The sequence below is a fragment of the Haliotis rufescens genome, unplaced genomic scaffold, assembly GCF_023055435.1.
Source record: "Haliotis rufescens isolate VD_foot unplaced genomic scaffold, xgHalRufe1.0.p SCAF_13, whole genome shotgun sequence".
Classification (NCBI taxonomy): domain Eukaryota; kingdom Metazoa; phylum Mollusca; class Gastropoda; order Lepetellida; family Haliotidae; genus Haliotis; species Haliotis rufescens.
Genome location: NW_025963813.1, coordinates 840567 through 912655, shown reverse-complemented (window position 1 = coordinate 912655; position 72089 = coordinate 840567). Strand labels below are relative to the sequence as shown.

At 40.7% G+C, this 72089-nt stretch overlaps 2 protein-coding genes and 1 long non-coding RNA gene across 10 annotated transcripts in view; 2 read left to right on the top strand and 1 right to left on the bottom strand.

Moving 5' to 3' along the window:
- Positions 1 to 9033, bottom strand: part of LOC124148648 (echinoderm microtubule-associated protein-like 2) — a 101577-nt gene extending 92544 nt beyond the window's left edge. For 2 of the 6 annotated variants that reach the window (XM_046519869.2, XM_048394053.1), the window contains exon 1: positions 8776 to 9033. In XM_046519869.2, the coding sequence (XP_046375825.2) occupies positions 8776 to 8799 (24 nt within the window). In that variant the 5' untranslated portion in view covers positions 8800 to 9033. The remainder of the gene's footprint in view (positions 1 to 8775) is intronic. The other 4 variants (XM_046519870.2, XM_048394054.1, XM_046519872.2 and 1 more) reach the window with 2 other exon arrangements.
- Positions 9034 to 13955: 4922 nt separating this feature from the next.
- On the top strand, positions 13956 to 57517 carry LOC124148650. 3 transcript variants are annotated; one of them, XM_048394057.1, is made up of 18 exons: positions 13966 to 14075; positions 15580 to 15706; positions 16915 to 16993; positions 18282 to 18335; positions 18911 to 19006; positions 19737 to 19816; positions 21226 to 21296; positions 21512 to 21646; positions 22575 to 23717; positions 25142 to 25302; positions 28961 to 29032; positions 36306 to 36408; positions 37277 to 37399; positions 38686 to 38798; positions 39425 to 39556; positions 41650 to 41820; positions 49718 to 49755; positions 56700 to 57517. In XM_048394057.1, the coding sequence occupies exons 1-18, from the start codon at positions 14042 to 14044 to the stop codon at positions 56737 to 56739; spliced, it is 2772 nt and encodes a 923-aa protein (XP_048250014.1). In that variant the 5' UTR covers positions 13966 to 14041; the 3' UTR covers positions 56740 to 57517. The 3 variants fall into 3 exon arrangements, with proteins under 3 accessions (XP_046375830.2, XP_048250014.1, XP_046375831.2); XM_046519874.2 differs by lacking the exon at positions 49718 to 49755 and having other exon boundaries at positions 13956 to 14075; XM_046519875.2 differs by lacking the exons at positions 28961 to 29032; positions 49718 to 49755.
- A 4719-nt stretch (positions 57518 to 62236) lies between these two features.
- LOC124148612 lies at positions 62237 to 63054 on the top strand. The gene is made up of 2 exons (XR_006862986.2): positions 62237 to 62311; positions 62801 to 63054. It is a non-coding gene; the product is annotated as an uncharacterized LOC124148612 (long non-coding RNA).
- The last annotated feature ends 9035 nt before the right edge of the window (positions 63055 to 72089 follow it).

Sequence of the window (72089 nt, the reverse complement as noted above, 5' to 3'; positions counted from 1 at the left end):
TTGGATGATATAATTCCCGTTTCAGTTGTTTCTTTTTAAACTAAACAATATTTAGAACAACCATTATCACAGATGTTTCTCTTAAATGGCCGTATTATAAACCGCCATTGTCATTGATATTTCAGGACGGTACGAAATTATGTGCTTTTTTAATTCAAAATGACATGACACGTTTTGTAATCAGTAACGTCAAGAGTGAGTAAGTATGGTTTAACGCCGCTTTCAGCAATATTCACCAGAAATGGGCTTCACACATTGTACCCATGTGGGGAATCAGTCTGGGTCTTCGGCGTGACGAGCGTACGCTTTAAACACAAGACTACCCCACCGCCCTAGGTAACGGCAAGGATTTAATAATCAACGTAAATATTATTTGATACAATCAGAACCATTTTAGAACATTATGTCGGTCACTGAATGTTGTAACCCTTCAAAATACTTATCCTTCACGATCAATACACAGCTTTGTTGACATGTCAGTATCGATATTGTCGGAACATTCAATGTTTATTACGGTACAAGTGGTATTTTATTTCTCTGAATTGTTAAATAAATAAATCCGCACGAATCACTTACACAAACGCCATGGTCAGGTGAAGGGGCGTAGTGTCTCGGGGATGTGAAGCATCAGCCTGTATTGTGACCATGAATACAAGTCCCGGTTATAAACATGTGTACATATGTGTGGTTAGAAAGTGCGCTATAACGCTAGACGCGTACGGTATAAACAATGCCTCTCCATTGTCTCCACGCAGTTCTTTATGTGGCGTACAGATGTATTTGAGAAAAGATGACTGTTTATGTGGTTGTGAATGTTTGTACATGAAACTATGAAAATATTAAGCTTCCTTGGATTTTTTTTCATCCTGTATTGACCTACAGACGGTTGTTAAGGTCGTACCGCCCTTGACCTTCATAAAGATACATGCGCATTGGCGACAACGTTAACTGTCACATGACCATTCCTTTAGCAACAGCGTGAGGACGTATATGAAATTCATGTTGCAACGTTGCCAGTAAATTGATACCACTCTGTGCTGACATCCTATCGACAACCCATCGACAACACTGATAGCTTTGAACGAATGAACACCACTATCTTAACAATACTACATTTCCCTACTTGTTTTGATAAACAAATAGTTCTGAAATTCAGAGTTGTATGTGCGTTTAGACCAGATGGTCTAAAATACACAATACAGAGATTTATTAGATGTCATCCAACGCGTAGGCATTTGCAATGATTGTTTTTTTAAATTACACTTCCACTTAACTTCAGGTGTAAGTAAGGATAAGACATATGGATGAACAACTTATTTATTACAATTAGGAGCGACATTTCGGTGTAGGTTCTAACACCGTTATATTGCTTGATAAAGGTGTCAGAACCTTCACCGAAACGTAGCTCCTAATTGTTAAGAAGTTGTTCATCCATATATCCTGTCCTTACTCAGTACTCCAACTTCTAAACGTCTCTCAACGACGTTAACTGCAGGTGACATCTGATTTGCATATGTCCCTATGCCACTCCAACGCTGCCACAACAGTAATGTATACATGTGTTTCTGTGTCATCCTTTGTGCGTTATTCCCTGCTGAGGTCATGTCTTTGATGCCTGCATTCGATCAGCGTGAGATACGCATTTCACCTGAGAATTGTGTTATAGAGTCAATGAAACTGAACATGAATCTGACTAATATGCTGCAAGCTGACGGGTTGCTTACGCCATCAAAGTAGGAAGGTGTTTGTGTGAGATGACCAATGGGGCATCACCAGATCCGTTTGTTGGAATCTCATATATCCTTAAGCCGAATTTAAAAAAAATATATTCCTACATAGCAAAAGGCTCTAGTTCATGGCTTGACGAATATCTGTGAAGTCATCTTCCTGAGGGAAGATCGCGCAAAATGAAACAAAAAATATTGAATGGTCTTTGATTTATGCTCCTGCACTCTAAAACAAACCTAAGCGTCCAATAATTGTGACGCGTTAAATATGTTTAGGATCTTCACATGTTTAGGATTGTGTTTCACAGCTAAACGTGTTTGGGTCTAAACCCGTTTCCTCGATAATACACAATGTTTATAAATGTAAACATATTTAAATTCTTAACATGTTTAGATGATGTGGATGTTGTGTTTAGCTGGTGTTTAGGCTGTGAACTATGTGCTTAGACCAAAAACGTGTTTAGATGAACCACCAAATGTGCATTCCGATTAGCATTTAAAAACATTCCTAAACATGTTCAGATCTTGTGTAGGCTTTCCTCTAGTATGTTATCATATGACATAGGAACATACCAGGGTTTCTATTTCTGCGACAGAATATGTCATGTATGTACCACAGGGAGAGAGAATAAATTTCATTTCCTTCTTAAATGTCCACGGTATGATATCCTAAAGAAACTGTATTTAAAACCATACTAAGGAAAATACTCGTACCCTCAACGTTTTACAGTAATTCAATTTTATCAATGTATAGCAGATGCTTTGCATTGGCAAATGTCTTTATAGAGCATGTCAATGAGTGAGTGAGTGAGTGAGTTGGGTTTGACGCCGCTTGAAATGTTATTCCAGTTATATCACGGCGTGTCAGCTTAATGTGGGAGGAAAACCCGAAGTGATGCAGGTCTTATACGTTTACCACTTCGGTGAAACCAACGAGCACGGGTATGGTGCTGACAAACCTAGAAACATAATCGGGGCGAACCGGGATTCGAACCCACAATCATAGGCGAATCGCGTCGCCTTAGACGACTGGGCCAACCGTGCCCCCGCATTTCAATAAAGAAATAATGAATTAATTAAAGTCTTGTGTGTTCTCCATATGTGAATTTTCAAATAAATATATCATAAAAACACCCTCCTATATGAGAAGGGTAGCTTGGGACAGATTACTATTCACGTGGTGAACAAGATATCGCTTCGCGGAAACTTGGGGGAATGTGACGTCAGCGATCGAGCGTGCATTCCGCCTTTAACTAATTACAGTCGTGAACGTGAAACGTAGGCTGAGACATTTCTTACCAGAATATGATATATCTGGGCCAATGAAAAACGCCTCATAAAATGCAATATTGAGACTTACATCATTCCTGTTTCCTTTAGCTGGAAACATGATGATAAGCATCATCATCATTATTCGTGAAATTGACTATTGACATATGTGAAATGGTGAGTCACATATTCGTCCAAAGTTCACAAAGTCATTTTGTCAAATAACTCGCTATAATCAATAACATATCTGTCCACCACGAAAATGCAATTACACAACCAGACATGCACATCGATTCAATATAACACTCCTGACTGCGTTGATATTTGCTCTATAATAGTAGGCCCCTGCTTTATAGTAACATATACATGTACTTTTGTAGATGGATTTTATTCTCCAGAAGAAGGCATAATTCATATTCATATCAATGAGTCTTTACAACAAGAATTTACACTTTCACAAAACAGATTTCGCCTGAGGATTGGTATTGGTATTTTACATTGTGGTAAAAAATTCACTGTTTTTTGTGAATAAATGTGCACGTGCTTATGTTAATAATGCCATTCTGGTGAATAAAGATCTGAACACAGACAATCAATACAGGGATAAAAACAATGTGAATATTGCACTCTAGGTTACCTTAATTCCAGATGTAAAATACATTAAACGTGTTCTATAGCAAAGATATTGTCCAAACATCTATGGCAAAACGCCAATTGTTGAAATGCTCCGTTAATTGCTCTGGTTGCGAAATGAGTCTACGGTCCTAACTCTTAAACCATTTTACTTGTTCAGCTGTATCACGGCGACAATAGACAACTCCTCGAAGTCAATTATATCCTTCTCCCTTACAAATATCGGAATAAATATTTGACTTCTAACTATTGATCATGATTGTATTATTCACGAAGAAAGTATCTTCCTTCATTCGAGTTTCCATTCTTTACAGTTAATCGATTTGTCCCGTACATAACACGAAGTCTGTGTTGTTTATTGGCCTTCCATCGACCCTGACACTCCTGTGGCACAGCAAGGTTCTAAGTAAACTACAAACACCAAAAAGAAAGCAAAATAGGCCATAAGTGATGAATTGCTATCAGTTCAGATTTGGCACTGGCAGTATATAATTTAAACATTTCATTTCAAAGATCTACATTCGTGTTTTGGTAACTAACAAGACATGTATACATGTCATGAACATTCGGTTCTAACTACAGTTTTTGGCTGTGTAATATACAGTAAACTACGGTTATAACGAACTCAAAGGGACCACTAATTTTAGTTCGTTATAACCGTAGTTCGTTAAAAGCATATATACAGCATAACTACAGCAAACAGTCGGGACAAAAAAGTAAGTTCGTTATATCCGTCAGTTGGTTATAAGCGTGTTCGATATAAACGTAGTTTACTGTGATGTTAAACAGTGTTGGTATTGTACTTGTGTTTCTGTTGAGATTCAGTTGAAGCTCGTAGCATTATTTTAACTATAATTAGTTGTCAGGAATGTAGTACTATCTATTGTAAGCAGTGGTGTGGAAGTTGCTGTATTTATCTGGAATGTATCCAGAACAGCTAGACTAATCTAGCAGTGTATAAAACCTTCTGGAAGATATTTAGACTATATAATAGGGCAAGAGCATGTCTCTATAATCTCACATTATATCTCACATTACATCAAGAGCAGAGGTTGTGTGAAGATCACCTTTCACCCTGGATATCCAGCCTAGGCCTAATTTGGAAGCTTGACCAACGTTGCTGCTAGTTGAATATTATTATCACTGACTGTATTGCCATCACCACTGCCAATGTAACTGTAATTGCTGCGCAGTAATTTGTATTGATTTGTAAACCTAGTTCAATGTATAATAGAATTGTTTGTTGAATACCATTTCTTTGTTGTTAGTTGGTTTCACGTTGAATTCTTTTACGCATAGATTTCTTGGTTAACTTATTGTTTCAATTTGGAAGTCGACACGTAAATCTACCAAGGTTCACATCACGTGCTTATTGAATGTGTTTAAGAGGACAAACCTCGGCTTCGATCTTCCGAAGTGGCGAACACCTGTTATCATCAGTGATTTTCAGTGATCCATTCCTGTAATTTTCACCGCTATTTTGCCTCTTATGCCCAATGGAATCTGTTTCGTCGGATGATGGAGTCTGGTTAATCTCTGGCGGTACGTTTTATAGCCAGTGTTCTATTCAGCAATGTCGGTTAATACTGAACAATTTGCCATACTGTCATGTTGGACTGATAGACATAAACATTTAAACTTTAAAATATAACACCATATTTATCCCTCGAATGAAATCACCTGTTGTATCACATGTGGACCTTAATCACATAGGGATCTGTCATCTGACACATTACATCTATAAAATGTTGTTCGAGCGCGTATTTGCGTGTCTATTGCAAGTTTGCTTTGATTGTGGTCGTTAAATAATTTCCGTTCCATATTAACGACCCTTTCATTGGGTTTTGACAGATCGTTTGTTTGCTTTAATGCATGTTTGGTCAATTGCCAAGATCAACACATTTGTTAACATCCTGGTAGCGCACATTGACAGTTTGACAAATGAGTAAGTCGGATTGCATTGGTAAAATATTGATGCCCCATAGAAACGATATATTTCGTCCAATGATAAAAGAATGATGAGGTTATTGTCGTACTCTCGGACAGCAAAATAGATACAATGAGGTAAACATCTGAAAAGAATTATTAAGACACCAAAAGTGTCCATAGCATTGGTAGCTATTCAGTGAGTAAATGATGTGGGTTGTGAACAGTATTCCAGTTATATATTACGCCATGTCAGCTTAATGTTAGGGGAGGGGCGGTCGGGTAGCCTAGTGGTTAAAGCGTTCGCTCGTCACGCCGAAGACCCGGGTTTGATTCCCGGCATGGGTACAATGTGTGAAGCCCATTTCTGGTGTCCCCCGCCGTGATATTGCTGGAATATTGCTAAAAGCGGCGTAAAACCATACTCACTCACTCACTAATGTTGTGGGAGAGTGATGAAGGTCTCAGACGTTTGCTACTTCAGTGAAACCCACGAACACTGGTATAATGTAACTTGCACTTTCTTCCTTTAAAATCCAAAGAAAAGCTACCATTGGTCAAATAGCTTCAGAAGATTTCAAGGATCGTTTAATGAGTGTGAGAGGATCGTTTTCATAAATTTAAGTCTGAAAACAACTATAATTTTCTTAGGTGTAAGTAAAGACTTTTAAAGATAAGGTCGAAAACGTATCATGTTCATGGTTTTGCACATGGGTAGACTTTATCCAGATGTTCAGAAATCCCAAATGTCAGTCATATTGTGTCACAAACGTTCAGAAACGAAGACATCCAACTTACCAGCTAGTGCTTAAACAGAGAAAGGGCACGTCACTGCACGGTGTCAGAGCTCTACAAGCTCTCTAGTGAGTATGAGCTAATCAATTAATGTCTTTGTGTAAAAACTGCGAAGTACATTTGAATTAACATTTAAACATAATTATATGAGTAAGATATGAAGCCTTGAAGCGATGTTTTCTTGAGACGATGAAGCATAGCGCTATGTTACTTAAACAGAGATGAGAGGTGAGTTTCAAGTTGGTGCCGTCATGCGAGGGAGGGTGGATGGAGACACAAGAAGGGCGAGGTCGAGATGGTGGGTGTATGTGAAGTGGAAGTTCTGGGTGATTGGAGGGGGAAATGATGATGCGGTAAAGGTCGAAATTTGGTGGATAAGTTCGAGATGGTGATGATGGCGGTAAAGGTCGTGGTGTTGATGAGGATGGATAAGGTCGAGATGTTGATGAGGATGGATAAGGTCGAGATTATGATGAGCATGGATAAGGTAGAGATGTTGATGAGGATGGATAAGTTCGAGGTGTTGATGAGGATGGATAAGTTCGAGGTGTTGATGAGGATGGATAAGTTCGAGGTGTTGATAGGGTGGATCAGTTCGAGGTGTTGATGAGGATGGATAAGTTCGAGGTGTTGATAGGGATGGATAAGTTCAAGGTGTTGATGAGGATGGATTAGTTCGAGGTGTTGATAGGGTGGATAAGGTCGAGGTGTTGATGAGGATGGATAAGGTCGAGGTGTTGATGAGGATGGATAAGGTCGAGGTGTTTGATGAGGGTGGATAAGGTCGAGGTGTTGATGAGGATGGATAAGGTCGAGGTGTTTGATGAGGGTGGATAAGGTCGTGGTGTTGATGAGGATGGATAAGGTCGAGCTGTTGATGGTGGCGGTAAAGGTTGAGATGTTGATGATTAATGGGAGATGTCGAGATGTTGATGATTAATGGGAGATGTCGAGATGTTGATGATTAATGGGAGATGTCGAGATGTTGATGATTAATGGGAGATGTCGAGATGTTGATGAGGGTGGATAAGGTCGAGATGTTGATGGTCACGGTAAAGGTCGAGATGTTGATGAGGATGGATAAGGTGGAGATGTTGATGAGGATACATAAGGTCGAGATGTTGATGAGGGTGGATAAGGTCGAGATGTTGATGAGGATGGATAAGGTCGAGATGTTGATGAGGATGGATAAGGTAGAGATTTTGATGAGGGTGGATAAGTTAGAGATTTTGATGAGGATGGATAAGGTCGAGATGTTGATGAGGGTGGATAAGGTCGAGATGTTGATGAGGATGGATAAGGTCGAGATGCTGATGAGGATGGATAAGGTCGAGATGTTGATGAGGGTGGATAAGGTCGAGATGTTGATGAGGGTGGATAAGGTCGAGATGTTGATGAGGATGGATAACGTTGAGACATTAATGATTGATGGGAGATGTCGAGATGTAGATTGGGATGCTTAAGGTAGAGATACTGACGAGGATGGGAGATGTCGAGATGTAGATTAGGATGGATAAGGTCGAGATATTGAAGATTGATGGGAGGGGTCGAGACTTTGATGAAGGTGGATAAAGTTCTGATGTTGATAAGTATTCAAAGGAATCGACATGAGAGTAAGGCAAGTAAGGTGAGAGCAGGACAGTAGGGATGGTGGGTGATGTCTAGTTGCGAGAGTGGAACATCAAACAAAGAAAATAGTTTTGTCAGTGACGTTTGTAAACATAGTTTACCCCTGTACTTATTGCAGTTACTGCCACACACATCAAATAACGACAGACATTCACATGCCTCTACACGAATCTTGCGAACACAACGCTTCAGATTGAACGTGAAGAACACATGCCGTCTCAGTGTACAAGCTGACTGGAGTGGCCGTAAGTATGACATCGTGTTTACTAGAACGCACATGGGGGTCACACTGAAAACGGGGTGAATATGATTACTTTGGTGAAGTGGGGACTGTTTATGAAAACAATGACAGCCGCAATGAAGATGAAATATTGCAATAAGACAAGTATCAAAGAATTTATGTGAACAGTCGACTCATTTATGTGGGTTATCCTTTAAAGTGTGAAAGTATCAAAATAAACCTACCAGCGTATATTTAAAATGTTCTCGATCAAATTAACGCAGAAAAGGCTTGCCGGACACACCTTCGCACCTTGTTCATAATATAACAAAATAGCACACAGCATAAAGACTTACCTTCTGGCGTAACCATAACTCATTACTCCTCACTTTCAACTGGAATATTCTTAGTGGTTAAAACGTCTATAAAGGTATCTGGTTGATAAAAACAAACACCACAAAACAGAGAAAAAACATCCTTCTCAACATAGGTTAATCGTCCTATTCAGGAATAAAGCGTGTATCACTTGACGTTTTGTTTGTCCAGGGGCTGGAGTATTGACATAGGTATACTTACGTTTGTGGATCTTGCCGCGGGCATTTTGTCGTTGTGATGAGTCACGCATTGAATATATATCCCCACTGTCGACACAGCCACACGTATAAGGGATAATCCAACATCAACACAGATAATCCAAAATCAACACGGATTAACGAACAAAAAATTCACACAAAAAATGAAACATCGAATCCGCGGTATACTCCATTTGCGTCTCATGGTTGGGGGTGAATTTCTCGCTGTTAGTCGCTGAAGTAAATGCCTGCCCTCATACCAAAGGTTTAAAACGTACGCCTTTGGCAACCATTGTCAGGTCCTGTGTCGAAACGACTTACTCGGCCAACAAGGAATCTCGCCCATAGCCTTTCGCTGGGACTCTCGACAATAGGGGACAGTGTAAGTTTGGCTTCATTCTGTTCAGCATATCGGCTTGTGTAAAAGCTAGGACGGTCGGTTTTCAATATCTCCAGCCAAACAAACTGAATTCATTCACAGGACGCACAACGAGGGACAATGCCTCTGAAGTTTTCTTTCTTGGTTCGCGCTTGGAAAATTACAGACAATTTGCTACTCGTCACGGATCAAAGTGAAGAAACCAGATCATTTATCCTTAGTTATTTCATGTTTGTTTTATGTATTTATATGCAAATAACCTGCTTTGGATAAAGAACATACACGTATATAGCAGCTCTATATAAACCTTTGTGAGAGCGGTTATCACGAAAACTTATTTGAAAATACAATGAATATGAACATGTACACGTATTTGTGTAGTTAAGATACATAAAATTACTTCGATTAAATTAATAACCGATTAAAATAGTTCGATTTCATATCTTTAATCAGCATATAGTTATTTGGTGTTATTGGAATCTTAAAATACTTACATATAATATTTCAGTATCCATGCAGATTTTCCAATGTGTATACACGAATGTGTTTTCATATTATGAACTTCAACTTGAACATCTACACATACGTATGTATACTCTTATATGCATTACCATGCATGTAAAGGTATACAAATATTGATTTTGTTAAAATTAGCAATATGTACCGAAACATTCTCGTAAGTCAATCAATCAATCAATCAATGAACAAATACAACTTTGGTACAGATACGCCGAGGCAGACTTGTTTATAGTCTACTATACAAATTGTTTGTATTGTTCTATCATCGATTACTTTGCCTGCGGATTGGGTGGTCACACAGGAGCCCTAAGTCGGGAGTTACTAACGGAACTAATTACCAATATATATTTTTATTGATTTCACAATTTTCTTGTTTGGTGTTAATGAAGTCTTATGATTTGAACGTCCCTGTTTCAATATTCCATTGAACTCATGCAATATTGTCAACAGAGAGTCGGGTAGGAATTTGCCGAATCAGATAAATAAATATTTTATGTGTATGATAACGTCAAAGCAACCAAAAAAAACCCACAAAACACCCACGGAAATGTACATTTAAGGATTTTCTATTCCAAGAAAATTCGTATGTATTGATTTCGCTGTGATAGTAAAGTAGTGAGTGAGTTGGGTGTAACACCACTTTTCACAGTGTTCCAGTTATATCACGGTGTGTCAGCTAACTGTGGGAGGAAAGCCCGAAGTGATGCAGGTCTCAGACGTTTAGCACTTCGGTGAAACCCACGAGCTCGGATATGGTGCTGACAAACCTAGAAACATATTCGGGGCGAACCGGGATTCGAACCAACAACCATAGGTTTCTGGCATGCCCAAGGGACGCAACTCTGACTCTGAACAGCGAATCTCGGCGCCTTACCCGTGCCGCCCCCATCAATGTCCTTTCTTTTACATCAATGACGTGAGGTGGAATATGCGGCCGTCGGCAATATTCCAGCTATATCACGGCAGCCTGCAAATTATCGAGTCTGGACCCGACAAACCGATGGTTGAAAGTATGAGCATCGATCCTCGCAAAGTAGGATGCGATGACAGCAGCCAGGTGAGGTACTGTAAGCATCCGACCATTGATGTAGTTGGGCGGTGGGGTAGCCAGTCAGTCTGTAGTAATGTACATGTAATCGAGTTTACATGCAGTCATTTCACGACACTGTACAGTACACCTAAATTTTACACAATAAAGAACGCGTTAATCCGTCTGGGTGTGATATTAACTTCACCAATATCGTTCCAGAATCAAACATTATTCTATCCCTCGTTTGTTAAATATAGGTATGGAACACATTCGTGTATAATAATCTCTATATATGTACAAGAATATTGCGGATTGTATCCAATCTCACGTTCGACTATTTCCGTCAAGCCTGGCAGCGCCCTCTGTTGGCAGATTGGAATTTTCCGACAAATTCAGAATGTCATTACCATGTCTCTCCTGCTACGAAGTGCACCGTCATCGATCGGAACACAAAAATCAGTAAAAATAATTATATCATCGGACTAATAATTACCTATGAAACGACAGGCCAGGTAATTACTGTGAACTGTAAATTGAATTTCTAATGACATAAGTCCTCCTTATACGAATTATTTCTATAATTGCTTTGCAAATAAGCATCTGGATATTCTTAAGATCGAGATACGCTTAGAGGCTTGACAGCCTTAATTGATGTGTTGAGAGCTAACGGTTAAATGGACTGAACAATGGTAGGTGTTACCCAGATACTTCGTATAACATATCCTAAATTGGATAAAATCTTTCACGATATTTACATTCTTATTTCTTCATAACATGCATCAATCTGTTTTAATTATATAATAATGAGTTCACGTTCTGAAAAACCCTAGCATTACAGACTGTGTCTGTTTGTTGGTTAACGCCGTCTCAATCAGGGTGGTCTGAACATAATCCAGTCTGGACCAGACGATCCAGTGATTGATGTTGTGAGTCGTCGGGGTACGATGACCTTTTATCAACTGAGTCATCGCGTCTGACCACCGATCCATTGAGTCGCCACTTACGAACAGCATATGTATGGGGACTTGAACTAACCGGGATTTTTGTTCATACACAGCTTGGAGTAGACAACGCCATCGTCAATCTGGACAGTCCAGTGTCTATTAAAGTCGATAGTGTCACAATGTCAGTATTTATAGATTTACGTCACGTACTGTATTGTCTGTGTGGATCATTTACCCCAAGGTCCACTTGCACAAAGCGATGTTATCGCTAAGACTACCATAAGCCAATGCTAAAGTATGCGAGTTACGATCATCGTTGCACTTAGATTACTTTGTGAAAGATCCGGGTTAGAAGAAGTTTTCAGCAACCAATGCTTGTGCTAAGAGGCGATCGGATAGTCAGGCTCGCTGACTTGGTTAATGAATGTCATCGTATCCCAATTGCGAGAAATGATGCTCATGATATCAATCACTGGATTGTCTGGTCCAGGCGCGATTATTTACAGACTTACCTCATATAGAATTAATATTGTTGAGTGCGACGTTAAACCTGCATCTGCACAAACAAACAAACAAAACTTCGCTTCGGATGCATGTTCTGAAGACTCAGCACCACTGGCTGGGGCTAACGCTGGCTGGGACTAACGCTGGCTGGGACTAACACTGGCTGGGGCTAACACTGGCTGGGACTAACGCTGGCTGGGGCTAACGCTGGCTGGGACTAACGCTGGCTGGGGCTAACGCTGGCTGGGGCTAACACTGGCTGGGGCTAACACTGGCTGGGGCTAACGCTGGCTGGGGCTAACACTGGCTGGGGCTAACGCTGGCTGGGGCTAACACTGGCTGGGGCTAACACTGGCTGGGGCTAACACTGGCTGGGGCTAACGCCGGCCCCTGTGGGATAGAACCTAACGGGGTTCGCGATGTGGGTTAACTTTATTGAGTACTCAACAAACTGTTAATGATAACCAGGATTCCAGATGTGCAAAACTATTTTCCTCCTACATTAATCTGACACGCCGTTATATGACTGGAATATTGTTCAAAGCAGAGTTAGACCCAACTCACTCACTTTTAGTAGTGTGAGGTCATCAATTATTGAACAGTTAACCCTCCGTTACAATAATAGACTGTTCCAGGCCCGTGTTTCTTTGTTATGAGGGCGTTCACGTCTTTGATTGTGTTACCACATACCAACAGGATACCAAGAAGGGTCGTTTGAATAAAACAAAAGTATGTATTTGTGAAAACCTTACGCTTGGCGCCCTCGTATATATCATTCTTAAATATACCACTGTTCGTTCAGTCATAACAAGTCGCTGAATGACTGAAATAATGCTGATGCGACGTTCAATTTTAACTCACTCGCTGTCAAAACCCGCAAGTGCAGGAAATGGTTTATATTTTATGAACGCTTCAGTCATTATGTTCGTCTCCGTATGTGTAGATAATCGCTTTAAGTGGTACGCAACCTTCATTTTGGTTTTTACTTCAAGTTTGCTGCGTGTACACATATCGCTTTTCGGGGTCCCATAGAGAAAACATCCGGTTTCATTAACCTCGACCAGAATCCGGCATTCTCGTGTAAGGTAAGATACCAGGAATTGTACCCCACCCCTTCCGCCAATCATAGCGTAGATGTAGATAAAACACGTGGTGAAAAATCAAAGTTTGGACACGAATATTCAAATAGTTAGATTTCATTTTATATTTCTTTTCTTTTTTTTCGTGTTGTATTGCTGGAATATTGCTGAAGGCGGCGTAATGAGGTAAAATGGGGTTTAACGTCGCGTCGAAGATTATAATATTGCACTTATGTAGCGACGTTCATGCACGTGTGTGTGTGGCTTCAAGAAGAAAAAAAAAATGTTTTAATTAATAAAACACCACACAGCTATTTCAAGTATTATTGAAATTGGATGGTTCATGATCAGTTCTTTCATAAAAAGTGTAGTTCAAGCCCAACAAAGAAAACATTACTTCCTTGTCTTATATAATTACTAGCAGCATTTGTTGCCAAATGTCCTTTTGTAAGCATTGATGAAATAACCAAATTACTTACATAATATATATTGAGTGACACATAAAACTCGCGTAAGTAAGACACACGTTTTTAGTGATATATTGCATTAAATAAGTCCCCATATATGGCATGAAGTTATTTTTGACCAACACGTAAGATTGCAACTATTTGCTACATTTCTTGTCCCGTTATTGGAAATGTGTTTTTCAAGTCTACAAATATAGATCTAGAAATATTTGCACTAGCAGAAGAAAATGCGAAACTAAGGCTATCCCAACCGGAAGAATGACACAGCTCAGCATTACAACGCCATCTATACTGTTTACAAACACATGATGGAAATAACATAACACCCACTGGATAAGGGGCAGTCTCATGTTATCCCAAATGAATATGTTCAAGAAGAAAGGTACGACTAATTACGGCAATATTTAAACGTTTCCTCCAGTCAACTCAAGCGATTATACGAGTCTCGTTGTTTTAACACAGTCTGAACAGTGAACGGGAAGTTGAAACATTTTCAGATTCAGAAGCATGATCGATCAGCTGACTGACTGAATCTAAGAATGACGCACGAAGTAGACCAGAGGTCAGATGGAGTTACTTGTCATTGTTCTCGATGGTTTAAGTTTTGTTTGTATATTTTTTAGGAGTTATTAATGAGCAATCTGAGCAGCTTGATAATTTAACTTCAAACGTTTAGCCTAGTTCAGTTGACCATATTTACGTTTCAGTTGTGGAAACTATAGATTAAACAGATGCATCATAAAGTTATTTGTCTACATCATCTGCACATGCCACCTGCTCACTTCTTTGTGTATGGGGAGAAGCGATAATCATGATAATACAAGGATTTACAAAAGTCAACGACTGTCACATCGTATCAATGCCATTTGTAACGTGTGTATGCAGTCCTGCGTATTCCACTTTCCAGTCACTAACCTCAACCACAGGCTCTAGTATCACTGCTCAGATAGGAATTACCACACCTGCTTATGTCTTTATGTATGGATAGTCGAAGCATATATACATGATATCTGGCCAGATATAGTCTACATAATGTCATTATCATCATTATCAAGAAGCAGTGATACAAGGATTGTGCCTGCAGTGTGATTGTCAGAGCTTGGGTTTTAGATTGTTTTTTTGCATGATTGATGAGGGTGCATGTGGTCAGCTGCCCAGTGAGACAAGTTTTTAAAAAAAACCATGGAAATGAGTCACATGACAAATCAGGTTATAGCTAAAACAGCACCTCAGCAAAATGGCACCGATTGGCGAAAACGTTACCTCGCCTCATGCGAAAACGGCACCCTATTATTTTTTACCTTTGTAAAATAAATGAAATTAAACTCACATCGTCTCTTACAAACACCAATAATAGTGAAATGTTAAAACATGTTTACATTAGAAATTAGCCCCCTGAGTCAGCTACTATCACAATGCTCGGTGGGCCGATATTGTAAACTGTGATGAACACATGATGAAGATGAAAACTGTGAACATGGTGAAGAAGTGTATATGTGTGAATGTATGTAGTTATCTGTGAACAACTGGAAAATAGGAAATAACATGTAAATACATCAAATAATATGCAACAAATAACATAAATCAGATCATGCAGATATACTACTACATAAATCGTTCTTATCGTTATTAAATATAGAGGTGCCGTTTTCGCCGGTCACATAGTTGCCGTTTTCGCCAAATGTGGTGACGTTTTCGCCAAATGCGGTGACGTTTTCGCCAGAGAAATCGGTGACGTTTTGCAGTGGTGCCGCTTTTGCCTGCACACGACAAATCCCAATATTGTGCTGAATGCTGATGCACTGTTTCAAATCAGTCTTTGTTCCACAAAAAAACCGTGTTACATGGATAGACAATATACGTGTGCCATCTTACACGGTCTTCAGGGCCCTCTCAGCAGGAAGTCATCCATGAGACCAAACTCAAACGCAACATCACCAAGGAGTTCTCTAAAGTTCTCAAAGTCCTCCAGCACAGACATACCAATGATGAAAATGAAGTTCCCATCTACAGGTTTGTTTCTTTACTATTTCAGTAAATCCATATTTGTAAACATGGATAACAAAGCCAAAGTTTATATATTTCATGTTTGTCATTGTTTGGTAAACCATTTTAACCAATTCGTATTTGAACATTGTGAAAATAAATATATATTTGTGTCAGCTAATAACATGAATAAGGCTGTGTTGACTAAATACTTTTATCAGCATAGTTATACTATAGACTTTAAAAGATTTTTCTCCAAATTTGACAAATGCTGGAAATTCCTGCAAAGAAACTAATTACAGAGGGGTATTTCTGAGAATGAATATTAAATTTCAGTTTTGTGTTGGAATGTATATTGCAATATTGCCACATTTATTGTTGTGATACAGACCTCAGTGTATTGAATTTTTTAATTTTTTTTGACGCCGCATGCACCCATAGTCCAGCTAATATGTATGGCTGCAGTCTGTGAATAATCATGTCTGGACCAGACAATCCAGTGACTGATATTATGAACAACGATCCACCCTGTCAGTGTATGATGACATGCATTATGAATCATGTAACTGAACCCGACCACCCAATCCATTTGGTCACCTCTTCCGGCAAACATAGGTTGCTGGGCATTCTGACACTACACTACAGGTTCTACACTGTAACCAGGAATGGAAACTGGCTCTCCTCCAGAGCTCCAGATAACTTTTTGAGCAACTGAGTTTCAACTCGAAGGTTTCTATTTTAATTGGGTTATTACATTTTTCATTGGGTATCCAATATTTTTTCACTCATCTTTTCATCACTCTATTGGGTTTTTCCCAAAATGAGTAAGCATTTTGAGATTTAAACAAAAAATGAAATTATGTTTTAGATGTATTCATGGTTTATAACGGTTCTAGATATAGGCTTGACTCGGAAAGTAAATTAGCTCGTAATTGTGTTTTGGAAATTAGCTCTGTTGTACGCATGCTGAAAAAGCTTCATTTTTATTTTTTACCCGTAACCATGTCATCAAGTGCTTCTACTTTGCCAAAATTTTGGATAAAAGATATGTAAACATGGTAAACAAAGTGGTTGAAAAAGCCAAATGGTCAGAACAGTTTTGCAAATATTTTGTCTCACATGGTTTAAAATATTAACATGATTGAAACACCATATCATGCTCGTTTATCATTGAAAGTGAAACGGGAAGTGTCTGTCATCGCCTCTCAGCCTCATATCTATCGTCAATGTTTCAGTGATGATGAGGCCAACTCCCTCTGCAACATCCTGGAGGCTGTGTTCCTGCATGGTCTCAAGGACTCCGTGGCCAGCAAGGTCAGTGCAGTAATTGTAGTGCTAAATGGAACTATGTTTAAAGTGAGTGAGTGAGTATGGTTTTACGCCGCTTTTAGCAATATTCCAGCAATATCACGGCAGGGGACACCAGAAATGGGCTTCACACATTGTACCCATGTCGGGAATCAAACCCAGGTCTTCGGCGTGACGAGCGAACGCTTTAACCACTAGGCTACCCGACCGCCCCACTATGTTTAAAGCTTTGGTTTGCATAATGAATTGTTTAATTGAGAGAAATGTGTATCCTGGACTGAAGAAGTCTCCTTTTTATTAAAATCAAATGCAACAAAACATGTTTAATTTGAAACATTGTTGAAAAATATTTTTGTATAATGGCTTCAAGATGTTTTTCGTGTATTCTGTACAGACCAGAGTTGGGAAAATATGCATCTCAGATATGCATGTATGTTATTCTATTTAAGTACTCCTTAAATTCATATTTGAAACAGAGACTGCTTCGAGTCTATGTGAATCCTATGAATCACCGACAGTGACTGATAGTGACAAGTGATTCAGATTTGAGCATTGTCATTATCAACAGCTGGACATTTTGCTGACACATCACCATGTCTTAATCATCATGATCTGTGTTAATCATAGCTAATTTAATCATTTTCATCATCACACCAGACAAACAAGCAATATTGTTGTTTCTATTCATGTTATTGTTGTAAACTTCTCTTTCTTTAATACATCATCATGATCATGTTGAGACTAAAATGTCTGACTTTCTTGATCACTGTTGAAATGTATCCTTTTGCTAATGTGAATGCCAATGCTTGTTTCTGCTGGACACAGAGTCCTGTTTATGTATTATACTTGTCACTGACAGACTTGCCTGGCGACAAGAAAAACCTGTTTTGAACGTGAATCATGATTTAGCTGTAATATTGCTGACTGCACTAATTCTATTTACTCTTTCTCTGATCAGCCAGTGTGATCTGACCCGTACAGATCCGGCTTAGAACATCTCTTCAGCAAGCCATGCTTGCCGTAAAAGGCGACTTTGCTTGTAGTAAGAGGCGACTAATGGGAGCGGGTGGTCAGGCTCGCTGATGGTTGATGCATGTCATCGTATTCCAATTGCATGGCTCGATGCTCATGATGTCAATCACTGGATTGTCTGGTCCAGACTCGATTATTTACAGACCACCTTTATATAGCTAGAATATTGCTGAGTGTGGCGTAAACAACAAACAAACATGATTTCTTTGTTTGAATGTAGTAAATGTTTACTGGTCATCATGGTCATCCTGTCCACTTGCAGCTGGTCAGTTACATGAACTTCTCAACACCTGCAGCAGACAGCACAGTCACCGTAGTGAGTATAGGACCAGTGGTCAGTCAGGATATATATTCAGGGATTGACTGCAATATTATTTGCATTTATCATTTATTATTTGTTTATGGAGATGTAAACTTTTATAACGATGTGATTGTGTGTAAATCCATGTAAAAATATTCACAAACAGATTTCCTTTAGATGTTTCTCCCCCCCCCCCGCAACGCCTGTTCATGTTCAATTGTAGAATTCACATTAACAGGCAGTTTACTCTCTACAGTCCAAAATTTGTACACGTTGGGATACGCTGAGGTTTTACAGAACTATCAAATCCCCAGAACTCCTATGTAACATGCTTGAAGGTGAATGAATGATCAACTTTAGGAGAGCCTCATCGGCCAGCTTTTTTAATGACTTACAAATATTTCTTGTCAACATATATCAACTCATTAACCATTGTTAACCAATCAATTCACCAATGTGCACTTCCATTTGTGACATCACAGGTTTTTGTGTACACGACAAGCCCGAGCTCCATGCAGCAAGGCATTGTTGCCTACAGAAAGCTGTAGGAGTATCCCATGCACTGCAGTGAAGTCTTTGTATATTTTCAGAACTTCTGGAACTTCGTTGTGAAGTTCACACACAAAGATGTGATCTCGCAGCTGAAGAAACTTCCACAGATCTCAACAGACATAGGACTCTGCAGGGTAATGCTGTCGTTATCTAAAAGTTGACCTACTATCTTCCTAAAAAAGGACTAATGGACCATGTATTTATTACTTAATTTGTTCACATCATCAAAGTGAGTATGCAGTGATTTTAGAATTATGATAATTCCAAAATGAATTCTTGGACATCAGGAGGCTTTGAAGCCACTGGTGGCACTACGACTGAGTCTGGAAATTCTAGCCTAGTTCTGCAAGGGTGGAAACTGGACTTTGATAGTCAGTAAACGCCTTTGCCTCGGAAGGATGCCGATATGTCATCTTCTGATGACCCTTTTTATATACAGGTTTATAACAAATTACAGATGAAAGAATGCATGCAGTGTATTGCGACACATATCACAATACAGTAAACTACGTTTATAACGAACATGCTTACAACTAACTGACGGATATAACGAACCTAGTTTTTTGTCCCGACTATTTGCTGTCGTTATGCTGTATATATGCATATAACGAACTACGGTTACAACAAACTAAAATTAGTGGTCCCTTTGAGTTAGTCATAACCGTAGTTTACTGTACCTCAATCATTATTGCAATAAATTGCAATATACAAGTCTGGTGAGTACCATCACTATTCATTATAAACATAGTCTACTGTATTTCAGTTTTCGGTATTGTATGTTGACGTCTTAGATACAAGGGTTGTGCAAGGGGTGTTATCTTCACTGGAGGGATGGGGTTTAATGTCTGTATTTGTGCGTCACAGGCGTGGGTGAGGCTGGCACTCAATGATGGGCTGATGGAGAGCTACGTCGACTCCGTGGTTGCTGATGCCAAGACCTTGCAGTAAGTAGTTGCCCACACAACCATCAGCTCTGCATGTGGTCAGGGGTACAGGTGGCTCAGTGGTCTAAGGCGCCGCGATTCACTGGGCAGAGTTGCGACCCTTGGGCACACCAGAAACCTATGATTGTGGGTTCGAATCCCGGTTCGCCCCGATTATGTTTCTAGGTTTGTGAGCACCACACCCGTGCTTGTGGGTTTCACGGAAGTTTTAAACGTCTGAGGCCTGCATCACTTCGGGCTTTCCTCCAGCATTAAGCTGACACGCCGTGATATAACTGGAATACTGTTAAAAGTGGCGTTAAACCCAACGCACTCACTACATATGGTCAAGAAAATTTGCTGGATTAAGATGTTTTCTTTGCTGATGTGTTGTTACGATTTGGGATTTTATTTATTTTTAATTATATTTTTTTTCATGAAGAAGAGTTTACTGCAAATGAAGGGAGTGCTTGTTTCCGGAGGAGAACTCCAAAACTGTTGAATATTTCTGGATAAAACTCGCAATACAGATCAGTCTAGTGGTGAACTGGTGCTTTTGATGATTTGGGACTTGAGAAATACTAAACAGCATTGTTATTTTCTTTACTGAACGGAAGGTATTCAATGGCAGTGACCCAAAAGTGGGGTAGAAGTACCCAAACTCCATTTCCTAATTGCACCAGATAGGATTAGAACTAAACTCAAAGCTTTACTAGCCCGGGTAAAGATAAAATGCCCATGCATTGTTATAACAATGGTGAAACTTGTACCAGCCTGCTTGAATTTGTACTTGCCCTGGGCTAGTATATGTCATCTGATGACTCTTGTTTCTTGTCTGTTATTTGTAATATTCAGGAAACAAGGCCATGAGTTTATCAATTTTCAAATGTAGCCTTTTCTTGCCAAATTCTTGTATTCTTGAGCATATTGTTTAAGCTTATCAGTCAGTGTCCTGAAGTTGGGACTTTACAGGACGTTTATTGATAGGGTTACCAGCATCCTGTTCGTAGATGCCAGCATTCTGTAAGTAGGGTTGCGACGGGTACTCGAGTACCCGATAACGGGTCGGGTAGCTTAGGACTAGAGTCCAATTTTCAGGACTCGAGTACCTGTTCAGGGGAGATAACTCTAATCGCCTTTCGTAACTCGTAAGTCACTTCCAAATGGACGACAAAGCGGACAAACGTTCAAATGTTTTAGGTAAGCCATGCAGGCATTTAATAAAAAACCTTAGAACAGATCAATAGATGTTTGATGTCCTTTTATTCGCAAAAGCATTACAAACAAGTGGGACAACATTGAACTACGGGTACTCGAGTCCGGTTCGGGTATTGTCTGCCGGGTACTCGAGTTCAGTTTTCGTACCCGGTCGCAACCCTATCTGTAAGTAGTGAGTTGAGTGCAAGCTGACAAGTGTGATCTGTCTGCAGGTATTTCTACAACACTACAGCCTATCTGAGGGACCATGAACATCCAGGCATTTTAAAAAGTTACCTCTCTGGTAAGCTTCTGGTCGTTGTTGCTTCAAAAAGGTAGAGCAATTTTATGCTACCTGATTGTCAATACCCAATAACAGTAGCTACTTGTGAAGAATTAGTAACAAAGTGGATGCATAATCTTACATTTAATCATTGCTATTACTTTTCACATCAATATTCATTTTTGGTATGCATGTGCAAGACATATGGTGATGTCATTTATGTTTATTCGTGTCAGGCCTGATGACCTTGACCTTCCAACTGTCCTTCAACTCAAGTGTCCTGAATGACTGGATGTCCACTCCACTCGTCTTGGCCGGATTTGTTGACTCTCAGACTCCGACCCCCATCTTCACGGTCAAGCCAGGGGCAGGTAACTGCAGACCATACTGCTGTTATTGCTTTGTTCACTTGTACCGTTAGAATCTTCCACAGGCTGTTGCAACCATTAAAAATATTTATGATAAAACATATATTTTTTACGGAAGCCTTTTAGGGTCATTTGTTTTTTATTTTTTTCGATACTATCTTGAAATTTCAAGATACCAAGTTGAAATTTCAAGACACGGAAGTTGAAATTTCAAGATAGTATCGAAAAAAACAAATGGCCCTAAAAGGCTTCCGTAATTTTTTCATGAAGTTGAATTAAGTTTTTGATTTTCATTTGAAAAAAGTTCAGAAGATAAAAATGTGTCTGACCATATAATTGCTGGTAGGTCTTTGTTGTATGACCACCTACTAACATTGGTAAGATTCTGTCATTTGAACTTGTTGACCTGGCATCAGCATCTGATCATAACATCAACCACAGGTTTTTCTACTTTTGGGTGTAATCGCTCAACTTTGACTGCCATGGCATGACGAAAGTTGGCAGAAGTAAAACCCTGTTCAGCTCCAGAGTTGCAGTTATTCATCAATCAAATTCATGTCCCAGTCATCTTAGGCCCTGCAATTCAGTGTGCAGAGTTGTGTCCCTTAGGAATGCCAGAAACCAATGGTTTCCCGGTTCCAAGTTTTTAGGTTTGTCAGCACACGTAAACGTCAGAACCCTGCATCACTTCGGGCTTTCCTCCTTCATTAGACTGACATGCTGTGATGTAACTGGAATACTGCTCAAAACAGCATTAAACCCAACTCTGCTCGCTCCCTCACTCCCTCACTCCCCCACTCCTTCACTCCCTCACTCACTCCCGTCCTCACTCACTCACTCACTCACTCACTCACTCACTCACTCACTCACTCACTCACTCACTCACTCACTCACTCACTCACTCACTCTTTTTTGGTTTTGCAATTTTCAGGAAAGAAGCCAATTTCAGAGGACAAATCCTCTTTACAGCTGCCTCCCAGGACTGCACGCTCAAAGTCACATGATCTAGATCGCCTTGGCAACTCACAGATTGTTTCCAGTCCACTTGATGGTTTGCGCACTCCACCCAACACACCGTATGACATGCAAGGTTTTACTAGGGCCGACGTGGAAGCAATTAAGAAAATGGCAATGGCATCTTCTCCATACGCTGCATCAGAGTGTTCTACATCAAGTCACATCTCCTGCCCAGATCCCAGCAATGGCAATGCCCCGAGTTTAGATCCCTCTCTCATCGAGGATCAGATTTTGCAAGAAATCATGGCACAAAATGCAGCTGATTTAAGAAACGTAAAAGATGGGACAGTATTGAGGAAATCAGCAGAAAAAGAAGCCTTTGAAAGATCTCCAAAGACTGAAAGAAAACCAAATGCAAATGATGTTCAAAAATCTCCAAAAGTCAAACGAAAAACAGATGAAGATTGTGTAAAGGATGTTGAAAACAGTGTTCCAGCAGCCCCAACTGAAGAACTAATGTCATCAGAAACCACAAACGTTGATCTTAATTCAAAAAGCTGTGATACTCTTGTAGGAGAAAGTGAGGAGCCGTGTGATACGGATCAAGATGGTCAAACTGATGGAGCTGTTTCTGAGCTAACAATTCCTCAACCGGATGTGCTCGATATTTATGCTCAAGCAAATTCCTCCACAGAAAAACTACCTCCATTGAGAGCGAGTTCTGAGTTACCTCCCCTTCACCACTTCACGCAACCGGCGAGTCCAAGCAGACGAAAGAGTGGGCCAGTAGAACCAGTGCTTTCGTCTGTGGTTGCCAGTGAGATTGTTACGGCTCCTGTCACGGAAAGACGGAGGTCATCATTGTCAGCTATTCAGGAACTGATCTCGAAGAATGCTGGACGCTCGGTACCATCGAGCTCTGGTGTTCATGTGTATGATCCTGCAACCGGCGCCAATGTGCCCATGGAACTGGCAGGAAGTCCAAGAACGTATGGGAACAGGCTGAGTGACATGACAGGGTGGTCCTCCGAGTTTGAACACAGTGGGGAATATTTATCAGAAAGGAACTTGGCACGGTTTGAAGCTTCCACAGAAGAAATCTCACGACGTAAAAAAAGTAAGACACTTCGGTAAATAGTTCTACTTTTAGTGATCTTTATTTCTAAATTTGAATTCTGTTGAATGAGGTATTTTTGAGGAGGTGTCGGGGAGGGAAATGTGCGATGTGCATGACCTTGTATCCATTATCATGATTATCATGACTATCCACCATGAAATAACTTGATGTCCACTGGTCATTGATGCTCTTGTTTAAGTTTTACATGTATAATTGGATACAAGAAGATGCAGATGGGCAAGCACTTTAACCTGTTAAAAATTAAAAAAGTAGTCTAACTCAAGTCTAGAATGATTTGGTAAGTCTAGATTGCCTCAGCTGTAGGCTGAAACTGGGGATTGTTCTGGGCTCCATTTTGATTTTTATATTTTATTTTGAAGATGTATATATCATGATATATGTAAATTTTTAAAAGATATCTCTATTACTGGGACAAAATGTCTTTCTATCATGTCTATGTAACCTGTTCTTCATGCATATGACCATGATGACTGTCATAGGCATTGAGGGAAACATCTGATATGCTGTCTTGATCCATACACTCAAAACCCTGTGAAAAAAAGTGCTTATATTTGCATGCATCAGTTTATGTGCTGTAAAATGCATGTCATTAAAGGTTCAATTTCCTAAGACCCCCTGCACAGTTCTTATCCACTGTTGTCAATACAAAGCGAATTTATTTTTTGGGAAAGATGTCCCACGGTAGACAGATGTTGTTTGGACGGGTGATATTTGGATATGTGCAGTGTCAATAAATAAATGCCTAACATAAAACTGCAATCATGGCTATCCTGTACAATGAATATTACCATGATTACTGTATAAAAACACACTTTTGTATGTTTGTTCCCGTCTGTAACCCTCCCTTTGGCTTCATGAACCCAAAACAAAATATGTTGAGAGTAAATTTCTTTCATCATGTTCATCATGTTCATAAACTGGCGCTTGCTATAAAATGTTAAATATATTTAGTGAACAAATATTGAAAACTCTCAACGTCACTGGGCTTATTCAAAGACATTGTGTGTAGAGATGATAAATCCCTGAGAGGAGCTTGTGTACCAACAATGACCCCAGCAACCCTGTTGGTATGCTGCCGTCACAGGACATTGTTTCGACGGTATATATTGCAACAAAATTTCACAAATAACATCATTGGGTATTGTGACATGTTTGTAAACATTGTGGTGCTGAATTCTAAAGGTAGGGGCTAATTGCTTGTGATATCATCAACCAGGGGATGTGTTTATTAACAGACCACCCTGATATAGCTGGAATATGTGGAATTCACTTTTGAAAAATATGAGCTTGTGTCAAAAGCAGGACACTAAGTGCGGTGTATGTAACCTCCTCCTCTTCTTCCATAGTGAACCATGCCATGCCATGCCAATGAAATCCACTGTAGAAAAAGTTTTTGTTGACAGCTGAGAGTTTCCGAACCCTGTTGAAGAACTATGCCCCTTCAAGCTCCCAGTCCCCCGGCCCCTCTCTGGACCAGGTGATACAGAACCTGCCCATCTCCTCCGTGTCAGAGCTCGACTCTGTGGATGGTGAGGAGCCTCCAAGGAGGGTCATGAAGACACAGGTGAGATGTCAGATAGTGGGAGGGGGTCATAAAGACACAGGTGAGATGTCAGATAGTGGGAGGGGGTCATGAAGACACAGGTGAGATGTCAGATAGTGGGAGGGGGTCATGAAGACACAGGTGAGATGTCAGATAGTGGGAGGGGGTCATGAAGACACAGGTGAGATGTCAGATAGTGGGAGGGGGGCATGAAGACACAGGTGAGATGTCAGATAGTGGGAGGGGGTCATGAAGACACAGGTGAGATGTCAGATAGCAGGAGGGGGGCATGAAGACACAGGTGAGATGACAGATAGTGGGAGGGGGTCATGAAGACACAGGTGAGATGTCAGATAGTGGGAGGGGGTCATGAAGACACAGGTGAGATGTCAGATAGTGGGAGGGGGTCATGAAGACACAGGTGAGATGTCAGATAGTGGAAGGGGGTCATGAAGACACAGGTGAGATAACAGATAGTGGGAGGGGGTCATGAAGACACAGGTGAGATGTCAGATAGTGGGAGGGGGTCATGAAGACACAGGTGAGATGTCAGATAGTGGGAGGGGGTCATGAAGACACAGGTGAGATGTCAGATAGTGGGAGGGGGTCATGAAGACACAGGTGAGATGTCAGATAGTGGGAGGGGGTCATGAAGACACAGGTGAGATGTCAGATAGTGGGAGGGGGTCATAAAGACACAGGTGAGATGTCAGACAGTGGTAGGGTCATGAAGACACAGGTGAGATGTCAGATAGTGGGAGGGGGTCATGAAGACACAGGTGAGATGTCAGATAGTGGGAGGGGGTCATGAAGACACAGGTGAGATGTCAGATAGTGGGAGGGTGTCATGAAGACACAGGTGAGATGTCAGATAGTGGGAAGGGGTCATGAAGACACAGGTGAGATGTCAGATAGTGGGAGGGGGTCATGAAGACACAGGTGAGATGTCAGATAGTGGGAGGGGGTCATGAAGACACAGGTGAGATGTCAGATAGCAGGAGGGGTCCTGAAGACACAGGTGAGATGTCAGTAGGAGGGGGTCATGAAGACACAGGTGAGATGTCAGTGGGAGGGGGTATGGGTATGAAGACACAGGTGAGATGTCAGAGGAAGGGGGTCATGAAGACACAGGTGAGATGTCAGAGGAAGGGGGTCATGAAGACACAGGTGAGATGTCAGAGGAAGGGGGTCATGAAGACACAGGTGAGATGTCAGATAGTGGGAGGGGGTCATGAAGACACAAGTGAGATGTCAGATAGTGGGAGGGAGTCATGAAGACACAGGTGAGATGTCAGATAGTGGGAGGGGTCATGAAGACACAGGTGAGATGTCAGATAGTAGGAGGGGTCATAAAGACACAGGTGAGATGTCAGTGGGAGGGGGTCATGAAGACACAGGTTAGATGTCAGATAGTGGGAGGGGTCATGAAGACACAGGTGAGATGTCAGATAGTAGGAGGGGTCATGAAGACACAGGTGAGATGTCAGATAGTGCGAGGGTCATGAAGACACGGGTGAGATGTCAGATAGTGGGAAGGGGTCATGAAGACACAGGTGAGATGTCAGATAGTGGGAGGGGGTCATGAAGACACAGGTGAGATGTCAGATAGTGCGAGGGTCATGAAGACACGGGTGAGATGTCAGATAGTGCGAGGGTCATGAAGACACAGGTGAGATGTCAGATAGTGGGAGGGGGTCATGAAGACACAGGTGAGATGTCAGATAGTGGGAGGGGGTCATGAAGACACAGGTGAGATGTCAGATAGTGGGAGGGGGTCATGAAGATACAGGTGAGATGTCAGATAGTAGGAGGGGTCATAAAGACACAGGTGAGATGTCAGTGGGAGGGGGTCATGAAGACACAGGTTAGATGTCAGATAGTGGGAGGGGTCATGAAGACACAGGTGAGATGTCAGATAGTAGGAGGGGGTCATGAAGACACAGGTGAGATTTCAGATAGTGCGAGGGTCATGAAGAAACGGGTGAGATGTCAGATAGTGGGAGGGGGTCATGAAGACAGGTGAGATGTCAGATGGTGGGAGGGGGTCATGAATACACAGGTGAGATGTCAGATAGTGGGAGGGGTCATGAAGACACAGGTGAGATGTCAGATAGTAGGAGGGGTCATGAAGACACAGGTGAGATGTCAGATAGTGCGAGGGTCATGAAGACACGGGTGAGATGTCAGATAGTGGGAAGGGGTCATGAAGACACAGGTGAGATGTCAGATAGTGGGAGGGGGTCATGAAGACACAGGTGAGATGTCAGATAGTGCGAGGGTCATGAAGACACGGGTGAGATGTCAGATAGTGCGAGGGTCATGAAGACACAGGTGAGATGTCAGATAGTGGGAGGGGGTCATGAAGACACAGGTGAGATGTCAGATAGTGGGAGGGGGTCATGAAGACACAGGTGAGATGTCAGATAGTGGGAGGGGGTCATGAAGATACAGGTGAGATGTCAGATAGTAGGAGGGGTCATAAAGACACAGGTGAGATGTCAGTGGGAGGGGGTCATGAAGACACAGGTTAGATGTCAGATAGTGGGAGGGGTCATGAAGACACAGGTGAGATGTCAGATAGTAGGAGGGGGTCATGAAGACACAGGTGAGATGTCAGATAGTGGGAGGGTCATGAAGACACGGGTGAGATGTCAGATAGTGGGAGGGAGTCATGAAGACACAGGTGAGATGTCAGATAGTGGGAGAGGGTCATGAAGACACAGGTGAGATGTCAGATAGTAGGAGGGGTCATGAAGACACAGGTGAGATGTCAGATAGTAGGAGGGGGTCATGAAGACACAGGTGAGATGTCAGATAGTGCGAGGGTCATGAAGACACGGGTGAGATGTCAGATAGTGGGAGGGGGTCATGAAGACACAGGTGAGATGTCAGTGGGAGGGGGTCATGAAGACACAGGTGAGATGACAGATAGTGGGAGTGGGACATGAAGACACTAGTGACACATCATATACTTGGCGGGAGTGATGAAGACACGGGTGAGATGGAAAATTGTGTATCAGTATATCATGTTGGCATACTCTGGAAGAGGTGAGAGCACAAAGCAATGACACGGTTATCTCCCTTCCACCCTTATGTGTATAAGTTGGCTGCTGAGGAACTTTAAGATGGTGTATGATGGTTTTAACAGAGTTCAGAGTATCCTGTCCTGCTTATATTAGCATCAGCAACAGGTGGTTATGAATGGTGCTTTATCATGTTTGTTATGCCAATGTTAGGTGATCAAGCATGTACACTAAACAGCATATTGTAATATAAGTATATTGTATGAAAAGATTCTTAATCAATAACTCTTTTGGTTTGTGGTTTCAGTGTGATTTGACATAATTGTTTCTCACCACTAAACCACAGAATTACTATAACGTTTTGTTTTCATCACATATCTGTCTCATGGTTGAGTTAAGCTGTGTTTTCCCTGTCATTTGTAAACATGGTGACTGTTGCTTCTATAACCAATGAACTGACACCTTCAGGTTAGCTCTCTAATGCTATTGGGGTTCATGTGGTTCTGAATCGTTATACTAGTGCTTTTTGAGATTGTCTGTATTGATTTTTGATCAAATTTTTAATTGTTTGTAACAATGTTTCAGGGCTTCTTCTTGCCCCTGAAATGTTCATGTATTGTCCTCAAACTGTAGAATGTGATAACTTTGAATTTCAGTCCAGCGAAGATCCCGAGGACCACGATTTTGAAATAGTTGAATGTGGGCGTGTGTCTTTGTTGGACACTGCAGTGAGTGTAGATATTGTGTGGTGTCGGTGTACTACGTTCTTACTAACCTATCAGTTCAATTGTGTGCCCGTTGAAGAGTCCTTCACAGCATGTGGTTTCCTCTTGTGGTTTCTGTCACATTGATGTTTAAGACAATTTCATCAAGATGGGAATGCTTGGTCAGCCTCACCTACATCCTCAGGGGTGTACAGGGTATTTGAGGGGAAAGCTGCATGCCTATTGGCATGTGTAGGTAGAAACTAATGAAAAACATTTGCACCCTCATGGGAAGATCCAGGATTTTAAATAATGGCGGGGGGGGCCATTTGTAACTTCAGTGTGTCCCACACCATTCCTAAATTCCTCAACAGAGAGTTTGATGTCACTGCCCTCAACATGCAGGTTTTGTAGTCTTGCAGTCTCTTCTTTTCGCAAACCCCAACACAAACAAGCAAAAAGTGATATTCATTTTCTCTATATTCAGAATGATATATTTTACAAATTCTTCTGTATAACTTATGGGAATTGCAATGGAACTGAGCTGATCCTTGGCGAAACATATTTACTTAAAAAGAATTAATATAAGGCTCCTCAAAGAAAGATGTTTTAGAACCACCGTGCAAGTTTTGTTCACGACCTCCTACATTTCAATCGTATCATAAAATCTGTTATAAAACTATCAATAGACTGTATTTGCTGTTTTCCCCAAATTTCCCCAAAACCTCCCCTATACAAAAAATTTATGTTGTATGCTTTCCACAGGGTTTTTTGTCCTATACTCCCCCCAGAGCCCCACCTCTGGATCTGCCATTGATTGCTATGATGCCTATTTGATGGATGGATGTATTTCTTTCCTTGAAATGATCAATGATAAATTATTATGTTTGGCGCACATGGAAGACTCTGGGTATTGATGATTTGGAAATATGTGATACATCCTTTCCATTTCTTATTTTCCTATCTGCTAATCCTGGTTGTCTTGCTTCTATGCTTCTTATTGCTGACACTTGCGTATTAGACTGATAGGTTTTGGCGTCATCTTTTGTTTGCTGATACAAAATTGAGCTGTGCATGAAGACTGATTTTACTCCATTTTCTGGCAAAATTCCAATCATATCACATCAGTGGATACCAGTTCTCTTCACATATTGTACCCATGCGTTCATTCAAAGAGTTGCTTGTGTGAATTTGCAGCCAGAACCTGATGCTGTGATGTGGGTCCGAATCCTGGTTCACCCCAATTATGTTTTTTGGGGCCGCCTCCATGGTCTATGATGGTCTCGTGGGAGAGCGGAAGGCCCGGGGTTCAATCTCCCTCCGCGTCATACCTAAAGAGGGGCGGTCGGATAGCCTAGTGGTTAAAGCGTTCGCTCGTCACGCCAAAGACCCGGGTTCGAATCCTGACATGGGTACAATGTGTGAAGCCCATTTGTGGTGTCCCCTGCCGTGATATTGCTGGAATATTGCTAAAAGCGGCGTAAAACCAAACTCACTCACTCACTCATACCTAAAGGCGTAAAACAAATGGTACTTGTTGTTACCCTGCCTGGCACTCGGCATTAAGGGGCTAAAACAAGGACTGGTCGGCTCGTAGTCAGTATATTGTGTCTGAGTGGGGTATTCATGTTAAACTGTGGCATAGTATCTCAGTGAGCTAGCACTATAAATCGGCATCAGTCTGGACTAGTACAAGCAGCCACACACACACATACATGCACGTCACGATATAAGTGCAATAATCTTGGACGCAACGTTAAACCCCATTTCACCTCACCTCACCTCACCTATGTTTCTAGATTTGTCAGCACCATACAATTGTTATTGGGTTTCACTAAAGTGGTAAACGTCTGAGACCTGCTTCAAGTCAGGCCGTCCTCCCACATTAAGCAGACACGTCATGATATACAATGTAACTGGAATACTGTTCAAAGTGGCATTAAAACCATCTCACTTGTTAGAATTTTGGCAATTTTTGTGTGTGCAGTACCAGAAGTATTGTCATTGATAACAGGAGAAAGCTAACTTCTTTAACATGTTTGAGTTTCATTTTCGAAGTTGGTATGAAGAATTGTTGTAAAGAAGTTGTACATCAATATAACTAGCTCCCTTTGTCAAGAGAAAGCTGCATCTCATTTAAGACAGTTATACAAAAATGTTCTTGTTTCTCAAAAACAGTGAATACTGACTAGCATTAGAAACTAATATTTTAAGTCCACTGGTCCTTGTGATGATAACATATAACAAAACCCTTGAAAAGGGCAAATTTCTACTAGTTCTCAGGATACCTTAACGATAGGGCAGTTTGGCAAGGACTTGTGCCAGTTTGTGCTGCTGACTGGGTGGAGCAGGGGTGTGTGCAAAAAGTTGGAATCTGGTCCAAAAATGAAATTTGACTTGAAATAGGTGTTTATTTAATAAATGTATAAAACTGTAAATATTAGTGAAGGGGCAATTTAACATGATTAAGGGTCAGGTAGTTCAGGAAAAGGAGTATTTTGTTTAAAAAGCCTTACATTTGTCCACGTCCTGGGGGTTGTTTTCTCATTTTTGTATCATGTGCATGCAACGGGATGTTATTAGTTTCAGTAGATTAGCCATAGTATGTGTTTTGTTTGTATTCTATGTGTATGGACTGGTTCAGTGTGCGCATATTCCACTCTTGATTGTTCATGTGGCTGTCTATGTCTGCCTTCCTTTCATTATTCTATTTCATGATGAATTGTTTGTTGTAACTGCTGAACTGTGATCCTCTTGCTTTCCTCCCTCAGTGCAGACTTAGAGCTGAGACTGTCTTTACTCCCATACTTTCACATAAACGTTGGATACTCTCATGCTAAGATGTCTTTACTCCCATACTTTCACATAAACGTTGGATACCCTCATGCTAAGATGTCTTTACTCCCATACTTTCACATAAACGTTGGATACCCTCATGCTAAGATGTCTTTACTCCCATACTTTCACATAAACGTTGGATACCCTCATGCTAAGATGTCTTTACTCCCATACTTTCACATAAACGTTTGATACTCTCATGCTAAGATGTCTTTACTCCCATACTTTCACATACACGTTTGATACTCTCATGCTAAGATGTCTTTACTCCCATACTTTCACATAAACGTTTGATACTCTCATGCTAAGATGTCTTTACTCCCATACTTTCACATAAATGTTTGATACTCTCATGCTAAGATGTCTTTACTCCCATACTTTAACATAAACGTTTGATACTCTCATGCTAAGATGTCTTTATGGAAAGGGGAGCTGGAATCTGTCTGCTAGATCCTCACATACTGGCTAGATACTCTGTTTGTCTGCTGGAAACACATATACTGGCTAGACAAACTGTTTGTCTGCTGGATACACACATACTGGCTAGATAATCTGTTTGTCTGCTGGATACACACATACCGGCTAGATAATCTGTTTGTCTGCTAGATACACACATACTGGCTAGACAATCTATTTGTCTGCTAGATACACACATACTAGCTAGACAATCTGTTTGTCTGCTGGATCCTCACATACTGGCTAAAAACTGTTTGTCTGCTAGATACACACATACTGGCTAGACAATCTGTTTGTCTGCTGGATACACACATACTGGCTAGACAATCTGTTTGTCTGCTGGATCCTCACATACTGGCTAGATAAACTGTTTGTCTGCTAGATACACACATACTGGCTAGATAATCTGTTTGTCTGCTGGATCCTCACATACTGGCTAGATAAACTGTTTGTCTGCTGGAGACACACATACTGGCTAGATAATCTGTTTGTCTGCTGGATACACACCTACTGGCTAGATAATCTGTTTGTCTGCTGGATACACACATACTGGCTAGATAATCTGTTTGTCTGCTGGATACACACATACTGGCTAGATAATCTGTCTCCTGGATACACACATACTGGCTAGATAATCTGTTTGTCTGCTGGAGACACACATACTGGCTAGATAATCTGTTTGTCTGCTGGATCCTCACATACTGGCTAGATAAACTGTTTGTCTGCTGGAGACACACATACTGGCTAGATAATCTGTTTGTCTGCTGGATACACACCTACTGGCTAGATAATCTGTTTGTCTGCTGGATACACACATACTGGCTAGATAATCTGTTTGTCTGCTGGATACACACATACTGGCTAGATAATCTGTCTCCTGGATACACACATACTGGCTAGATAATCTGTTTGTCTGCTGGAGACACACATACTGGCTAGATAATCTGTTTGTCTGCTGGATCCTCACATACTAGCTAGATAATCTGTTTGTCTGCTGGAGACACACATACTGGCTAGATAATCTGTTTGTCTGCTAGATACACACATACTGGCTAGATAATCTGTTTGTCTGCTGGATCCTCACATCCTGGCTAGATAATCTGTTTGTCTGCTAGATACACACATACTGGCTAGATAATCTGTTTGTCTGCTAGATACACACATACTGGCTAGACAATCTGTTTGTCTGCTGGATACACACATACTGGCTAGATAATCTGTTTGTCTGCTGGATCCTCACATACTAGCTAGATAATCTGTTTGTCTGCTGGAGACACACATACTGGCTAGATAATCTGTTTGTCTGCTAGATACACACATACTGGCTAGATAATCTGTTTGTCTGCTGGATCCTCACATCCTGGCTAGATAATCTGTTTGTCTGCTAGATACACACATACTGGCTAGATAATCTGTTTGTCTGCTAGATACACACATACTGGCTAGACAATCTGTTTGTCTGCTGGATACACACATACTGGCTAGATAATCTGTTTGTCTGCTGGATCCTCACATACTGGCTAGATAATCTGTTTGTCTGCTAGAGACACACATACTGGCTAGACAATCTGTTTGTCTGCTAGATACACACTGGCTAGACAATCTATTTGTCTCCTGGATACACACATACTGGCTAGATAATCTGTTTGTCTGCTAGATACACACATACTGGCTAGACAATCTGTTTGTCTGCTGGAAACACACATACTGGCTAGACAATCTGTTTGTCTGCTAGATACACACATACTGGCTAGACAATGTGTTTGTCTGCTGGATACACACATACTGGCTAGATAATCTGTTTGTCTGGTAGATACAAATAAAATACTGGCTAGATAATCTGTTTGTCTGCTGGATACACACATACTGGCTAGACAATCTGTTTGTCTGCTAGATACACACATACTGGCTAGACAATCTGTTTGTCTGCTAGATATACACATACTGGCTAGATAATCTGTTTGTCTGCTAGATACACACATACTGGCTAGACAATCTGTCTGCTAGATACACACATACTGGCTAGACAATCTGTTTGTCTGCTAGATACACACATACTGGCTAGATAATCTTTTTGTCTGCTAGATACACACATACTGGCTAGACAATCTGTTTGTCTGCTAGATACACACATACTGGCTAGACAATCTGTTTGTCTGCTAGATACACACATACTGGCTAGATAATCTGTTTGTCTGCTAGATACACACATACTGGCTAGACAATCTGTCTGCTAGATACACACATACTGGCTAGACAATCTGTTTGTCTGCTGGATACACACATACTGGCTAGATAATCTTTTTGTCTGCTAGATACACACATACTGGCTAGACAATCTGTTTGTCTGCTGGAAACACACATACTAGCTAGACAATCTGTTTGTCTGCTGGAAACACACATACTGGCTAGACAATCTGTTTGTCTGCTGGATACACACATACTGGCTAGATAATCTGTTTGTCTGCTAGATACACACATACTGGCTAGATAATCTGTTTGTCTGCTGGAAACACACATACTAGCTAGACAATCTGTTTGTCTGATAGATACACACATACTGGCTAGACAATCTGTTTGTCTACTGGATACACACATACTGGCTAGATAATCTGTTTGTCTGCTGGATACACACATACTGGCTAGATAATCTGTTTGTCTGCTGGATACACACATACTGGCTAGACAATCTGTTTGTCTGCTGGAAACACACATACTGGCTAGATAATCTGTTTGTCTGCTGGATACACACATACTAGCTAGACAATCTGTTTGTCTGCTGGATACACACATACTGGCTAGACAATCTGTTTGTCTGCTGGATACACACATACTGGCTAGATAATCTGTTTGTCTGCTGGATACACACATACTAGCTAGACAATCTGTTTGTCTGCTGTATACACACATACTGGCTAGATAATCTGTTTGTCTGCTGGAGACACACATATATTGGCTAGACAATGAAGACATTTAGGAAATGATACCGATATGTGGTATGTCTGTTTGTTGCCTACTAATTTCATTGCTTTAAAAGCTTGTAATAATAGAGAGTAGATAATACAGAGATTGTAGAAAAGATGCACAGAGGAATATTTTTCAACATTTCTAAATATGTTTTCTAGAATGTGAAAGGTGTATTGTGACCGTAGCTTGAAAGTTGCAGATTCAGCCACAGGCAATATCTTGTTTGTGTTTATCATGTCCATTACGTAGCAGTTGAACAAATGTTTCTATCAGCTATAAAACTACTCATTGACTACTCATTTTCATTTGACAAGACAAGCTACTATTCATGCTATTAGCCTGATTGATCCAAACACTATTGCATGAATTTATCATGCTTCTTTTTGTACTATTTTATATGACGCATGCTGCTTAATTAACCCAAAAGGTTTTTTGTATGTTGCCTTGTTTTAATTATATTTTCAATTTTTAAAATCTTGTTATGCTGGTGGCCGGTTTAGTTATTAAGGTGACAGACGTACAGCAGGTTACTGTGTAATGAATCATGAACAGAACCCAGTTATGAACTGCACCAAAATTCTTGGAAAGTTAAACTTCTCATTCAGCTTTGTCCATTTCACAGTCAACAGCACCGGCAATTTAGCCAGCCCTTTCACACTTGATATTATCAATCTGCCATATAACTGCCACATGTGTTTGACATGAGTACCACGATTATATATACTTAGATCATGCACAAACTATATGTAACACTTGCTAACAAACTGAAGGATGTGTAATGGTATTAGATATTTGAAATATGTACACAGTAAACTATGTTAAGGAACCGCATATCACTAACTGACCGATATAACCGTTAAAACTTATTTTTTAGTCCCACTATTTTTTTTATGGTATATATGCTGTATATATGCTTATATGCTTATAAGAAACTACGGTTATTACGAACTAAAATTAGTGGTCCCTTTGAGTTTGTTGTAACTTTAGTTTACTGTATGTAACAGACTAAAGTATAATGTTTGTGTTGGTATTTCAGAACCCCAACTCCCGTCTGACCCATTTCAAGGAGATTGCCGTGGAGAAGGGGCTGGACTCCCAGAACTACCAGTGTAAAGGATGTTCACGACCAGTCGGACTCAGTAAGTCCATGTCGGCACATCAGTCAGGGACTTGGATTTGCCACGTGGATTTGAACAGTAGAAAACCTAGAAACATAATCATTGTGAATCTAGGATTCAAACTCAGAATCATAGGTTTCTGGCATTCCTGTTTGATTCATGAACTGCTGCATCTCGCACAACTGGGCCACATCTCCTGATAAGAATAACACCTAATTCTCTGATATCAGTGCAAGCTGATGCTTCTTGTAGTTACTGTACACGTGTTGCGTCCATGTATTGCCAGTGTCGTAGGTTGTCTTATATGGGAACATGGTGCTTATATAATTTATATGTGTTATGCTTCTGTCATGTATATTGTCATACTTAATGAAACATAGTGTTTATGTCATGCATGTGGTCATACTTAGGGAACAGGGTGCTTATGTCATGCACATGGTCATGCTTAGGGAACATGGTGCTTATGTCATATATGTCGTGCTTATGTCATGTATGTGCTCATACTTAGGGAACATGGTGCCTATGCCATATATGTCGTGCTTATGTCATGTATGTGCTCACACTTAGGGAACATGGTGCTTATGCCATATATGTCGTGCTTATGTCATGTATGTGCTCACACTTAGGGAACATGGTGCTTATGCCATATATGTCGTGCTTATGTCATATATGTGATCGTACTTAGGGAACATGGTGCTTATGTCATATATGTGATCGTACTTAGGGAACATGATACATATTTTATGTATATGGTCTTATATGGGAACAAGGTGCTAATGTCATACAAATGGTCATGCTTAGGAAACTGAGAAAAGGTATTTTGTTAGCCAGGTTTTTTTTCCAAGACATTTCCAGGCACCTCAAGAAGAATGGTTGATATGTGTTGCAGTTTACGGCAACCCCCGAGTGTGTTCCTTTGATGGTGGCTACTACTGTTTTGAGTGCCATGAGAACGACGAGTACTACATCCCAGCACACATCATCTTCAACTGGGACTTCCGCAAACAGAAAGGTAAAACAAGTCCGAGATTCATCTGCCATGTCTACCTTCAAAGAAAGTGAAAACTGAAACAATACTTCAGTGTCCACACTTTGCCATGACTGAATCCACTATGCTACAAGAGATGACCTGTCTCTCTCGAAGTGCAGTATCCAAGTTGAGCCAGGATAGATGACCTCTGTCTTTCTCTTTGTCGCAGTGTCCCGGTTGAGACAGGATAGATGACCTCTGTGTTTCTCTTTGTTGCAGTGTCCCAGTTGAGCCAGGATAGATGACCTCTGTCTTTCTCTTTGTCGCAGAGTCCCAGTTGAGCCAGGATAGATGACCTCTGTGTTTCTCTTTGTTGCAGTGTCCCAGTTGAGCCAGGATAGATGACCTCTGTGTTTCTCTTTGTCGCAGTGTCCCAGTTGAGCCAGGATAGATGACCTCTGTGTTTCTCTTTGTTGCAGTGTCCCAGTTAAGCCAGGATAGATGACCTCTGTGTTTCTCTTTGTTGCAGTGTCCCAGTTGAGCCAGGATAGATGACCTCTGTGTTTCTCTTTGTCGCAGTGTCCCAGTTGATTCAGGATAGATGCCCTGTCTTTCTCTTTGTCGCAGTGTCCCAGTTGAGCCAGGATAGATGACATCTGTGTTTCTCTTTGTCGCAGTGTCCCAGTTGAGCCAGGATAGATGACCTCTGTCTTTCTCTTTGTCGCAGTGTCCCAGTTGAGCCAGGATAGATGACCTCTGTGTTTCTCTTTGTCGCAGTGTCCCAGTTGAGCCAGGATAGATGACCTCTGTGTTTCTCTTTGTCGCAGTGTCCCAGTTGAGCCAGGATAGATGACCTCTGTGTTTCTCTTTGTCGCAGTGTCCCAGTTGAGCCAGGATAGATGACATCTGTGTTTCTCTTTGTCGCAGTGTCCCAGTTGAGCCAGGATAGATGACATCTGTGTTTCTCTTTGTCGCAGTGTCCGAGTTGAGCCAGGATAGATGACCTCTGTCTTTCTCTTTGTCGCAGTGTCCCGGTTGAGCCAGGATAGATGACCTCTGTGTTTCTCTTTGTCGCAGTGTCCCAGTTGAGCCAGGATAGATGACCTCTGTCTTTCTCTTTGTCGCAGTGTCCCAGTTGAGCCAGGATAGATGACCTCTGTCTTTCTCTTTGTCGCAGTGTCCCAGTTGAGCCAGGATAGATGACCTCTGTGTTTCTCTTTGTTGCAGTGTCCCAGTTGAGCCAGGATAGATGACCTCTGTGTTTCTCTTTGTCCAGGTTGAGCCAGGAGTACATCCAAAATGCTACAATAAATGACTTTCTGTTGCAGTGTCCAAGTTTAGCCAGGAGTACGTCCAACAGATGGAAGACCAGCCGGTCTTGGACCTGGAGGAGCTCAACCCTAAGATCTATGATCACATCCAGGAGATGGAGGACGTCAGAGTAAGGACACCAGAATGTGCCCCAAATCGGAATTGATTTGGGTTTCATTTAATAATGACAGCTACTATTAATTGTTTGGTGTTTGAAAATATTTGTTCATGATTGGATCTTTTTCAGTTGAAAATGTTTAAGTTCAAAATGTTAAACAAGAATGTTAAGGTACAAGGATATTTTCCTCACAAACTTAGTATTAAAATTCTTCTTGCAACAACTTTGGACGGTTGTGTCACTGGTGGGTGCTACTGGTAGGGCATGGCATGCTTACTCTTTTTGGTGAACACCTAGTGTCATCACTGATTTTCAGCGATTCATTCATTTAATTTTCACAGATATGTAGCCTTTTACACTGAATGGAATCTATTTCGTCAGATAATCAAGACTAGTCATTCTGTGACATTTTATAGTTTATAGGATAGTTCAGCGATACTTATATCATTTCATTTTTGGTACAATTATTTTTGTCATAATTTTTAGCATTCATCCCTTTTTTCCAAGATTTGTCAGATTTTCTTTTAAAATTACAAAATGCAATATGTTTTGGGTGTTGCCAGAGGCAGTAGGAAGGTATTTATAACTCTGCTAAGGGGCCGATAATCCCAAACATCTACTGTATATTTCTTATTTAGCTTCTACGTCAGCAGCTGTGTTCTTTGAAGACGTATCTCTTCACCTGTCATCAGTCAGTGGCTGTCGATCTGAGGAAGAAGGTGTGGCCTCGAGAACACCTGTATGACAGCAGACACCTCTGTTCTCTTTCAGTAAGTACTTATGGCAAGGCTGCCTCCGTGGTCTTGTGGTAGAGCGTCCGCCCGGAGAGCGGAAGGTCTGGGGTTCGATCCCCGGCCGCGTCATACCAAAAGACGTTAAAAGATGGTACTTGTTGTTACCCTGTCTGGCACTCGGCATTAAGGGGCTAAAACAAGGACTGGTCGGCTCGGAATCAGTATACTGTGTCTGAGTGGGGTATTCATGTTAAACTGTGGCATGGTATCTCAGTGGGCTAGCACTATAAATCGGCATCAGACTAGTGCAAGCAGCCACACACACACACACACATGCATGCACGTCGCTATATAAGTGCATTAATCTTGGACGCGACGTTAAAACCCATTTCACCTCACCTCACTTATGGCAAGGAATACACAGGTGGTCATATGGTTGTCATGTATGTCTGTCATGAACTAAGTAATCATGGTAATAACATACAGTTATTGCATGTAGTATTTTCACCTCTAATTAAGGTTGGTCAGGTAATGAAAAACACACCAAGTCTACAGGTATAATAAATAGTGTGGCAAGACTGAAAATGAAAACATCAGGGCTCCTTTCTCTTTTATGTTAAAAGACAATTTAACCATGCTAAATAAACCCTTTTTTTTAAATTTTAATGACAGTGCCCTGGTGTCTGTTTTTCTATGCCCATATGTTTAAGAGTCAAGGGGAAGCCACTCAGACTGTTAATTTGTAGACTTTGCTGTAACTTGTCCCGCATTACATATTGCACATTACTCTTACCACTGAATCCCAAACTGGAAATCATTGCTTCTTGTTTGCTAGTTTGTTGTTTAACGCTGCACTCAGCAATATACGACGGCAGTCGTCTGGATCAGACAATTCTGTGATTGACATCATGAACATTGATCTATGCAATTTGGATACAATAACATGCATGAAGCAAGTCATTGATCCTTACCACCCAATCCTGTTAATCGCCTCATCAGCAAGCATAGTTGCCTCTTACGGCAAAGCATGGGTTGCTGAAGACCTATTCTAACTTGGACGGAGTGATGGGGTAGCCGAGTGCTAAATCGTTGGCTCATAATGCCGAAGACCCAGGTTTGATTCCCCACATAGGTGTAATGTTTGAAGCCTATTTCAGGTGTCCCCCTCCATGATATGGCTGGAATGTTGCTAAAAGCGGCGTAAAACTGTACTCACTCACTCACTCTAACCCAACTCATCACGGGTTCTAACTGGAAATGAATGACAATCTCTGCGTGTCTTCAGTAACTCTTTAGCCCGACGTGACCCTCGTGACACCTGGTGTCGGAAGACACGCCCCCTCATGTCATTATTCTCTTCATTGCTAACTAAGCAGGACAGTCAAGGGAAGCAACTCAGACTTTCAATTTGTAAACTATGCTCAAAGCAGTATATCATTTTTTTTGTTGAAAGGGGCACATCAGAGGTGCCAAACATGACAGCTTGTAGTCGTTCAGAAAGTTTTCCTTGTTTTACGCACCCTTCCATTTGGAGGTTTCATGTTTTCAATTAAATATTTGTCATTATTAAAGTACCTTTGGTCCCGAGAGGCACAGTTAGTTTTCCTTTGTGGCCACCATGGCACTGGCGCTAGTCTAAGAAGCAGGTTTGATAGAAAATCCTGTTGGTTGGCTTAACAGAGTTTGGATGCTACTCACCCATCATCCAAGGATCAAGTGATGGAGTTTGAAAATAATAATCTTAAAAATGTTCATTTCAGAGATTAAGTGTCAGTCTATGTGCAGGGAAGCACTTTATTCATTTGGTCCTTATTCAAGAGAACTATAAATCCTGCTGTGTTTTAGACATTCGTACAACCCGTGAAGATCCCGGTAAGAATAGGTCTTTAGCAACCCATGCTTACCATAAAAGGCAACTCTGCTTGTCGTAAGAGGTGACTGATGGGATCGGGCGGTCAGGCTCACTAATTTTGTTTCTTGTGGTAGATCAATGCTCTTGATATCACTGGATTGTTTGGTCCAGACTCTATTATTTCAAGACCACCGTCAAAAAGCTGGAATATTGCTGAATGTGGCGCTAAACAACAAACAAACAAACATTTGTACATATCAGGTCTCCCTCTTCACAGGACTTGCTGCAGATTCCATCCGGCCAGCTGGCAAGGTTTCTGAAGGAGGTTGTAAAGTTTGCCAGTAAGCATGTGTATGACTGTTCCCTGTGCTCCCAGAAAGGATTCATCTGTGAGGTGTGCAACAACCCCAAGGTCATTTACCCCTTTGAAGTGGAATCTACCTACAGGGTGAGTGTTACCTTTGTTCACAATAGACTCAACCATGTAGTGGATAAGAAAGTGTTTGTGTGTACAATTGCCAATACACCTTTATCTGTGGGAGTATCTATCACAGCTGACAGAAGTCACTGAAACTGACATCAAATATTCTCAAAGACTTTTCTTAAAACATAAATAGTTTATAAATGCTTCCTCTGTATAAGTGAGTGTGGTTTTATGAGGCTTTTAGCAAAATTCCAGCAATATCACATCCGGGAACTCAAATGAGCTGCACACTTTTTACCCATTTGGGGAATTGAACCTGAGTCATCTGTGTGACTAGCAAACGCTTTATCCACTCCGCCATCCACCACCCCCTGTATGCAGAACTGTTCATGGCATTACAATCGCATGGTTCAAAGTTCGTATTCAAGGGTGGATATAACATCACATTTGATTTTTATTCAAGTCTGGAATTGTGAGAACTTGTTTACTTACATTATCTGAATGTGACATTGAAGTGTGCAGTGCTCCCAAAATTTATGGCTGAACAGCTTTGAATACAAGGTTTATGATGAGATGTTTACAAAAGTTTCAGTTTCTTTATTCTGTTTAAAAACTTTTTAGTTCCAACAAAATTGTATTTCAAGGCAAGACTGGACCATATCTTATACCCCTGACTTAAAAGGGCGGGGGTATATAGTTATACCAAGGAATTCCATCCATCTGTCTGTCCGTCCGAGCACATTTCTTGTGTGCGAACTTGAAAACTACTGCATAGATTCTTTTCAAACTTAGTGAACCCTTTTTATACCATTAGGAGAGGTGCAGTGTTAAGTTTGATTTCAATACAATGTATTTGGATTTGGAAAAAATACAGCTATTTCTCATTTTTTTACTTAGAATCTTTTTACTTTTGTGCGACCTATAACTTGAGAACAACTTCATGGATTCCTTTCAAATTTAAGAAACACTTTCTACACTAATAGGAGAGGTGCAGTGCAAAGTTTGATCTTTTGTAAGTGTTTTTTCGGAAAAATATTTTTTTCATGGTGTCAACTCAGAAATATGTTGGAGTCGTAGTCTGAAGTATGTTCTACCATACTACCAACACAAATGTAACAACTAAAATGGGGTATGTGTGATCTTACCGTGTACAAAATAAAATACATTTTATTTGCATATACCTTCAAACTTTATTCTTATGACTTTTGATTATCTTAGATCCTGAGACATTGCCACATATTTATCAGTCACCAAACTTCCTGACAGAAATATCTTCCATTAGATACCAAAGACAGTAAGGCAGCTGACTCATCATTTGGATTAGTGCCGGTTCAGAGGCAGGAGAGGAACGTAGAGCCAAATGCTTGTTGTAAGTGCCCTCTATACAGAGCTCCAGATAAGCTTTTGGCGTTGTGGGTCTTTTACCCATGCATTTTAAAATCATTGGGTATCAGTAATTCTCTCTAGGTATTCAAATTTCTGTTACCCACTAGTTTTTACACATGTTGGTATTTAAGTTAAATTTTTAAAAACACTATTCATCTTGTCCCTGCAAACTGGTGTCGTGTTGGTTCGAGAGCTTTATAAGATTCAATAATACCACAATACTTCCACAAGAAAGTGTGATGGCAAATGATCATGATGTAACTGTCATCGTTGAGTTTAGCAAGGTTGACGGAATGCCCGTTTATAATTTCAAAATAAGTTGCTGATTTGCTAATCGAATATGCAGGGTTACTTCACAATATTTTGATGATACGCACAAGTTTTATTTTTGTAGCGTATCTGTAATGTTCGTTGCGTATTTGATACGCCTGGATTTTATTTTACTGCGTATTTCTGCATTTCTGATGCGTATTTTACGCAGATATGCAGCTTATCTGGAGCTCTGTCTATATCATCCTGGATGACCTGGCCGATTGTTTCTCAATGGTCTGCTGCTCATACTATCAACCACTTGGTTCTTGCTGGATGTGCTGTAACAATGCATTCACTCACAATCATTGAAATACCACAGGATCTGGACACATGTTATCCATCAACCAGGAAATCAGATCAGGATAAGTCCTGCCATTTGTGTCCAAGTTATGGAGCTTTTTACACATTTCACAATAAAGTGGCTTTCTTGTTTTCATCGAAAAAAGGTTAAACTTGTACCCCTCTTTGTTCTTGAGGTATTCAATATAAGCAGTGTTATTTTTGTCAAGATACTGTAGATAATTCCCCAACTCCTCAATCGAAGAAAAGTCGTTAGCATCAATGTAGGTATTTCTGGGTGCAAAGTCATCATAATTCCCCAAACCCCGAACCACAGGCACAATGTCATGTTGCAGTAAGTAACAAAACTGGGTGGACATAAAATCCTGGCAAAATATCCTTTCATGGGCAAGACCAAATTTATACCTTTCAAAAAATACATCACAGCCAATGTAGCATCCAAGGTCAATTTCCCTTCCACACTGTCCCAGTATGTCAACATCAACAAATGTTTTGAGACGCTTCACAAACTCAACACGTTTTGAAGTCCCTCCACACAGGTGATGGACAGACAGTGCCTTCTTGTCCTTCAAGGCCATGATCTTTCCATAGTCCTTTTCAGCATCTGCATCCATTTTTTCAGTGCTCATCGAGGATAAAATGAGATCCGAATCTCTGCGATATGTTATTGTCCAGTTGAAAATGCTTCTCCATGAGTTTTTTCCCCAAAGAGATTGGTGAATGTTAGATGGTGGATGAATGGAAAAGAAAGCCCAGATCTGATTGGCTGAAGGCCGTGGAGGTGGATGTTGGGTTATGTGGTCAGTAGAGAATAACACAAGGTCAAGGTCAGTAATACTATTGTGAACGGAGGTTTCTTTAACTGTACAGCAGCTGTACTCACAGCCTTCAAACATTTCCTGTCCTGGATAGTCGGAGAGCCAGTCTGGCTTTTTGAACCAAGCAATCTGCTTCAAGTCAGAGGATGTACATGAACTGGAAGAAGATTCTTTGTCAGTCTGAATTTGTTCAGCAGGTGTTTGGCTACTTTCTTCCACTGCCTCTGATTGTCTGCCTGTTGTTTCAAGACTTTCTTCCACTTTCTCTGATTGTCCTCCTGTTGTTTCAAGACTTTCTTCCACTGCCTCTGATTGTCCTCCTGTTGTTTCAAGACTTTCTTCCACTGCCTCTGATTGTTTGCCTGTTGTTTCAAGACTTTCTTCCACTGCCTCTGATTGTCCTCCTGTTGTTTCAAGACTTTCTTCCACTTTCTCTGATTGTCCTCCTGTTGTTTCAAGACTTTCTTCCACTTTCTCTGATTGTCCTCCTGTTGTTTCAAGACTTTCTTCCACTGCCTCTGATTGTCTGCCTGTTGTTTCAAGACTTTCTTCCACTCCCCTTGATTGTCCTGTTGTTTCAAGACTTTCTTCCACTTTCTCTGATTGTCCTCCTGTTGTTTCAAGACTTTCTTCCACTGCCTCTGATTGTCTGCCTGTTGTTTCAAGACTTTCTTCCACTCCCCTTGATTGTCCTGTTGTTTCAAGACTTTCTTCCACTGCCTCTGATTGTCCTCCTGTTGTTTCAAGACTTTCTTCCACTTTCTCTGATTGTCCTCCTGTTGTTTCAAGACTTTCTTCCACTGTCTCTGATTGTCCTGTTGTTTCCATACTTGCTTTCACAGTGATATCTTGTGATTGTGTTGTGGCAATGGTCATTGTTTGTGTCCCCATGCTTTGTCTAAGGACAGGCAGTGTCAGGAACAGGAGGAACAAGAACAACACTCCTCCCAGCACTGTCTGACAAGAGGAACAGTTCTTGCCCAATCTGAAATTTAATCATAAGAATTCAGCATGTTAATTTGAAGTAGCGACATCTTTCATGACAGAAACGCTCAGGCAGATGCTGGCACAGATGGTACAGATACATGTCAACTTGTGTTGTTAGATTCAAACAAAGCCTTAACATCCTTAAGTAATTCGGTCGAAAGTTTATGTCCTCTCTGCATGATATCAAAAGATGTTAAAAGATGGTACTTGTTGTTACTGTGCCTGGCGTTCAGCATTATGGGGATAAAACCAGGACTGGTCAGCTCGGAGTCAGTATAATGTGTCTGAGTGGGGTATCCATGTTGAAACTGTGGCATGGTATCTCCAGGCTAGCACTATAAAACCAGCATTGGACATGACCACACACACACACACACACACACACACACACACACACACACACACACACACACACACACACACACACACACACACACACACACACACAAACACACACACACACACACACACACACACACACACACACACGCAGTGCATGTTGCAATGTGAATTAAAAAGACATTCAACCCCATTTTACCTCTCATCACCTGTTTATGTGCTTCTTTGACTGTGGTTTTCTGCTCGCAGTGAGCTGACATGGTGTAGTATAACTGAGGCACTTTTGAAAGTGGTATTACACCCAAACAACCTTTGGCGCAAAACCGATAACAGCTCATTGACATTTAGGGTGACGATCAAACAGTCATACGTTGGCCAGCAGTGGGACAGATCAGTATAACGTGCTACTCCAACCACAAGAGACAAGTCTGAATCTGGTTAAATGTATTTTTATCTTCATTGTCTGGTTTCTTAAGTTAATAATTGACCTTATTTGAGATTAAAAATTGAGCACAACCTGGGCATTTGACATTCTGGGATTAATATTTTTAAAATGAGAAAATTTTGTTTCCTTGGAGCAAAAATAAAGTCAACATTTAATTTTTGCACAAATGTCTTCAAATGTGTAGTTTCATTATCATAGAAAACATGAACCATTTCCACTTGTGGATAGAAAAAAGAAGTATTATGTAATCACTAAATATACCCAGCATCAGTATATGCATTACTTATAATTGTTCTCCAAACTTATTCTCACTGATTAAAAGTATTCAAGAAATAATGTCCAGAGCCCGAGCTGTTCCACAAAGCAATCTTAGGGCTAAGATGATGGTAGTTCACATACCTTAACATAGGCTTACGATAATCTCAACACTAAGATCGCTTTGTGGAACAAGACCTGCTGGTATATTGCTGGCAGATACTGATAATAAGATGTATTATGTTAGCCACTTGTTATTGGAATAGGCATGAGTACACAAAAAACAAATAACTCACCAATTCTGCATGGCGGCTCCTCTAATAATTATTGCTTGTCCACTTTTTTTCAAAGTAAGTTCACACACAAGAAAACAAACACAAATATTTTTACAGTCAAATTTCCTTCAAACTTTGCTTTTTCACAACTTTTCCTGTTACTGAAAGGTATATACCTGTATACTGGTAATGTGATATAAAGTCTTACCTGATCACAGAGCGTGTTCCCATGATGGCTGGTCCAGGAGAGTGGGATGCAGGAGGGGCTCGTGACAGATGCTGCTGGTGGTGGTGGCAGATGGTGCAGCATCTTGGTATTAACACAGACTTGTCATCTCAGTCTGGCTATCTGGAGTATCTCGAAGCCTAGAGTGTCAAATCCAATATTGTGCTTCTGATTACCAGACTCAAATGTGGTTATTTATACAATTTATTCCGAGACTTTCCTCAGCCTCTACATTTGTATGTCCAGGGATTCTCCCAAACACAGTTTGTGGGTTGTACACATTCAATGGGGGTGTTTAAGTGAAAACTGTACCAACAAATAAAACGAAACGTGTGCATGATGCCTTATGCTTATTATTATATGGTGATTTCTTGTTTGAATGGAAACTTGAATAAGGGAAGAAATTCTCAGGACTGTTCAGACATTGTATTTCTTATAAAGCCACGAAGATACGGGCTACAATAGGTCTTCAGGCACCTATGCTTGCTGCGAAAGGCATCTTTGCTTGTCATAAGAGGCGACTAACAGGATTGGGTGGTCAGGCTTGCTGACTTGGTTGATGCATGTCATCGTATCCCAATTGCGTGGATTGATGCTCATGTTATCAATCACTGGATTTTCTGGTCCGGATTCGATTAACAGACCACTGTCATATATCTGGAATATTGCTGAGCGTGGCAAACAACAAAGAAACAAAATGTATTTCTTATCAGAACAGAAATCAAATAAATCTTACACATGCTTAAATTAGGCTCAGGCACCGCCCGCATCATTAAAAAGTTTGCCACATGTTTCGTTTTTATTTCCATTTAAAAATTATTATTTTTTAAATCTTTAGATATTCCAAGTCCAACGGTAGTCAAATAGTGTATTCCAGTATTTTACTCATAAAGGAATACATTTATGTTGGGAGGCCCTTTCCCAGGTTCATTGTACACAATTGTTTATTGATTACACAACTGTTTATTGGTTACAAACTAGTTTGAACAACAACAAAAAATGACACCGCCCGCCTGCACTATATTTTCAAAAACATTGCTTGAGAATTCTTTTATTTTTTTAAGCATTAATTAAGTTCCAGTGTATCATTTCGTACTTTCAATACGACTCGCAGAAGACAGTGTTTGTTTCAGTTCTTCAAACCCATCACAGTGTGACATATGTTTAGTTCAGTCTGAATATATTGGGATAATTGTTAAAACCAGAAGTGTTTCAGCTGATACTTTTATTTCATTTACATGGAATTGAATTATTTATGCTTACCTGGCATGCCAAGTCATTGCAATCTCCGGTTATTGGAAGTGGATTCATCTGTTACAGGCAGAAACCTACTGTTCACAAATAGCAGTGTTCTTTATGACATTTCTTAATTTTTTGACAGTACATGTATAACAGTATTTCACATGAAGTAGACCTGTGAAGATCCGGGGAAGAGACCTGTGAAGATCCGGGGTAGAATAGGTCTTCAGCAACCCATGCTTGCCGTAAAAGGCGACTATGTTTGTCGTAAAAGGCGACTAACGGGATCGGGTGGTCAGGCTCGCTGACTTGGTTGATGCATGTCATCGATCCCAATTGCGTGGATTGATGTTCATGATGTAAATCACTGGATTGTCTGGTCCAGACTCGATTATTTACAGACCGCCGTCATATAGCTGGAATATTGCTGAGTGCGGCGTAAAACAACAAACCAAACCAAAACCAAACCAAACCACATGAAGTAAGTTTGTAGCAGACAACTGTGTCTGTCTGTCTGTTCATTAACTAACCACTCTGTAAAGATCCCGGTGAGTATTGGTCTTCACCCATGCTTGTCATAAGAGGCGACTAACAGCATTTCGTGGTTAGGCTCGATGACTTGGTTGATGCATGTCATTGTATCCCAAATGCGTATATCGATGCTCATGACATCAATCACTGGATTGTCTGGTCCAGACCTGATTATTTACAAACCGGCATTGCATATAGGGGTGTAACGATACGGCAATACAGAATTGCATTGCGATATGAGGCCCACAATACAATATATCGATATACAACCCCTGTATTGTGATACATACGATACATTACATTACAAGTTATATTGGTGTAAGACACATGAATAATAACAGAAACTGTTCAACCAACAACGTACGCAGATTCTCCAGTATTTCATGGTTGGACATAAATACCATAACATTCAAAGAACCCTCCAGCAGATATGTCTGCCCTACAATATCCCATCTTTGATCTTTGAAATTTAATAACTAATAATTCAGGGTTGTGACTCACCAGCAAAAAGAGAGAATATCTACTTGTGAAATGAAAGTACGGCATTGGGACACAAAATGTATCGCACCCATAGTATTGGGATACGAATCGTATCGCAACCCCACCATATTGTTACAACTCTAGTCACATAGATGGAATATTGCTGTGGGCGGAGTTGAACAACATGCAAACAAAATCGTTCATCATCCGTCTGTCACTCCTGCCATTCAATTATTTAAATCATTCTCCAAAGTCGAGAAAATGATGGTTGGAAAATGATCACAGACTTCATGCTCCAAATGTCTCATCTCATCTTGTTTTCATTTAGATGTCACCACAAGAGATTCGTCAAGATGCGATGAAATGGTACAGAGTTTGATCATCTCCACACTGACCATGTGCTTTTATATCCCACTACTTAACCTGCTAGAGTATATATCCCTGGGGTATTCCTCTAAAAAAACACTTGTTCCCCAAGAGATGTGTTCCACTTCGGGATTAAAAATTATCTTGCCAGATGAAAGCAAGGATAACTGCTATGTATATGCTATGTTTGTCTTGACATAATGGGTGGCCCAGTCATCTAAGGCGCCGCTATTTGCTGTGCACAGTTGCGTTCCTTGGGCTCGCCAGAAACCTGTGCCTGTGGGTTCGAATCCCGTTTGCCCTGATTATATTTTTTGGTTTGTCAGCACCAGACACATTCATTTCACCAAACTGGTAAAAGTCTGAGACCTGCATCACTTCGGGCTTTCCTCCCACATGAAGGTGACAAGCCGTGATATAACTGGAATACTGTTCAATGCGGCGTTAAACCCAACTCACTCACTCTACACTGACCACAGATGTTTGAATATAGCAACAGGTTGATTTGCTGTTTGGTTTGACCACACTCCTGTGGGGACCTCGGTTCGAGTAGCACCCAGCAACCTGTGCTTGTTGTATGAGACAACTTGATGCTTCGGGTGGTCAGGTTCAGGTTCAGTGACTTGGTTGATTTCATGTCATCGTGACCCAACACAGTGGGCTGTTCCTCAGAATATCAACCACTAATTTGTAAAGTTGAGGCTTGATTATTTCCAGACCGCTGTCATTCAGCTTGACAAACAAAACAAGCATGAAATGTAGGACAAGGGTGGACGCATGGAACTTGACAGAAATGTGATTCATGGTTGCTGTGGCAGTCATAATGAATAAAATGTGTGAAGATCCAGGTTAGAATAGGTCTTCAGCAACCCATGCTTGCCATAAAAGGCGACTATGCTTGTCGTAAGAGGTGACAAATAGGATCAGGTGGTCAGGCTCGCTGACTTGGTTGACGCATGTCATCGTATCCCAATTGCATAGATTGATGCTCATGATGTCAATCACTGTATTGTTTAGTCCAGATTATTTACAGACCACTAGCATTCAGCTGGAATATTGCTGAGTGCGGTGTTAAACAACAAATAAATAAAACAAACAAACATCATGAAAAGGTTAGTAATATGTCCCATATATCAGCTGGTTATTTATGTATAGTGAGTGATTTGAATTATGATATTTAAAATTATGAAGACAAAATTTGTCATGATTTCCATACCCTAACCTACACATTGATCATGAATAAATTTTGAAAACTGAGTGGAAGGTGAAAACCAGGTACATGTAATGTCATGAATAATCCTCACAGGATTTTGATGAGCTTCTTAACATGGCTCCCATAGTAGCCACATTGTATATCAGTCTGACGTCTTTAGTTGTCAGTGACCACTTACACACAGTGAGAAATAGAAATAAACAGTACATTCACTCTCCTGCTAACATTATCATGTATTCATTTTATCCACCCACCCATCCACAATACCATCCCACCTACCCCAGGCCATGACTGTATCAACTGCTTTGTGTTCTTTCCATATATATATATATTATATATCTACTTTTACCTGTCTACCACATTACAAATAATGATGTCATTTCAACAGGCAAAGATTTGTGTTTGCTTTTACTCTACCTGCTACATAAGGGAGAACATAGAGATTGGCAGCATGGAAATCCCCTCTGTCCTTTCGGTACAAAATAAGTCTTTTTTCATGTTTTAGCCTCAGACTTTTGAATTTATACTTAAACAGCTGTTAAAAGGTGTTTTCAAATGTCATTTTGAACATGTAGAAAAGTATGTGGTATATTTAGTAGGAAATAATTAATGTCCTTATTTTCATCCTTAACAGTAAAGTGGACCTGTGAAGATCCGGGGTAGAATAGGTCTTCAGCAACCCATGCTTGCCGTAAAAGGAGAATATGCTTGTCGTAAAAGGTTGATGCATGTCATCGATCCCAATTGCGTGGATCGATGCTCAGGATATTAATCACTGGACTGTCTGGTCAAGACTCGATTATTTACAGACTGCCGTCATATAGCTGGAATACTGTTGAGTGCGGCATTAAACAATCAACCAACCAACCAACTTAACAGTAAAGTAACATTTAATACTCATTGTTGAACATTTTGAGTTTTCCTTTTTCATCTTTTATGAACAATGATTACGACTGATTAATATACATATCCAGATATTCGTGCTTGTCAAAACTCCTATATGCACACAAGATCTTTCAACTTTCAACAGCTCTTCTGACAGGTGTAATGAAAAGTTAATGTCCATTGTAGTCATAGGCGACGCACAACAGTAGTATTTGTGGTGTCATAGTGCCTATGATGTAACAGTGACAATAGAGGGAGAAGTAAAACATAGTCATATTCGACGCCAACCTGATGTTTTTAACATAAAGCCTATGACATCATAGTAAGTTTTATAGTCGGAGGCATAAATACATTTTGTTGTGGGTGCATAAATCACATTGAGCTACATCTGCACATGCGGACATTTTGAAATTTATACTTTTGAATTAAGCTTAGGTTTCAAAAGTCTGATAGACATCTGTTCTTTTTCCATTTGTAAATGTTTGTCATTGTTAAACAATTTATTAAATGGAAAGACAGTAATATATAACATCAAATTGTATGTCCCTCAAGCATACCACATGGTGAATGGCCAATGTCCTTGAGTCTACAGCATTTCATTTTCTCTGAAAGCCGGGACTTTATGTGGATTTGATCCACAAAGTGTTGTTTTAAACCAGAAGTGAGCTTCCATGAGTGTTCTTTTTGGAGCCACATATATTTATAGTTTGATATAAAATAATTTTGCAACAATATAAATAAATCTGGTGAGCTGCAGTGCCTCATATTTCTGTTTTTATCCTTGCATCTTAGCATACTGGTAAAAGCCCATGACCTGAAACTGTTCTGGATTCAGTTTGTTTTTAGTCAATGCTTTGTGTCATCTTGTTTATCATCATGATCATCATCCATCTTGGCCATTTTGTGTTCCGATATCACAATGTCTTTGTCACATTTGTCCAGCCAGGTAGCCATATCTGGGATCATGTTTCCATACTTGTCCAAGTTGTGCAGCTTCTTGCACAGTTGACAGTAGGATGCTTTCTTCGTCTTTATGGAGAAACGATGAAACGTGTACCCTTCCTTGTTCTTCAGATATTGCAGGTAGGCAGTGTCATTAGACTCAAGGTAATTCAGATGGTCCCCAAGTTCTTCCACTGAGTTGAACTCTGCTGCATCGATGTAGGTTCCTGGAGGAAAGAGTTGACTATGATTGCCAGCTCCACGCACTACGGGCACAATATCATGCATCAGACCACTGCCTGTCTTCTCAGAGATGTAATCAAGACAAAAGGAATTCTCAAAAGCAATTAAAAATTTGTACCTTTCATACATGGCCTCGCAATCCTGGCAGCGTAGAGTTCCACACTTGCCAAATATATCCACACTGTATGTCTTGTTCAACATGCGGATGTACTCGTCTCTCCGAGAAACTGCATTACAGTGAGACACAGTCCACATAGCCGTCTTTGTTTTCTTAGCCAGAATTGAATCATATTGTTTCCTGTGTGGTTCCATGTCCTTCTCAATGGTGATGTAAGGCAGGACAATGTCTGAGTCATGTCTGTAAGTCATCGTCCAGTTGAACAGACCCTTCCAGCTGTCTCTTGTCCATGCTGACCTGGAGGTGTAGGGTGGTGGTTCTATGCTTAGGAAGATCCAAATTTGATCTTGTTTTGGCCTTATTGGAGGTTTGTCGGCCCTGAGGAGGTAAGGATTGAAAAAGAGGGCATCAAGGTGTTCGATGTTCTTCTTGAAGGCCACAGTTGTGTTTATGCTGCAACATGAGTACTCACATCCCTGAAACATCTCTTGACCAGGGTAATCCTTCAACCATACAGTCAAGTCGTAAAATCCTATATGTTTGATAGTAGTTGTACTGCATGTGTCAATACCATGAACATCATCTCCCTTTGGAATAATTGGTAAGGAATCATTCCTGTGGTGGAAATTATTGTTTTCAGACTTTTTCTGTGATTGTGAATCAGAGGTCAAGTTTGGTTCTTGAGGAGAGAGATCAGGAAATGATGCCCGTTTGGTGTGTTGTTCAGTGTCAACCGTTTGGTTGGGTGACACTAAGTTTGATGTTTGGTCCTGTGGAAATAGGTCAGGCTTGTTGGTAGATGCAGTCAAGTCAGACCTGTCGGTAGAATGCTTCCCAGTTTTGTCTGATACAATTCCATCAAGGTTTTGTTGAGATTCATGTTGGGGTTGAGATTGTCCATCATTCTGAAAAAATGGCTTTAATGTGGCTACTGGATTATATGCTACTTGCTTTGAAAGAGTCCTTGGGTGTACTCCTGCTGCTGAATCCTGAATGGTATGTTTGATATCTGTATTTTTATCTTGGAACAAACCTGTCCTGTACATTAGGAAGTTTGTTGTCAAGCATGTCGCCACAAGGATCCCGAGCGTGGGGACGAAGTGTCTCAGCATCCTCAAGCAGTATCTAAAAAGACATGCATACCTGTATAAAGTAGAATTGCATTGCTGTAGAAGTTCACAACTATACAGCCACAGTGAACTCCATCTTGAGAATCGGAATGAACAGGCTTTTGTGTGAATGAAGGAATCAGCATTTCTTGCTTTCTTTGGTCAATTTGAGATAATGTTGTGTCATATAGTAAATCATTTGCATGACAAGTGTCCCTTCTGTATTGTGGGTGAGACTGACCTACATTTAGTTGAGTATTCTTAAACATACAAGAAAAACAAATAAATTGTAATGTTTTTAGTATTATTCTTTTTCGAATGCCTGCTTTTTTGTAAATTGACTTTCATTTCAAGCATTTAAAAATTAAGTCCCCAAATCTGAAAAAAATAATAATTTGAAAATGATGCTGTGTTAGAAGGATGCCAAATTGTTCACTTTCAAGCCATGTGCTTTTATGCAGTGTTGTAAGTGTAGAAAACAGGGCTTACCTTGTCCAGGTTGTTTGTGTTGTGGTTGTACAGTGGCTCAGGATCTCCCTGTTTGTGTGGAATGACCACAACAGCTGGATGTAATCAGGCCATCTGCTCACCAGTAAGTGGACAGTGGGCAATTAACTCAGCAAAAGGTGGCTGGGATCAGAAATGTCTTCTTCACCTTGATCTTGATGAAGAAATTATGATGATTAAGCAACAGATGGATTTAAATGTACTTACTTATTGTTTGGAATCTATGTCGACGTATGGCAGGCCTAGATCTAAGATGGCTTCATAAAGCTCATTATGCAGATCCATGCTCATGATATCAATCACTGGATTGGTCCAGACTCGATTATTTACAGACTGCCGTCACATAGCTGGAATATTGCTGAGTGTGGCGTTGAGCAACAAACAAACAAACAAAGTACTCATAAATGCCCAGATCATGTTATTACAGAGTTGTCTATAATGATCAGTATATATGATGACACTTAAGGGTTTTTTTAAAATAAAAATTATTTTTTGCCCCGTTATCTCTTGCCAGCATTAAATTTTCATCTTGTGAAAAAAATACAAAATAACATGACAAGTTTATGATGAAGTGTGAATATCACCGGTGTGAGTAAGTTTGGTTTAACGTTTTTATCAACATTCCAGCATTACATGAAGGGTGACTACAGAAATGAATGTCACAGATTATTTATGTCACAGGTTCATTTAAACAAGGTTTAGTATTCTTCCAGTTATATCTTTGACTGATGCAGTCATTGTGACCATGTCTGGTGGTGAAACAGTTAAAATGCTGAGACTGGTGGAAATCTAGATACATTTACTAAGTCACAAGTGAGTGAGTTGGATTTTACGCCGCTTTTAGCAATATTCCAGCAATATCGGCAGGGGACACCAGAAATAGGCTTCATACATTGTACCCATGTGGGGAATTGAACCCAGGCCTTCATTTTGACAAGCAAACGCTTTTACCACTAGGCTACCCCACGACCCCTTGTAAGTAGTACTGTCCATGGCCTGACAAAGAGCTGAAATCACACACTCCGTAATCGGCTTCCAATAGAAACCTATTTGTGGGGGTGGCTTAAAGCTACCGATACAGCATTGACAGCTGTTTTCATTGGCTGATATGTTTGCTGCATTTATCTGTCTTGTGATTCTTAGCTGTTATACATGAACAGTTCCGGATATTTCTACTAATCCAACAGAAATAACAGCATTGCGTACATTGTTGAATGTGTGAAACTACCCTTGACCATGGCTTTGTGAATAATTAAAGTATTTAACAATTGGTAACTATTGTTTCATTACTAACTTCCTGATTGTGTAATAAAACACGAGCTGCCCTTGACCCTATTCCACACAACAGATGGCTGTCAGGCATTAATCCGCAGAGTTAACAAGTGGAGGCATCTTCAGTGTTGTTACTGAGGTGACATAAGTTATGGATGGACACAGTAATCAAATGGATGAAAAATCTGAGGCAGAAGCAGGCAGACTGGGCATCAGCCCAACTGTCATGAGTGTTGAAATTTCGCTGCGCGTCAAACACTATGAACATGTTTTAGCCCCAGAAAGGGGAATCCCCTCAGTGGCGAAATTTTCGTTTGGGGGATGATTTCGCATGTCGTTTTTCATCTTGTTTTAAGCTATTTCCATTTTTCAAATTCAATTTTGGTCAGTTTTTGGGATTCGGTATGCCCTAAAGTATCAAAATCTGCAAAGTTGCTATGTTGACTTTCCTTGTCCTTTAAGACTTTCTCCATAAATGATATACAATTCATCCAGAACAGTTATCAAATGTTTTGGTGCCAGAAAGCCAGATAGCTTTCTTCTTTTTGTTCAATCCCAAGACTCCAGTTTGCCACAAAATCTATGATTTGAACTTATGATTCATGAACACATTTATATAGGAAACTTGTATCAAAGGTCAAATTTTGTGTTTCAGTGTATGTTGTGCAAAGCAGTGTACCACAAGACCTGTATGACGGAGAACCTGCCCTGCCCCAAGTGTTTGCGCTGGAGACTCCGCAAGTCTAGCTTCGGGGCAAGTCCAGCTGACTCCGAGGACTACGCCTTTACCCCACCTTGACCTGATCCACATGGCCTTCACACAGGAGTGTCTTCACCTGTCCTCCGACCCAAGCATAGTTTTAGTGTCAGTCAGTGCTATATCTTCACCCTCGTCATTTAAGGTTGTATGCAAGTGTCATTATTACAGGGGAATGACTGGGAAACCTTCAGGGAATATAGGCATGTAGAGAACAGACCCTGCCTTACAGAGGATGATGTTTGTGGTGTAGTGCAGAAACCCATTGAGCTTCCTCGTTTTGTTGTCTAGTTGACCAGCTACTTCGTACCGATCATGCTTTGTGTGTGGGTATCCTGAACAGGTGTCTGTATTTTCTGCATGTGAAATCACTGCCTGTGAGTTCTAGCCCAGAGGTGCTTCTTTTGAGTCCTTAAGCATAAGTACTCCAAAGATTATGATTGAACTTTTAATTTTCAAACCAGTGACATGGTATTTATGTTTGTTCAAAACCAGTAACTTTAACACAGCTTTCATTGTCTGTAGGCAAACCATTCTTTAATGTGATGAAGTAACCGGGCATTGTGATGTTGGTTTGTTCTTTGCCAACAACTGCTGTATGGAATATTTTGTACGTCAACTATAGTCTGGAAGGTAATTTAAGGTACTGACGTTTACTCCAATATCTGAAAAACTATCGAACCTACTCCAGTCAAAGTTGGTATGAGATTATTAAACAGTCATACATAACTGGATATTACATTTAAAGACAATCGGTGCATGAATAAAAAATCTGTCTATTTAGCTATCACTATATTTCATCAACAACCAGACCTGTTCGTCACGGGTGGAGCGAGCATTCATTGAAACAGCCATCGTCATTATGCTACCCCTGCGTCACAGGGCCATATGACACAGTTGAACCAATCAACTCAACTCAGAAGGGTGCACGGGAATCACGCACGTTGAGATGCCCAACGCTTACACCATATTCGTGCGTGCGTGATTCCCGTGCTCCCTTCCGAGTTGAGTTGATTGGTTCAACTGTGTCATATGGCCCTGTGACGCAGGGGTAGCATAATGCCGATGGCTGTTTCAATGAATGCTCGTTCCACCCGTGACGAACAGGTCTGGTTGTTGATGAAATATAGTGATAGCTAAATAGACAGATTTTTTATTCATGCACCGATTGTCTTTAAATGTAATATCCAGTTATGTATGACTGTTTAATAATCTCATACCAACTTTGACTGGAGTAGGTCCGATAGTTTTTCAGATATTGGAGTAAACGTCGGTGGGATTGGTCTTTGGACTGTATCCAATTTTGCTGACACCTCCAATATTTTATGTAAGATTTTTTCATGGCCTCCCTTTACTACATGACCAGTCCCTAACCATGGGAGTAGCGGTCATGGATCCTAGTTGATATTTCTCATACTGACTCTGCTTCAAAGAAATGGCATCAGAACAGGCACATTTGTCATCAACTTGGGGCCAGTGGTATATGAATAGCTGCCATAGATTTGTGTGGCAGTGAGTTTGTCAGTATTGATGGTACAGTTATCGATAATAAAACTAGATGTATTGAATACTTTCTTCAAGATCATTTGTAAATTTTGTTCACAGGGATATGTAAGAATGGTGCCATTAATACTCCCCATTAACACTGCCATATGCACTCTAAAACAAATGTGATTTTACCATAATGCACAGTTTACAGGTACATACTCATAGCCTGGATAGGAAATCTTTTCTTGTATCTGCCAAATTCCAAATAGATTTAAATGTTGGAAAGAAGTGTCCAAAAGAAATCAAAATTATAATGTGTCACTCAGTTCCTTGTTTTGTCGATCAGTACAATCAATTCTCTTTATATACTGCTAGAAACATACACAAAGCATGTCCTGTTATAAAAAGTTAGATTCAATAGTTCATACTGGAAGTATGAGTAACCATAGAAGCACTTAAGATTTCACAAAAAAACATTTGTTTTGGTCACAGTTTTGTTATATATTTTTCGTAAAAATGTGCTTCTTTTATTTCATTTAATAACTAACTGATCTTCAACTATATGGACAATTTGTCTGTTGATGTCTTAAGGGAAAGTGTTCGCAAGAGACTGGTGCTTCATAAAGATGTACAGAAACGGTTTGTTAACCCCATTGTTTCATAGAAGCTGAGATAGTCTTTGTATCACTGTTGCCTTGGGAAAACTGATAACATCTTTATTGAGAATCATTTCACTCTGTTATTTCTTTTATAGCTTTTAAGCCCTTTGTCCTGCTATGGTATTGTGGGGATATTTTATTCAAGGAAATAGGAGGTCCATGGACTGGATGCCTATTATTTATTTATTACGTACTGACATATTTTATCCTATTGTTGGTCAGCTAACACTTATGTGATATCCTGGATTCAGAACAAAGTTGGTGTTATCTGTATATCAATTGACATTGAGCAAATTTCAAGAAATGTTTTAATTTCTTTATTTTCTTGTTATTAATTTGGCCATAAAGTAACCATGCATTTTCAAAAGTACATACATATATGTATATATATATCAAATATGACTTTTAACATCATTCACAAAATATTGAATTGACTTCTTTTATTTTCTGTTTGTGCACCTGTGAAATGCGCAATAATAAATACATGATATTATATATAGTACTCATCCATCTACAGCTGATCTTTGACACACCCGAGTTTAATTCAGTGAGGTTCCACTGAGTGTTGAGATGTGATGACACCTCTCGTAGTTCATCAGCAGCTGGCGTCACAGCTTCTTCCCTGTCCTCATCTTCTTAACAATATATGCTTTGATTTTACCTGATGTGTTAAAATTGTAACTGGCAACACAAGCTGTGAGTTTTGTTGTGTGTACATAGTCATGACTGTCTTTCACCTGTTGCAGAGTAAGTGGGCTTCTGTCTGTAAATAACCCCTTCTGGCTTTTCAGCATCAATAAATATATTTATATCTACACTTGGTGTTGTTTGTTCTTTTAGTTGTAGGTTGTATGAATGTCAGAGTTTTTGTATTTTTGTATTGGATCGATCAATCAATCAATCAATCAATCAATCAATCAATTCAAGACAAAGCACTCCTGAAAACACCCCCTACCAAAAACCAATTCAAGACTAGAACGTTTCTTTTCATCTCAATTTTAGTAAAATAAAGTTAAAGTTAAATATAATGTTAACAGGACATCAACAGCTCTGAGATAGCTTTTGTATTGTCATTCAAATTGGGGCCTCAATGGGCCTCTCTAAAAGATATGTACTTCCAACATGTCAGCAATCACAGAATGAGATTTTGTGGCTATTTAAGAGTTTATCTTTCTATTCGTCCTTGCCAAGATATTACACAATGCTGGGATTAGAGTTGGTCCTGATATTTCAAAGAGAGGAGCGCTCCTAAAATGTTATTGCTCTGTCAGCTATTCAGCTTCAGTGGGACATCATTAAGGTGTTCAAGAGTGGGCCATTCTGTCTATTTTGGGGCACTTCATCCCCAACTGTCTGCATGTGGAAACAGGTCAAACTAGACATTGTTATACAGGTATTTTTAGGGTGCTTCACGCACTATCTACATATTCCGTTGCAGGTGGGGCAGGATTCGCTCACCTTTTTGCGAACACCTCGTGTCATCACTATTTGAGAGTCATCCATTAATACATGCTCATGATATGTAGGATATGGTCTGAAAAGTCACGATTGGTTTTGCGCGTGGGGTTCGTCCGAGGCCGTTTGGGCCAGGACGAGACGCACAAGCTGCACATGCAAAACTTATCCTGACTTTTAGGACCATATCCAACTTAAAACAAAGTCGCTGTTAATTGCGGGGTTGACTCTTGGAGGTTGGTTATTTAAACACGGAAAAGATCGGAACTGAGCGCGCAAACACAACTATGTTCGGACTAAACTGTTGGAGTTTCATCTGTTTGAAAGTGCCGGAGATTCACGTGCATTTGTCATTGTGAGCGAAACATTCGAACGATAAGGTGAAACTTTTTGTGATAATGTTCCTTTTGAAGAAGCATATTATCCGATCTTGTATTTAACTAAGAGCGATCTGTTGAACGTTGATTTTTGTGGAAGTGATTCAGAACTTCTTGAGGCATCACAAAGAGTTGAATCTTTAAATTAAGAAATTCGAAAAATGCTCTCTAGAGGTAAGCTGTCTGTCTATCTGTCCGTCTTTGTATCTATCGGAGCACCAGAGGCCCAGTCGTCAAAGGCGCCGCAATTCGCTGAGCAAAGTTACGTTACACACAAGTAACCTATGACTGTGGGTTCGAATCCTGGTTCGCCCCAATTGTGTTTTATAGGTTTGTCAGCACCATACCTGTGTAAAGCAATCGAAGTATCAAAGTAATAAACCTCTTAGACCTGCACCACTTCGGGCTTTCCTACCACATTAAGCTGACAGGCTGTGATATTACTGGAATAGTGTTCAAAGCAGTGTTAAACCCAACCCACTAATGCCTGTATCTGTCGATGTGCCTGGCGCTCAGTCATTCGTATGTATCTGCCTTGATATTGAATTATATAAATCAGTTTATGACATTTGATAATTATAGGCAATGCAATGGTTGATACTGTACATATGCGATATAGAGCTTATTATACGAGCATGACATTTGTGTGTGTCATATTGATTTTAGGAAACGGATGGCAGAATTCTTGTAATTCCCGACCGATGGCGAGTGTAATACATGAAATCTTACGTGAGTTTCGCAAAATCAGTGTGGTACACATCGGGGTGTAATAATGTCCTTATTACCCACTATTTCTTCATCCTTTGAGCTCCCGTCTTTAGATATGACGTCATTTTGTGTGAGACGTCATTCCGACCTTACGTCACAATAAGATTCAAATGACGTTAACAATGCCGTCCGGATGACGTACACAATACAATGGGGCGCCGGAAGTGATATTTGCACCACTGCACATACGGTTATTGTGAACTCGGTTATTTGAAGCCAATGTGTAATAAACTGAGTTATTATTAACATAGTTATATTTCTGAAAAACTCAGTTTTATTTCCATATTTCCTGCAAAATACTGATACTTAATATATATTACGTAATTTTCTTCAGGCAAAGGAAAGGTAAGCAAATACAAGCCATTCTAACTGTGCCCCTCCAGTACACGACGGTGTGCTGAGACTGCTGTAGGAAAACAGTCTCTGAGATTATCTGTATCTGAGCTCTATAAGAAAGGTGATGATTTTTTTCAAAGTTTCTTCAGTTACCAATTGTTGCGGGCTACGGTAGACGAATGTTTAGTCACAGAAATAAATATATATAATATACAAAAAATAAACGGAGACCAGGCCAATACTTAATTTCAGAGCTAAGGCCATCTGAACTTGCTAAATCATTATAGACTCGAGTTCATTTCTTCATTTATTCCTTTAGGCCTGGGCGACAGACTCAAACGACGGCGGCAACCAGGATTATGAAAGTCCGGCCTTGACGAACAGTTAATAGCAGAACGAACTGACCACAGCTATTTGTAGGTACAAGGTAGATATATAATATGAACTGATCGAAGCATTATTAATTTGAAAGCAAAAAATATTTTCTTGTTTTTTATTTCGAAAAAAATGTAATTGATATCAGTTCAAATTGTATTGTTGTATGCAGCATAATTATTTAGTTGTGAAATATATTAATTTAATTTATAGCGTGACGATGTTGTTGTTCCAAATTGTTTATTTGCCGTTTGTATGTCATATGGTCACCACATATGCTCTAATGGAGAGCCATGATTGACGGTGAAGTGTTCCTGGCGCACCTGCTATATTGGTTGCTGTGTCCCTGTAGATGAGAACAGTATATTCGGTTTAATGCACTGTTTCCTATTTCAGTGTCTGAGTAGCGCCAATAACTACGTTTTAAAAGATGTCCTGCAAAAGTATGTACAGTTTTTTTGTATTTGATAGGCAATATATCAATGTGAAAAATGCAGAAAAAGAATATTGAAAATTTTCTTGTTTACACTTTATTTGCGAGAACATCTGCTGAGATGGAGGACCGCGTGAGCAGTGTTATCCGTGGCAAGTCCTTGAAATGTGCCACTGCATTTACCAAAAGTTTCATCTAGAATCGAAGGCAACAGTACCTGCTTCAACGGGAGACTCAAAAGGTGGAATGGTAGACATGGCTGCCCAATCAACGTCAACATCGGCATCGGAGAAGGATTCGGAAGTTCATCTGCCTGATGGAACAGTTGTCCTTTTCCTTCTTGAATAAACTGCTTAATTATTTGTTGTTTGTTTTATTTTACAGTAAACAATTCTAAAGTTTTGTATTATCATTTCACTCATTTGAAAATGAATGCGTTGCGTTTTGGCTATTTTACGATGATTTAACTGCATGCGTTCCTGTACTATTGGATGCCCGTGAAGATCCGGGATAGAATAGGTCTTCAGCAACCCATTCTTGCCGTAAAAGGTGACTATGCTTGTCGCAAAAGGGGACTAACGAGATCGGGTGGTCAGGCTTGCTGACTTGGTTGATGCATGTCATCGGTCCCAATTGCGTGGATCGATGCGCATGATATTAATCACTGGATTGTCTGGTCGAGACTCGATTATTTACAGACCGCCGTCATATAGCTGGAATATTGCTGAGTGCGGCGTTGAACAACAAACCAACCAACCAACTGTACTATTGGAGGTTGAACATTATAATTAGTTGAAAACTATTGGAGGACATCCAGCCGTTATGCTGTCTATTGGCGGTAATCAAGATTACCCGACAGCATTGCATTTAATTTGTGTGTTAACAGGTCAGAACATTCTCGATTAGTTCCTAGTAAGATGTATATGTATTTGTCAATAGAAAATATTTGATTCCACATTGTTCCATTCAAAATGCATGTAATATATCTACTAATCATTTTTGCATGTATAGGTATACATATGGGCTGAACTTTTACGTCAGAAATGATTTCAAATGATATGCTATCCCTCAAAGTATGTCAGTTTTTTGGCGGACTGTTCCCATATGCTTGGTTAGGTATAATAAAGCCCACAGTGACAAATGACTGCAGAGAATAGCAACAGAGTAAGTTGTTTTAGTGCTGTGGCTGTTACTCTGCCCTGAACACCACGCCGAAGACCCGGGTTCGATTCCCGACATGGGTACATTGTGTGAAGCCCATTTCTGGTGTCCCCCGCCGTGATATTGCTGGAATATTGCTAAAAGCGGCGTAAAACCATACTCACTCACTGTTACCTTGCCCTGAACACAGGTGGGTGGCTCCACGCGTTGAGAGTTCACTGATGCGACACTGTTTGAGATTACTGACCATCCTGTTAGCTTCTGCTGTTGCATCTCCAGTGTTTTCATGATAATTCAGGAACTGGTTTGACCATAATTATGGTGAGAATGTTGTTTTATTTGGTTAACCCAAAGTGAAGAGTGAAATGTATACCTTTATAAAATGCCTGATATGGATTGTTTAAGTCAACCTATGGCGATTCCACAAAGTCAAATACTTCGCGTCACAGAGAAGTGGTCAATAAGTCTTTTTAGATGGCCACAGGTAGAGGCTCGATCTCATTTGAACAAGGTGATAGCGAGGTAGTCTAACTGTCCTCGAACCATGCCATTTTCCCTTCCGCCCGTCCCTTACTGTAACGTGCAGCACTAAATGAAGCAAGTCTAGATTTTCCACAGTGATCTCCCATCTCACTGGGCTTCTTTTCAATTCAAGTGTAGTTGTTTCTTTCAAACTTATATATTATTTTTTCAGAGACGAAGCGTTAGTCTAATGGCAATGGCACATCCTGACGTATTTGCTCTTGTCAAGGTGCTGCAGAGCTGGGAGAAACAGAAAGAGGTTTGGCCAGATGATCCGTGGTTCCGCTCCACCCCGCAAGAGGACGTACAGTGAGACTGACCAGAGGCTCCAAGACCAGTTCCGTGCAGGAATGAAGACCCCCTTGAGTTTCTGACTGTTGCCAGACATGGAGTCAATTGGACTAGTTCTCTTTATGACTGAGATTCCGGGGTAGTATAGGTCTTCAGCAACACATGCTTGCCGTAAAAGGCGACTATGCTTGTCGCAAAAGGCGACTAACGGGATCGGGTGGTCAGGCTCGCTGACTTGGTTGATGCATGTCATTGATCCCAATTGCGTGGATCGATGGTCATGATATCAATCACTGGATTGTCTGGTCCAGACTCGATTATTTACAGACCGACGTCATATAGCTGGAATATTGCTGAGTGCGGCGTTAAACAACAAACCAACCAACCAACCAAATCTTAATGACTGACTCTGTTATGACTGAAAATGTCACGTGAATAATTAAACAAATATCACACAACAGCCGTTTGGTGTATTACTGCCACTTATTTTAAGGTTGAAGATAGGCATTGAGAAACAACTAGTGCATAAATTTGTTTATTAACATTGTAGGCAATAATAGAATCCATCCAATGCTTTACTGTGATCGTCAAAGGTGACACTGAATTGTGTTCTTGTTATTTTGACCATGCGTTTTTGTAGGTTAAAATAGGCCCCAAGCTGAACTGGTTCCATTAACTTAGCGCTACTCGTTTTGATGGACATGACCCCAGTCCACCCCTGTGACCCATGTAGCTTGGACTCGTTTTGATAACATTCATTTTAGTTCATTTTAGGCCTGCTTTGCTGGCTTTAGTTCTTCAAAATCCTAAGAAGAGTTATCCCCCTTACACTATCGACACACACACACACACACACACACACACACACACACACAATCACACACACACACACACACAATCACACACACACACACACACACACATATAATAAATTTGACCTTGAAATAAGACTGCTAAGGCAAGGCTTGTAGGAAGTGATAAATATCTGGAAAAAAAATAATTGAATTTCCTGAACTGCCATATTTCTAAAGCTGTAGTTCTAGAACTTGGTGAGAGATAAAAAACGACTCATTGAAATGTCATAACTGCATATTATTTAATACCCGATTAAAAGCATTGGGGCTTGATGAGTGAGTGAGTATGGTTTTACGCCGCTTTTAGCAATATTCCAGCAATATCACGGCGGGGGACACCAGAAATGGGCTTCACACATTGTACCCATGTCGGGAATCGAACCCGGGTTTTCAGCGTGACGAGCGAACGCTTTAACCACTAGGCTACCCGACCGCCCTGGGGCTTGATGATAATAATACGAAGCCTATTCTTTTACATATAACACGATAGTAAAGAAGTAAAGTTATTTGTTGTAACATTTTGTGTATTTTCAAAGATAACCGCTGCTAGTATGCTCGTATCGACTTTTCCTCCATACACAAAGCAATCAGCTTGGGGCACACAAAGCTATACCCTCAACCATTTTACAACCACCTTGGGTGCTTTTACTAGTCCAATATGGAAAGGAAACATCCCAAGTTCTCTTATGAACACTTCTGATAGCAATGTCTCTCAGTGGACCTCATGTCATGAAAGGGACAGTGTGCACTTCTGATAGCAATGTCTCCCATTAGACCTCATGTCATGAAAGTGACAGTGTGCACATTTCCCGTAACCTTGCCATGTGTGTTATGTGGATTGTGTACAATTGCAAGATAAATCAAAACCAAAGGACATGCAAAACATGTCAAACCCCCTTCGTAGTTGTGACCCTCTTGAAGACCTGGTGACTATAGAATATACACGGGGCAGAGTATATTCTGTAGAAAGTCCTTGGTGAGAGGTTAGACAACAAGGCCCCGTAAAAACAATAGGATGAATAGAGGTTTATAACTCTTAACATAGGGCAGGTTTGGCAAGATATAGACTTCGGAGAAGAATTATTCATTGAGAAGTGCATGTGTAATTTTCAAAAGGGAGGATTGTCAATGCCCCCCACCGGCTCTGGATCCACACGTTATCTAATCAGTGAATCTGGTGGAGAGTCGTGTAAACGTTAGTATTACACTCAATGTCCCTCCTGATGTAAATCCCCATGTTTGACAGCAGGAAATTGCATGAAAATCAGCAACCCCCTTGTAACAGTCGTACACTTATCTTGGTCCATTAAATTATCTTATCTGACAAGGCAGAACACATGGAAGATGTTGAACACGGGGTGTTTCTATCAACAGCACTACTGTGAAAGAGTTGTTTAACAGATAGCATGCCCTGCCCTGTAATGGACGATAGGAGTTGAATATTTCAGCAGGTGGTTGCATATGCCCCAACTACGTTTCTCAGAAACATGAATAGCAATGCACATTTTGATACGTCCGTGTCTGCCGTCCACTATAAATGGATAATGATAATGCGTCCCTTGGCTGCAAGGATCCGCTGGGTGTATTAGCGGCCTGATAATGATCCTCGGTCTGTCAGCATTTTCCTATCGTCGGTGTCCCATAGTCAGGGTGATGAACTGTAAGCATGAACTGAAATTATTTGTCCCGTGAAGATCCGGGGTAGAATAGGTCTTCAGCATCCCATGCTTGCTGTAAAAGGCGACTATGCTTGTCGTAGGCGGTGACTTACGGGACCGGGTGGTCAGGCTTGCTGACTTAGTTGATGCATGTCATCGTATCCCAATTGCGTGGATCGATGCGCATGATGTCAATCACAGGATTGCCTGGTCCAGACTCGATTAGTTACAGACCGCCGTCATATAGTTGGACTATTGCTGAATGCGGCTTTGAACAACTAACAAACAAATGTATTTATTTATTTATTCGGTATATCCTTACCAATGTGTAAGTTGCGAGTTGCTATCATTCCCTATTCAGCTGGGGGCACGGGTGGCCCAGTCGTCTAAGGCGCCGCGATTCGATATGCAGAGTTGCGTCCCTTGGGCACGCCAGAAACCTATGATTGTGGGTTCGAATCCCGGTTCGCCCCCATTATGTTTCTAGGTTTGTCAGCACCATACCCGTGCTCGTGGGTTTCACCGAAGTGGTAAACGTCCGAGACCTGCATCACTTCGGGCTTTCCTCCCACATTAAGCTGACACGCCGCGATATAACTGGAATACTGTTAAAAGCGGCGTTAAACCCAACTCACTCACTCACTCCCTATTCAGCTGCCACGTGTTGATATACTACTCCACTCTTGATAGGGATGTGTGTCTTTGCATGACGTCATATGTCAAGACTTAGTGCATATGCGGTGTATTTCAATACTAGGCCCTAGTTGTCATGTCATCAAAAAGGTATATGCACCCTTTTACTTTTGTCATGTCGATATTTGTATAACAGCTCTCCACAAAGTGACTTTAAACAGAAAGGAAGAAAATTCCTGACCCTTTTGGTTTATCAGCTGGACAAACTGATACAGTGTAAAATTGCGTAAGTTACGGTGTCAACGAAACATGTCGTCCCTTGTTTTCTCCTTTGGTATGTAACAAGTTACTTTACATATGAATTATCATGAGACGGTTGTCTCTTTGGCAAACATATGCTCATGTAGGCAAATCAGTTATGTGTGGTGTACAAAATGCCCTGTTGTCTGTGAACATCTTAACTACTTTTTGTGCAAATTTCACAGTTAGATGAATGCATATATAGGCTTGACCAGAACAGCTTTAAAGAGCCTTTCTATACATTTTTGTTTCGGGATATCATTGTCACACGTTTGTTGCCTGTTCTTGAAATAGTGCAGATATTTAAATAGAATGGCATATGGTATTAGCCCTAGCGTGGGTTGAACAGAAGATAATGTAACTGACATTCTAATCACTCTGATCACAGCAATTTTGTTGAAAGTTGGAACGTCGAGAGGCGCATGTAGCGCGATGCTGATATCTTATATCTCATAGAATTCTATCCCTTCTTAAGTCGTTTTATCACTTATAGCACGCAACACACATGGAACTGCATGACAAAAAGTGTTGGTGGTTTAATTTGTTCTCAACTCGTGTTCGTAATAAACACATATCGGAGCTGACACCGGATCTTCCATGAAGACATAACCAGCAGATCAAAACTGAGAGCTGATCTGTCATGGACACGATGTCAATAACAAGCAGACAACAGCTGAAAGTTGATCCGTCATGGACATGATAACAAAACAACAGACAACAGCTGAAAGTTGATCCGTCATGGACATGATAACATAACAACAGACAGCAGCTGAGAGTTGATCTGTCATGGACACGATGTCAATAACAAGCAGACAACAGCTGAAAGTTGATCCGTCATGGACACGATAACATAACAGACAACAGCTGAGAGTTGATCCGTCATGGACACGATAACATAACAGACAACAGCTGAGAGTTGATCCGTCATGGACATGATAACATAACAGACAACAGCTGAGAGTTGATCCGTCATGGACACGACGACAATAACCAGCAGACAACAGCTGAGAGTTGATCCGTCATGGACACGACGACAATAACCAGCAGACAACAGCTGAGAGTTGATCCGTCATGGACATGATAACATAACAGACAACAGCTGAGAGTTGATCCGTCATGGACATGATAACAAAACAGACAACAGCTGAGAGTTGATCCGTCCGTCATGGACACGATAACATAACAGACAACAGCTGAGAGTTGATCCGCCATGGACATGATAACAAAACAGACAACAGCTGAGAGTTGATCCGTCATGGACATGATAACATAACAGACAACAGCTGAGAGTTGATCTGTCATGGACACGACGACAATAACCAGCAGACAACAGCTGAGAGTTGATCCGTCATGGACATGATAACATAACAGACAACAGCTGAGAGTTGATCCGTCATGGACATGATAACATAACAGACAACAGCTGAGAGTTGATCCGTCATGGACATGATAACATAACAGACAACAGCTGAGAGTTGATCCGTCATGGACATGATAACATAACAGACAACAGCTGAGAGTTGATCTGTCATGGACACGATAACATAACAGACAACAGCTGAGAGTTGATCTGTCATGGACACGATAACAAAACAGACAACAGCTGAGAGTTGATCCGCCATGGACATCATAACATAACAGACAACAGCTGAGAGTTGATCCGTCCGTCATGGACACGATAACATAACAGACAACAGCTGAGAGTTGATCCGCCATGGACATGATAACAAAACAGACAACAGCTGAGAGTTGATCCGTCATGGACATAACATAACAGACAACAGCTGAGAGTGGATCTGTCATGGACACGACGACAATAACCAGCAGACAACAGCTGAGAGTTGATCCGTCATGGACATGATAACATAACAGACAACAGCTGAGAGTTGATCCGTCATGGACATGGTAACATAACAGACAACAGCTGAGAGTTGATCCGTCATGGACATGATAACATAACAGACAACAGCTGAGAGTTGATCCGTCATGGACATGGTAACATAACAGACAACAGCTGAGAGTTGATCCGTCATGGACATGATAACATAACAGACAACAGCTGAGAGTTGATCTGTCATGGACACGATAACATAACAGACAACAGCTGAGAGTTGATCCGCCATGGACATGATAACAAAACAGACAACAGCTGAGAGTTGATCCGTCATGGACACGACGACAATAACCAGCAGACAACAGCTGAGAGTTGATCCGTCATGGACATGATAACATAACAGACAACAGCTGAGAGTTGATCTGTCATGGACACGATAACATAACAGACAACAGCTGAGAGTTGATCCGCCATGGACATGATAACAAAACAGACAACAGCTGAGAGTTGATCCGTCATGGACACGACGACAATAACCAGCAGACAACAGCTGAGAGTTGATCTGTCATGGACATGATAACATAACAGACAACAGCTGAGAGTTGATCCGTCCGTCATGGACACGATAACATAACAGACAACAGCTGAGAGTTGATCCGTCATGGACATGATAACATAACAGACAACAGCTGAGAGTTGATCTGTCATGGACATGATAACATAACAGACAACAGCTGAGAGTTGATCCGTCCGTCATGGACATGATAACAAAACAGACAACAGCTGAGAGTTGATCCGTCATGGACATGATAACATAACAGACAACAGCTGAGAGTTGATCTGTCATGGACATGATAACATAACAGACAACAGCTGAGAGTTGATCTGTCATGGACATGATAACAAAACAGACAACAGCTGAGAGTTGATCCGTCATGGACATGATAACATAACAGACAACAGCTGAGAGTTGATCTGTCATGGACATGATAACAAAACAGACAACAGCTGAGAGTTGATCCGTCATGGACACGACAATAACCAGCAGACAACAGCTGAGAATTGATCCGTCATGGACATGATGACAAAACAGACAACAGCTGAGAGTTGATCCGTCTGTCATGGACATGATAACAAAACAGACAACAGCTGAGAGTTGATCCGTCCGTCATGGACACGATAACATAACAGACAACAGCTGAGAGTTGATCCGTCATGGACATGATAACATAACAGACAACAGCTGAGAGTTGATCTGTCATGGACATGATAACAAAACAGACAACAGCTGAGAGGTGATCCGTCATGGACATCATAACATAACAGACAACAGCTGAGAGTTGATCTGTCATGGACATGAAAACAAAACAGACAACAGCTGAGAGTTGATCCGTCCGTCATGGACACGATAACATAACAGACAACAGCTGAGAGTTGATCCGTCCGTCATGGACACGATAACATAACAGACAACAGCTGAGAGTTGATCCGTCCGTCATGGACATGATAACATAACAGACAACAGCTGAGAGTTGATCTGTCATGGACACGATAACATAACAGACAACAGCTGAGAGGTGATCCGTCCGTCATGGACACGATAACATAACAGACAACAGCTGAGAGTTGATCCGTCATGGACACGATAACATAACAGACAACAGCTGAGAGTTGATCCGTCCGTCATGGACACGATAACATAACAGACAACAGCTGAGAGTTGATCCGTCATGGACACGATAACATAACAGACAACAGCTGAGAGTTGATCCGTCCGTCATGGACATGATAACATAACAGACAACAGCTGAGAGTTGATCCGTCATGGACATGATAACATAACAGACAACAGCTGAGAGTTGATCTGTCATGGACACGATAACATAACAGACAACAGCTGAGAGTTGATCCGTCATGGACATGATAACATAACAGACAACAGCTGAGAGTTGATCCGTCATGGACACGATAACATAACAGACAACAGCTGAGAGTTGATCCGTCATGGACATGATAACATAACAGACAACAGCTGAGAGTTGATCCGTCATGGACACGATAACATAACAGACAACAGCTGAGAGTTGATCCGTCATGGACATGATAACATAACAGACAACAGCTGAGAGTTGATCCGTCATGGA

Coding starts and splice junctions, on each gene's coding strand:
- LOC124148650 (XM_046519874.2), top strand. CDS start 14,042: ATGTTATCCCAAATGAATATGTTCAAGAAGAAAG. Junction 16,994..18,281: donor AGGACTCCGTGGCCAGCAAG/GTCAGTGCAGTA, acceptor GTCCACTTGCAG/CTGGTCAGTTACATGAACTT. Junction 18,336..18,910: donor CAGACAGCACAGTCACCGTA/GTGAGTATAGGA, acceptor GTATATTTTCAG/AACTTCTGGAACTTCGTTGT.